Here is a 72,089-nt window from a genome sequence, read left to right on the forward strand (position 1 = left end):
CTAAAAGTGATTGGTGTGTCTCCTATTAAATCTTTGTTTTCCAATATGAATGTTTATAAAGATGGGACTGGAGATGAGTCAACTTTAGTTAGAAGGCGTCCCAATGATTCGGGGTTTTTAGATCTTGATGCAAAAATTGGTAAAAGTGGGATTGAGGAGGTCAAAACTTTACATAGCAAGAACCCACTATTTTGGTTTTCAAGAAATTTAATTATGATAATTGCTCTTTGATAGATTGTATTTCCTTGTTGCAATCCGTGTTAAATTCTCCTCATGCTTATGATCAAAACAAAGCTTTTACTAAACATATCATTGATGTCTTAATGCAATCTTATGAAGAAAAACTTGAATTAGAAGTTTCTATCCCTAGAAAACTCTATGATGAGTAGGAACCTACTATTAAAATTAAGATTAAAGATCATGAATGCTATGCTTTATGTGATTTGGGTGCTAGTGTTTCCACGATTCCAAAAACTTTGTGTGACGTGTTAGGTTTTCGTGAATTTGATGATTGTTCTTTAAATTTGCATATTGCGGATTCCACCATTAAGAAACCTATGGGAAGGATTAATGATGTTCTTAATGTTGCAAATAAGAATTATGTGCCCGTAGATTTCATTGTTCTTGATATAGATTGCAATCCTTAATGTCCTGTTATTCTTCGTAGACCTTTCCTTAGAACGATTGATGCAATTATTGACATGAAAGAAGGAAATATTATATTCCAATTTCCGTTAAGGAAAGGCATGGAACACTTTCCTAGAAATAAAATTAAATTACCTTATGAATCTATTATGAGAGCCACATATGGATTGCATACCAAAGATGACAAAACCTAGATCTATTCTTGTTTTTATGCCTAGCTAGGTGCGTTAAACGATAGCGCTTGTTGGGAGGCAACCCAATTTTATTTTTGTTCCTTGCTTTTTGTTACTGTTTAGTAATAAATAAATCATCTATCCTTTGTTATGATTGTGTTTTTTATGTTTTAATTAGTGTTTGTGCCAAGTAAAACCTTTAGGATCTTCTTGGATGATTGTTGTTTGATCTTACTGAAAAAAACAGAAAGTTTGCGCTCACGAGAATAATTTTCATTTTTTACCAGAGTGCATAAAATACCAATACCAACTGAAGTAGATCAATATACAAATTATTTATGACGTCCTAATTTCTCAGGATTTTTGGAGTTACAGAAGTATTCGAAACCTACAGATTACTACAGACTATTCTGTTTTTGACAGATTCTGTTTTCGTGTGTTGTTTGCTTATTTTGATGAATTTATGGCTAGTATCGGGGGGTATGAACCATCGAGAAGTTGGAATACAGTAGGTTTAAAACCAATAATAAATAATGAGTTCATTACAGTACCTTAAAGTGGTGGTTTGTTTTCTTATACTAACGGAGCTCATGAGATTTTCTCTTGAGTTTTGTGTTGTGAAGTTTTCAAGTTTTTGGATAAAGATTTGATGGATTTTAGAACAAGGAGTGGCAAGAGCCTAAGCTTGGGGATTCCCAAGGCACCCCAAGGTAAAATCCAAGGACAACCAAAAGCCTAGGCTTGGGAATGCCCCGGAAGGCATCCCCTCTTTCGTCTTCGTCTATCAGTAACTTTACTTGAGGCTATATTTTTATTCACCACATGATATGTGTTTTGCTTGGAGCATCTTGTATGATTTGAGTCTTTGCTTTTTAGTTTACCACAATCATCCTTGCTATACACACCTTTGGGAGAGACACACATGAACCGGAATTTATTAGAATACTCTATGTGCTTCACTTATATCTTTTGAGCTAGATAAATTTTGCTCTAGTGCTTCACTTATACCTTTTTAGAGCACGGTGATGGTTTTATTTTATAGAAATTATTGGTATCTCATGATTCACTTATATTATTCTGAGAGTCTTTTAGAACAGCATGGTAATTTGCTTTGGTTAAGAAATTAGTCCTAATATGATAGGTATCCAAGATGGGTATAATAAAAGCTTTCATATAAAGTGCATTGAATACTATGAGAGGTTTGATACTTGATGATTGTTTTGAGATATGAAGATGGTGATATTAGAGTCATTCTAGTTGAGTAGTTGTGAATTTGAGAGATACTTGTGTTAAAGTTTGTGATTCCCGTAGCATGCACGTATGGTGAACTATTATGTGATGAAGTCGGAGCATGATTTATTTTTTGATTGTCTTCCTTATGAGTGGCGGTCGGGGACGAGCGATGGTATTTTCCTACCAATCTACCCCCATAGGAGCATGCGCGTAATACTTCGTTTCGATAACTAATAGATTTTTGCAATAAGTATGTGAGTTCTTTATGACTAATGTTGAGTCCATGGATTACACACACTCTCACCCTTCCACCATTGCTAGCCTCTCTAGTATCGCGCAACTTTCGCCAGTATCATAAACCCACCATTTACCTTCCAAAAAACAGCCACCATACCTACCTATTATGGCATTTCCATAGCCATTCCGAGATATATTGCCATGCACCTTTTCACCGTTTCGTTTATTATGACACACTCCATCATTGTCATATTGCTTTGCATGATCATGTAGTTGACATCGTATTTGTGGCGAAGCCACCGTTCATAATTTTTCATACATGTCAGTCTTGATTCATTGCACATCCCCGTACACCGCCGGAGGCATTCACATAGAGTCATATTTTATTCTAAGTATCGAGTTGTAATTCTTGAGTTGTAAGTAAATAAAAGTGTGATGATCATCATTATTAGAGCATTGTCCCAGTGAGGAAAGGATGATGGAGACTATGATTCCCCCACAAGTCGTGATGAGACTCCGGACGAAAAATAAAGAAAGAAAAAAAGAGGCCATAAAAAAGAACAAGCCCAAATAAAAAATGAGAGAAAAAGAGAGAGGGGGCAATGCTACTATCCTTTTTCCACACTTGTGCTTCAAAGTAGCACCATGATCTTCATGATAGAGAGTCTCTTATGTTGTCACTTCCATATACTAGTGGGAATTTTTCATTATAGAACTTGGCTTGTATATTCCAATGATGGGCTTCCTCAAAATGCCCTAGGTCTTCGTGAGCAAGCAAGTTGGATGCACACCCTCTTAGTTTCTTTTGTTGAGATTTCATATACTTATAGCTCTAGTGCATCCGTTGCATGGCAATCCCTACTCACTCACATTAATATCTATTGATGGGCATCTCCATAGCCCGTTGATATGCCTAGTTGATGTGAGACTATCTTCTCCTTTTTGTCTTCTCCACAACCACCATTCTATTCCACCTATAGTGCTATATTCATGGCTCCCGCTCATGTATTGACTGAAGATTGAAAAAGTTTGAGAACATCAAAAGTATGAAACAATTGCTTGGCTTGTCATCGGGGTTGTGCATGATTTAAATATTTTGTGTGATGAAGATAGAGCATAGCCAAACTATATGATTTTGTAGGGCTAGCTTTCTTTGGCCATGTTATTTTGAGAAGACATAATTGCTTGGTTAGTATGCTTGAAGTATTATTGTTTTTATGTCAATAGTAAACTTTTGTCTTGAATCTTTCGGATATGAGTATTCATGCCACAATAAATAAAATTACATTGAAAAATATGTTAGGTAGCATTCCACATCCAAAATTCTGTTTTTATCATTTACCTACTCGAGGACGAGCAGGAATTAAGCTTGGGGATGCTTGATACGTCTCCAATGTATCTATTATTTTTTATTGTTCCATGCTATTATATTATCTGTTTTGAATGTTTTATGGGCTTTATTATGCACTTTTATATTATTTTTGGGATTCACCTATTAACCGAAGGCCCAGTGCAAATTGCTGTTTTTTTCCCATTTCAGTGTTTTGTAGAAAAGGAATATCGAACGGAATCCAAATGGAATGAAACCTTCGCGGCGATCGTTTTTGGAACAAACGCAATCCAAGAGACTTGGAGTGGAGGTCAAGGAAGCCACGAGGCGGCCACGAGATTGGGCGGCGCCCCCAGGGGGCGGGCGCGCCCCCCACCCTTGTGGGCCCCTCGTAGCTCCACCGACCTACTTCTTTCTCCTATATATACTCTTATACCCTGAAAACATCCAGGGGAGCCATGAAACCACTTTTCCACCGCTGCAACCTTCTGTACCCGTGAGATCCCATCTGGGGACCTTTTCCGGCGATCTGCCAGAGGGGGATTCGATCACGGAGGGCTTCTACATCAACACCATAGCCTCTCTGATGATGTGTGAGTAGTTTATCACAGACCTTCGGGTCCATAGTTATTAGCTAGATGGCTTCTTCTCTCTCTTTGGTTCTCAATACAAAGTTCACCTCGATGTTCTTGGAGATCTATTCGATGTAATACTTTTTGCGGTGTGTTTGCCGAGATCCGATGAATTGTGGGTTTATGATCAAGTTTATCTATGAACAATATTTGATTCTTCCCTGAGTTCTTATATGCATGATTTGATATCTTTACAAGTCTCTTCGAATTATCAGTTTGGTTTGGCCTACTAGATTGATCTTTCTTGCAATGGGAGAAGTGCTTAGCTTTGGGTTCACTCTTGCGGTGCTCGATCCCAGTGACAGAAAGGGAACCAACACGTATTGTATTGTTGTCATCGAGGATAAAAAGATGGGGTTTATATCATTTTGCTTGAGTTTATCCCTCTACATCATGTCATATTGCCTAATGCGTTACTCTGTTCTTATGAACTTAATACTCTAGATGCATGCTGATAACCCACAAGTATAGGGGATCGCAACAGTTTTCGAGGGTAGAGTATTCAACCCAAATTTATTGATTTGACACAAGGGGAGCCAAAGAATATTCTCAAGTATTAGCAGCTGAGTTATCAATTCAACCACACCTAGAAACTTAGTATCTGCAGCAAAGTGTTTAGTAGCAAGGTAATATGATAGTAGTGGTAACGATAGCAAAAGGTAATGATAGCAAAAGTAATGTTTTTGGTATTTTGTAGCGATGATGGCAATAGCAACGAAAAAGTAGATAAGCGAAGGACAATATATGTAAAGCTCGTAGGCAATGGATCGGTGATAGAGAATTATGCCAGATGCGGTTCATCATGTAACAGTCATAACCTAGGGTGACACAGAACTAGCTCCAATTCATCAATGTAATGTAGGCATGTATTCCAAATATAGTCATACGTGCTTATGGAAAAGAACTTGCATGACATCTTTTGTCCTACCCTCCCGTGGCAGCGGGGTCCTAGCGGAAACTAAGGGATATTAAGGCCTCCTTTTAATAGAGTACCGGACCAAAGCATTAACACATAGTGAATACATGAACTCCTCAAACTACGGTCATCACTGGTAAGTATCCCGATTATTGTCACTTCGGGGTTAACGGATCATAACACATAATAGGTGACTATGGACTTGCAAGATAGGATCAAGAACTCTCATATATTGATGAAAACATAATAGGTTCAGATCTGAAATCATGGCACTCGGGCCCTAGTGACAAGCATTAAGCATAGCAAAGTCATAGCAACATCAATCTCAGAACATAGTGGATACTAGGTATCAAACCCTAACAAAACTAACTCGATTACATGATAAATCTCATCCAACCCATCACCGTCCAGCAAGCCTACGATGGAATTACTCACGCACGGCGGTGAGCACCATGAAATTGGTGATGGAGGGTGATTGATGATGACGATGGCGACGGTTTCCCCTCTCCGGAGCCCTAAACGGACTCAAGATCAGCCCTCCCGAGAGGTTTTAGGGCTTGGCGGCGGCTCTGTATCGTAAAACGCGATGAATCCTTCTCTCTGATTTTTTTTCTCCCCGAAAGCAAATATATAGAGTTGGAGTTGAGGTCGGAGGAGCTCCAGGGGGCCCACGAGGTAGGGGGTGTGCCCTAAGGGGGCAGGCGCACCCCCCAACCTCGTGGCTAGGGTGTGGGCCCCTTGGTCTTCATCTTTTGCAAGGATTTTTTATTATTTCCAAATAGACGGTCCGTGAAGTTTCAGGTCATTCCGAGAACTTTTGTTTCTGCACATAAATAACACCATGGCAATTCTGCTGAAAACTGCGTCAGTCCGGGTTAGTTCCATTCAAATCATGCAAGTTAGAGTCCAAAACAAGGGCAAAAGTGTTTGGAAAAGTAGATACGACGGAGACGTATCAACTCCCCCAAGCTTAAACCTTTGCTTGTCCTCAAGCAATTCAGTTGATAAACTGAAAGTGATAAAGAAAAAAAATACAAACTCGGTTTGCTTTTGTTGTTGTAAACATGTAAAGCCAGCATTCAAGTTTTCAGCAAAGATTATGAACTACCATACTCACAATAACGCATAGGTCTCATGTTTACTCATATCAATGGCATAATCAACTAGCGAGCAATAATAATAAATCTCGGATGACAACACTTTCTCAAAACAATCGTAATATGATATAACAAGATGGTATCTCGCTAGCCCTTTCTGAGACCGCAAAACATAAATGCAGAGCACCTTTAAAGATCAAGGACTGACTAGACATTGTAATTCATGGTAAAAGAGATCCAGTCAAGTCATACTCAATGTAAACTAACAGTAATGAATGCAAATGACAGCGGTGCTCTCCAACTGGTGCTTTTTAATAAGAGGATGATGACTCAACATGAAAGTAAATAGATAGGCCCTTCGAAGAGGGAAGCAGGGATTTGTAGAGGTGCCAGATCTCGGTTTTAAAATAAATGTGAATAATATTTTGAGCAATATACTTTCATTTTCAACATAACAACCAAGAGATGGCGATATCTTCCATGCTACACACATTATAGGCGGTTCCCAAACAGAATGGTAAAGTTTATACTCCCCCTCCACCAACAAGCATCAATCCATGGCTTGCTCGAAACAACGAGTGCTTCCAACTACCAAGAGTCCCAGGGGGGTTTTGTTTGCAATTACTTTGATTTGATTTGCATAAAGCATGGGACTGGGCATCCCGGTGACCAGCCACTTTCTCGTGAGTGAGGAGGGGAGTCCACTCCTCTTGAGAATAACCCGCCTAACATGGAAGATACGGACAGCCCTAGTTGATACATGAGCTATTCGAGCATACAAAACAGGATATTTATTTGAGGGTTTAGAGTTTGGCACATACAAATTTACTTGGAACGGCAGGTAGATACCGTATATAGGTAGGTATGGTGGACTCATATGGAACAACTTTGGGGTTTATGGAGTTGGATGCACAAGAAGTATTCCCGCTTAGTACAGGTGAAGGCTAGCAAAAGACTGGGAAGCGACCAGCTAGAGAGCGACAACAGTCATGAACATGCATTAAAATTAATCAACACCGAATGCAAGCATGAGTAGGATATAATCCACCATGAACATAAATATCGTGAAGGCTATGTTGATTTTGTTTCAACTACATGCGTGAACATGTGCCAAGTCAAGTCACTTAAATCATTCAGAGGAGGATACCACCCTATCATACCATATCACAACCATTTTAATAGCATGTTGGCACGCAAGGTAAACCATTATAAGCTCCTAGCTAGTCAAGCATGGCACAAGAAATTATGATCTCTAGTTGTCATTGCAAACATGTTTATTCATAATAGGTTGAATCAGGAACGATGAACTAATCATATTTACAAAAACAAGAGAGGTCGAGTTCATACCAGCTTTTGTCATCTCAATCAGTCCATCATATAGACAAGGTGATATGGGCTCTTTTGTCAGATAATGCATATAAGAGCCACTTCAACAATTTAATCATGGTCTTCTCCTATCGACCCCCAAAGAAAAGAAATAAAAATATTTACATGGGAAAGCTCCCAACAAGTAAAAGAAGAACAGGAAATCTTTTGGGGTTTTCTTTTTAAATACTACTACAAGCATGGAAAGTAAACTAATTAAAAACTACAACTAATTTTTTGGTTTTTATTAAGGTTTTATTAAGCACACAAGAAGAAATCATAAAAAGGGAAATAAACTAGCATGGATCATATAATGAAAAAGTATGAGCACCGACATCTAGCAATGAGTGTGTGAACATGAATGTAATGTCGATGGGAAATACGTACTCCCCCAAGCTTAGGCTTTTGGCCTAAGTTGGTCTATGGCCATGGTTGGCCTGGCGGATATCCATAGTAATAGTTGGGGTCGAACTGCGAAGAAGAAGACTCTGATTGCCACTGGTTGGCAATCATCTCCGGATCCCAATGGTAATTAGACTGTCGTGGAGGATCAACTTGTGGTTCCGACTCTGGCTCTGTGGCTGATGTAGGGTTCCGGTAGGCGTGAATAGCCTCTAACATAACAAGGTACTGGCCTGCAGATAAATCAAACAAGGAAGGAGCAGGCAGGGTAATAGTCTCAGGATGATGTTTATGAAAGAACAATTTGTATTTAAGCTCCCCTTCCCTATTCTTAACAATAAAATTGTGTGCCACCATACTCTTATAATCTAAATAAACATGGGGCAGCAATTTTTCTTCCTTCTCATAATGCCTAATAGGTATGTTAAAATGTGCAGCTAGGCGTGAAGCATAGATGCTTCCAAAGATGGGGCCCTTTGTATGGTTCAGACTTAACTGTTTAGCAATAATACCACCCATACTAACAGAGTTATCAGAGAATAAACCGTGGAACAAAATAATAATATCAGGAACACTAAGATTTCCACAGTTTCCACGACCAATTAAGAAACGACTAGCAAATATTGCAAAGTAGCGTAAAACAGGAAAATGTATGCTAGTGATTCGTCGGAAACCTTCCTCGTTTCCCCCACAGTGATGGTATCAATAAACCCATCCACATCACCACGATGTGGTTCCTCTATCGTGCCCTCAAAAGGGATCAAACAAACTCGACAAAAATCATAAAGTGACATCTCCTTATGCTCATCATATAAATAAAACTCCACCGTAGGTGGTGAGCTCCTAGCATGGAAATGAAAGTTTTGCACAAAGATATTTGTGAGTAAGAGATACTGTTCGCGTTGGTCGTGGAGGAAGGCGGCGAGGCCTGCATTCTCAGCCAATTCATAAAAATCATCATAAATCCCGACTGCTCTCAAGAAATCATCGGAAGGCCATTCACACGGCCGAACCTCCGCGGTGCGAGGCAGATTATATTTGGGCTTCTTTGCTTCTTCATTTTGCTTTTCCTTCGAGCTTCGTCTCGATGAGCCCCTCAAAAATCTCTTCATTATTTTCTGAAAAATTCTGAAATTTTTAGTGACTTCAAAATAAAAGTAAACCAAATTCAAAAAAATTGATAGCAACTACTCCTACAAGTGCCTAGAGTCTATATCATGCATCAAAACTACTTTTGACCATATAAATTTGACATGCAAGCTCAAGAACAGGGTCACCTAAGCAGCAAAAAATTGCAATGAATAAAGCACTAGAACAAAAACTAATTGGACCAATGGAGGAGTCACATACCAAGGAACAATCTCCCCAAGCAGTTTTGTGAGAGGTGCTTTGAGCAAGGAGATCGAAAATCGCAGCAAAATGAGCTAGAACTCGTGCTTGAGCTGGATATTCGTGTTTGTGGGAGGAAGAAGAAGTGTGTGGGTGCAGGAATAAGTGGAGGAGGGCCACCATGGGCCCACGAGGCAGGGGGGCGCCCAGGGGGGTAGGGCGCGCCCTCCACCCTCGTGGCCAGGTGGATGCCCCCCGTGCTGTGTTCTCAGTGCCAAATATTCTCAAATATTTCAGAAAAATCATATTTAAATTTCAGGGCATTTAGAGAACTTTTATTTTTGTGGTATTTTTATATTGCACGGATAATTCAGATAACAGATAGAAAAATACTATTTTTATTTTATTTAATATAAATAATAGAAATTAAAAGGAGGGTACAGAAGGTTGTGCCTTCTAGTTTCATCCATCTCATGCTCATCAAAAGGAATCCACTAACAAGGTTGATCAAGTCTTGTTAACGAACTCATTCCGAATAACATGGAACCGGAGAAATTTCGAATAACACTATGTTACCTCAACGGGGATATGCACATCCCCAACAATAAGAATATCATATTTCTTCTTGACAATAGGAAGAAGAAATTCAAAACCTCCAAAAATAATCGATGAAATTTTTCCAATAGAATTGATATTGTGGACTTGAGGTTGTTTCCTCGGAAAGTGTGATGTATGCTCATTACCATTAGCATGAAAAGTGACATTGCCTTTAGTGCAATCAATAACCGCCCATGCAGTATTCAAAAAGGGTCTTCCAAGAATAATAGACATACTATCGTCCTCGGGAATATCAAGAATAACGAAGTCCGTTAAAATAGTAACGTTTGCAACTACAACAGGCACATCCTCACAAATACCGACAGGTATAGCAGTTGATTTATCAGCCATTTGCAAAGATATTTCAATAGGTGTCAACTTATTCAAATCAAGTCTATGATATAAAGAGAGAGGCATAACACTAACACCAGCTCCAAGATCACATAAAGCAGTTTTAACATAGTTTCTTTTAATGGAGCATGGTATAGTGGGTACTCCTGGATCTCCAAGTTTCTTTGGTATTCCACCCTTAAAAGTATAATTAGCAAGCATGGTGGAAATTTTAGGTTCCGGTATCTTTCTCTTATTTGTAACAATATCTTTCATGTACTTAGCATAAGGATTCATTTTAAGCATATCAGTTAATCGCATACACAAAAAGATAGGTCTAATCATTTCAGCAAAGCACTCAAAATCCTCATCATCCTTTTTCTTGGATGGTTTGGGAGGAAAAGGCATGGGTTTCTGAACCCATGGCTCTCTTTCCTTTTCGTGTTTCCTAGCAACAAAGTCTCTCTTATCATAACATTGATTCTTTGATTGTGGGTTAGCAAGATCAATAGCAGGTTCAATTTCTATATCATTATCATTGCTAGGTTGAGAATCAACATGAACATTATCATTAACATTATCACTAGTTTCAGGTTCATTACCAGATTGTGTTTCAGCATCAGAAATAGAAATATCATTTGGATTCTCAGGTGTTTCAGCAATAGGTTCACTAGAAGCATGCAAAGTCCTATCATTTTTCTTTTTCTTCCTTTTAGAAGGACTAGGTGCATCTATATTATTTCTCTGAGAACCTTGCTCAATTCTCTTAGGGTGGCCTTCAGGATACAGAGGTTCCTGAGTCATTTTACCACCTCTAGTCATAACTCTAACAACATTATCATTATTCTTACTATTCAATTCATTGAGCAAATCATTTTGAGCCTTAAGTACTTGTTCTACTTGAATGGTAACCATAGAAGCATGTTTACTAATAAGTTTAAGTTCACCTTTGACATTAGCCATATAATCACCCAAGTGTTCAAGCATATTTGAATTGTATTTCAATTGTCTACTAAAATAAGCATTAAAATCTTCTTGCTTCACCATAAAATTATCAAACTCATCTAAGCATGGGCTAGCAAACTTAGTAAATGGGATTTCAGCTTTATCATATCTATAGAGAGAATTTACCTTTACTACCTATGTCGGGTTATCAAGACCATGTATTTCTTCAATAGGTAAGGGATTAAGATCATATGTTTCTTCAACAGACGGTAAATTAAGACCGTGTATTTCTTCAATAGGAGGTAAATTCTTAACATCTTCAGCTTTAATACCCTTTTCTTTCATAGATTTCTTTGCCTCTTGCATATCTTTAGGACTGAGAAATAGAATACCCCTCTTCTTCAGAGTTGGTTTAGGAGTAGGCTCCGGAGCTGGCTCAGGAAGTGTCCAATTATTTTCATTTGTCAACATATTATTCAATAGAATTTCAGCTTCATCTGGTGTTCTTTCCCTGAAAACAGAACCAACACAACTATCCAGGTAATCTCTGGAAGCATCGGTTAGTCCATTATAAAAGATATCAAGTATTTCATTTTTCTTAAGAGGATGATCGGTCAAAGCATTAAGTAACTTGAGAAGCCTCCCCCAAGCTTGTGGGAGACTCTCTTCTTCAATTTGCACAAAATTATATATATATCCCTCAAAGCAGCTTGTTTCTTATGAGCAGGGAAATATTTAGCAGAGAAGTAATAGATCATATCCTGGGGACTACGCACACAACCAGGATCCAGAGAATTAAACCATATCTTAGCATCACCCTTTAATGAGAATGGAAATATTTTAAGGATATAAAAGTAACGAGTTCTCTCATCATTAGTGAACAGGGTAGCTATATCATTTAATTTAGTAAGATGTGCCATAACAGTTTCAAGTTCATAGCCATAAAAAGGATCAGATTCAACCAAAGTAATTATATCAGGATCAACAGAGAATTCATAATCCTTATCAGTTACACAGATAGGTGAAGTAGCAAAAGCAGGGTCAGGTTTCATTCTAGCATTAAGAGATTGCTGCTTCCATTTAGCTAATAACCTCTTGAGCTCGTATCTATCTTTGCAAGCTAAAATAGCTAGAGCAGCTTCTTTTTCAAAAACATAACCCTCAGGAATAACAGGTGATTCATATTCATTAGAGGGAGAGTCTTCACCATCACTTTCATCAATATTATCAGATTCAATATTTTCATTCTCTCTAACCCTAGCAAGTTGTTCATCAAGAAATTCACCAAGTGGCACAGTAGTATCAATCATAGAAGTAGTTTCATCATAAGTATCATGCATAGCAGAAGTGGCATCATCAATAACATGCCACATATCAGAACGAATAACAGAGGCAGGTTTAGGTGTCGCAAGCTTACTCAAAACAGAAGGTGAATCAAGTGCAGAGCTAGATGGCAGTTCCTTACCTCCCCTCGTAGTTGAGGGATAAATCTTGGTTTTTGGATCTCTCAAGTTCTTCATAATGATAAACAGATATAAATCCCAAGTGACTCAAAGAATAGAGCTATGTTCCCCGGCAACAGCGCCAGAAAATAGTCTTGATAACCCACAAGTATAGGGGATCGCAACAGTTTTCGAGGGTAGAGTATTCAACCCAAATTTATTGATTCGACACAAGGGGAGCCAAAGAATATTCTCAAGTATTAGCAGCTGAGTTGTCAATTCAACCACACCTGGAAACTTAGTATCTGCAGCAAAGTGTTTAGTAGCAAGGTAATATGATAGTAGTGGTAATGATAGCAAAAGGTAATGATAGCAAAAGTAATGTTTTTTGTATTTTGTAGCAATGATAGCAATAGCAACGGAAAAGTAAATAAGCGAAGGACAATATATGTAAAGCTCGTAGGCAATGGATCGGTGATAGAGATTTATGCCGGATGCGGTTCATCATGTAACAGTCATAACCTAGGGTGACACAGAACTAGCTCCAATTCATCAATGTAATGTAGGCATGTATTCCAAATATAGTCATACGTGCTTATGGAAAAGAACTTGCATGACATCTTTTGTCCTACCCTCCCGTGGCAGCGGGGTCCTAGCGGAAACTAAGGGATATTAAGGCCTCCTTTTAATAGAGTACCAAACCAAAGCATTAACACATAGTGAATACATGAACTCGTCAAACTACGATCATCACCAGTAAGTATCCTGATTATTGTCACTTCGGGGTTAACAGATCATAACACATAATAGGTGACTATAGACTTGCAAGATAGGATCAAGAACTCTCATATATTGATGAAAACATAATAGGTTCAGATCTGAAATCATGGCACTCGGGCCCTAGTGACAAGCATTAAGCATAGCAAAGTCATAGCAACATCAATCCCAGAACATAGTGGATACTAGGGATCAAACCCTAACAAAACTAACTCGATTACATGATAAATCTCATCCAACCCATCACCGTCCACCAAGCCTACGATGTAATTACTCACGCACGGCGGTGAGCATCATGAAATTGGTGATGGAGGGTGATTGATGATGACGATGGCGACGGATTCCCCTCTCCGGAGCCCTAAACGGACTCCAAATCAGCCCTCCCGAGAGGTTTAGGGCTTGGCGGCGGCTCCGTATCGTAAAACGCGATGAATCCTTCTCTCTGATTTTTTTTCTCCCCGAAAGCAAATATATAGAGATGGAGTTGAGGTCGGAGGAGCTCCAGGGGGCCCACGAGGTAGGGGCGCGCCCTAGGGGGGGCAGGCGCACCCCCCACCCTCGTGGCTAGGGTGTGGGCCCCTGGTCTTCATCTTTTGCAAGGATTTTTTATTATTTCCAAATAGACGTTCCGTGAAGTTTCAGGTCATTCCGAGAACTTTTGTTTCTGCACATAAATAACACCATGGTAATTTTGCTGAAAACTGCGTCAGTCCGGGTTAGTTCCATTCAAATCATGCAAGTTAGAGTCCAAAACAAGGGAGTGTTTGGAAAAGTAGATACGACGGAGACGTATCACATGCTGGATAGCGGTCGATGTGTGGAGTAATCGTAGTAGATGCAGAATCGTTTCGGTCTACTTGACACGGACGTGATGCCTATGTTTATGATCATGCCTAGATATTCTCATAACTATGTGTTGGGGAACGTAGTAATTTCAAAAAAATTCCTATGCACACGCAAGATCACGGTGATGCATAGCAACGAGAGGGGAGAGTGTCGTCCACGTACCCTCGTAGACCGTTAAGCGGAAGCGTTATAACAACGCGGTTGATGTAGTCGTACGTCTTCACGATCGACCGATCCTCAGCACCAAACGTACGACACCTCCGTGTTTAGCACACGTTCAACTCGGTGACGTCCCGCGAACTCACGACCCAGTAGAGCTCGGGGAAGAGTTTTGTCAGCACGATGGTGTGGTGACGATGTTGATGAAGCTACCGTCGCAGGGCTTCACCTAAGCACCGCTACGATATAACCGAGGTGGATTATGGTGGAGGGGGGCACCGCACACGGCTAAGAGATCAACAGATCAATTGTTGTGTCTCCAAGGGGTGCCCCCCTCCCCGTATATAAAGGAGGGAGAGGAGGAGGGGCGGCCAAGGAGGAGGAGGCGCGCCCAAGGGGGGCAATCCTACTCCAAGTAGGATTCCCCCCTCTTTCCTAGTCCTAGTAGGAGAGGGGAAGGAAGGGGAGGAGAAGAAGAAGGAAAGGGGGGACGGCCCCCTAGTCCAATTCGGTTTGGGCTAGGGGGCTGTGCGCCCCTAGCTAGACGCCTCTCCTCTTCCTCCACTTAGGCCCATAAGGCCCAATAACCCCCCCCCCCCCCCCGGGAGGTTCCGGTAACCTCCCGGTTCTTCAATATTTATCTGATAACCCCCGGAACTCAACTGGTGTCCAAATATAACCTTCCAATATATCGATCTTTACGTCTCGACCATTTCGAGACTCCTCGTCATGTCCGTGATCATATCTGGGACTCCGAACTACCTTTCATACATCAAAACACAAAAACTCATAATACCGATCGTCACAGAACTTTAAGCGTGCAGACCCTACGGGTTCGAGAACTATGTAGACATGACTGAGACACGTCTTCGGTCAATAACCAATAGCGGAACCTGGATGCTCATATTGGTTCCTACATATTCTACAAAAATCTTTATCGGTCAAACTGCATAACAACATACGTTGTTCCCTTTGTCATCAGTATGTTACTTGCCCAAGATTCGATCGTCGGTATCTCAATACCTAGTTCAATCTCGTTACCGGCAAGTCTCTTTACTCGTTCCGTAACACATCATCCCGCAACTAACTCATTAGTTGCAATGCTTGCAAGGCTTAAGTGATGTGTATTACCGAGTGGGCCCAGAGATACCTCTCCGACAATCGGAGTGACAAATCCTAATCTCGAAATACGCCAACTCAACAAGTACCTTCGGAGACACCTGTAAAGCACCTTTATAATCACCTAGTTACGTTGTGACGTTTGGTAGCACACAAAGTGTTCCTCCGGTAAACGGGAGTTGCATAATATCATAGTCATATGAACATGTATAAGTCATGAAGAAAGCAATAGAAACAAACTAAACGGTCAAGTGCTAAGCTAACGGAATGGGTCAAGTCAATCACATCATTCTCCTAATGATGTGACCTCGTTAATCAAATGACAACTCTTTGTCTATGGCTTGGAAACATAACCATCTTTGATCAACGAGCTAGTCAAGTAGAGGCATACTAGTGACAATCTGTTTTGTCTATGTATTCACACATGTATCATGTTTCCGGTTAATACAATTTTAGCATGAATAATAAACATTTATCATGATATAAGGAAATAAATAATAACTTTATTATTGTCTCTAGGGCACTTGCACTAGAGTCAATAATCTAGATTACACAGTAATGATTCTAACACCCATGGAGTCTTGGTGATGATCATGTTTTGATCGTGGAAGAGGCTTAGTCAGCGGGTTTGCAACATTCAGAACCATGTGTATCTTGCATATCTCTATGTCTCCCTCCTGGACTTGATCCCGGATGGAATTGAAGCGTCTCTTGATGTGATTGGTTCTTTTGTGAAATCTGGATTCCTTTGCCAAGGCAATTGCACCAGTATTGTCATAAAAGATTTTCATTGGACCCGATGCACTAGGTATGACACCTAGATCGGATATGAACTCCTTCATTTGCTGCTTCCGAATCGGCTATGTACTCTGCTTCACACGTAGATCCCGCCACGACGCCTTGTTTAGAACTGCTCCTACTGACAGCTCCACCGTTCAATATAAACACGTATCCGGTTTGCGATTTAGAATCGTCCGAATCAGTGTCAAAGCTTGCATCGACGTAACCATTTACGACGAGCTCTTTGTCACCTCCATAAACGAGAAACATATCCTTAGTCCTTTTCAGGTATTTCAGGATGTTCTTGACCGCTGTCAGTGATCCACTCCTGGATTACTTTGGTACCTCCCTGCTAAACTAATAGCAAGGCACACATCAGGTCTGGTACACAACATTGCATACATGATAGAGCCTATGGCTGAAGCATAGGGAACACTTTTCATTTTCTCTCTATCTTCTGCAGTGGTCGGGCATTGAGTCTTACTCAACTTCACACCTTATAACACAGGCAAGAACCCTTTCTTAGCTTGATCCATTTTGAACTTCTTCCAAACTTTATCAAGGTATGTGCTTTGTGAAAGTCCAATTAAGCGTCTTGATCTATCTCTATAAATATTGATGCCCAATATATAAGCAGCTTCACCGAGGTATTTCATTGAAAACCTCTTATTCAAGTATCTTTTTATGCTATCCAGAAATTCTATATCATTTCCAATCAACCATATGTCATCCACATATAATATTAGAAATGCTACAGAGCTCCCACTCACTTTCTTGTAAATACAGACTTCTCCAAAAGTCTGTATAAAACCATATGCTTTGATCACACTATCAAAACGTTTATTCCAACTCCGAGAGGCTTGCACCAGTCCATAAATGGATCGCTGGAGCTTGCACACTTTGTTAGTACCCTTTGGATCGATAAAACCTTCAGGTTGCATCATATACAACTCTTCTTCCAGAAAACCATTCAGGAATGCAGTCTTTACATCCATTTGCCAAATTCATAATCATAAAATGCGGCAATTGCTAACATGATTCAGACGGACTTAAGCATCGCTACGGGTGAGGTCTCATCGTAGTCAACTCCTTGAACTTGTCGAAAACCTTTCGCAACAAGTCCAGCTTTGTAGACAGTAACGTTACCGTCAGCGTCAGTCTTCTTCTTGAATATCCATTTATTCTCGATGGCTTGCTGATCATCGGGTAAGTCAACTAAAGTCCACACTTTGTTCTCATATATGGATCCCATCTCAGATTTCATGGCTTCAAGCCATTTTGCGGAATCTGAGCTCATCATCGCTTCCTCATAGTTCGTAGGCTCGTCATGGTCTAGCAACATGACTTCCAGAACAGGATTACCGTACCACTCTGGTGCGGATCTTACTCTGGTTGATCTACGAGGTTTGGTAGTAACTTGATCTGAAGCTTCATGATCATTATCATTAGCTTCCTCACTGATTGGTGTAGGTGTCACAGAAACCGATTTCTATGATAAACTACCCTTCAATAAGGGAGCAGGTACAGTTACCTCATCAAGTTCTACTTTCCTCCCACTCACTTCTTTCGAGAGAAACTCCTTCTCTAGAAAGATTCCAAATTTAGGAACAAAAGTTTTGCCTTCGGATCTGTGATAGAAGGTGTACACAACAGTATCTTTTGGGTATCCTATGAAGACACATTTTTCCGATTTGAGTTCGAGCTTATCAGGTTGAAGCTTTTTCACATAAGCATCGCAGCCCCAAACTTTAAGAAATGACAACTTTGGTTTCTTGCCAAACCATAGTTCATAAGGCATCGTCTCAACGGATTTTGATGGTGCCCTATTTAACGTGAATGCAGCCGTCTCTAAAGCATAACCCCAAAATGATAGCGGTAATCAGTAAGAGACATCATAGATCGCACCATATCTAGTAAAGTATGATTACGACGTTCGGACACACCATTACGTTGTGGTGTTCCGAGTGGCGTGAGTTGCGAAACTATTCTGCATTGTTTCAAATGAAGACCAAACTTGTAACTCAAATATTCTCCTCCACGATCAGATCGTAGAAACTTTATTTTCTTGTTACGATGATTTTCAACTTCACTCTGAAATTCTTTGAACTTTTCAAATGTTTCAGACTTATGTTTCATTAAGTAGATATACCCATATCTGCTTAAATCATCTATGAAGGTGAGAAAATAACGATACCCGCCGCGAGCCTCAATATTCATCGGACCACACACATCTGTATATGTATGATTTCCAACAAGTCTGTTGCTCGCTCCATTGTTCCGGAGAATGGTGTTTTAGTCATCTTGCCCATGAGGCACGGTTCGCAAGTACCAAGTGATTCGTAATCAAGTGATTCCAAAAGTCCATCAGTATGGAGTTTCTTCATGCGCTTTACACTGATATGACCTAAACGGCAGTGCCACAAATAATTTGCACTATCATTATCAACTCTGCATCTTTTGGCTTCAATATTATGAATATGTGTATCACTACTATCGAGATTCAACAAAAACAGACCACTTTTCAAGGGTGCATGATCATAAAAGATATTACTCATATAAATAGAACAACCATTATTCTCTGATTTAAATGAATAACCGTCTCACATCAAACAAGATCCAGATATAATGTTCATGCTCAACGCTGGCACCAAATAACAATTATTCAGGTCTAAAACTAATCCCGAAGGTAGATGTAGAGGTAGCGTGCCGACTGCGATCATATCGACTTTGGAACCATTTCCCACGCGCATCGTCACCTCGTCCTTAGCCAATCTTCGCTTAATCTGTAGCTCCTGTTTCGAGTTGCAAATGTTAGCAACAGAACCAGTATCAAATACTCAGGTGCTACTATGAGCATTAGTAAGGTACACATCAATAACATGTATATCACATATACCTTTGTTCACCTTGCCATCCTTCTTATCCGCCAAATACTTGGGGCACTTCCGCTTCCAGTGACCAGTCTGCTTGCAGTAAAAGCACTCAGTCTCAGGCTTAGGTCCAGACTTGGGTTTCTTCCCTTGAGCAGCAACTTGTTTGCTGGTCTTCTTGAAGTTCCCCTTCTTCTTCCCTTTGCCCTTTTTCTTGAAACTGGTGGTCTTATTGACCATCAACACTTGATGCTCCTTCTTGATTTCTACCTCCGCAGCCTTTAGCATTACGAAGAGCTCGGGAATCGTCTTATCCATCCCTTGCATGTTATAGTTCATCATGAAGCTCTTGTAGCTTGGTGGCAGTGATTGAAGAACTCTGTCAATGACACTATCAACAAGAAGATTAACTCCCAGTTGAGTCAAGTGATTATGATACCCAGACATTTTGAGTATATGTTCACTGACAGAACTATTCTCCTCCATCTTGCAGCTATAGAACTTATTGGAGACTTCATATCTCTCAATCCGGGCATTTGCTTGAAATATTAACTTCAACTCCTGGAACATCTCATATGCTCCATGACGTTCAAAACGTCGTTGTAGTCTCGGTTCTAAGCCGTAAAGCATGGCACACTGAACTATCGAGTAGTCATCAGCTTTACTCTGCCAAACGTTCTTAACGTTGTCAGCAGCATCTGCAGCAGGCCTGGCACCCAGCGGTGCTTCCAGGACGTAATTCTTCTGTGCAGCAATGAGGATAATCCTTAAGTTACGGACCCAGTCCGTGTAATTTCTACCATCATCTTTCAACTTTGCTTTCTCAAGGAATGCATTAAAATTCAACGGAACAACAACACGGGCCATCTATCTACAATCAACATAGACAAGCAAGATACTATCAGGTACTAAGTTCATGATAAATTTAAGTTCAATTAATCATATTACTTAAGAACTCCCACTTAGATAGACATCCCTCTAATCCTCTAAGTGATCACGTGATCCATATCAACTAAACCATGTCCGATCATCACGTGAGATGGTGTAGTTTCAATGGTGAACATCACTATGTTGATCATATCTACTATATAATTCATGCTCGACCTTTCGGTCTCAGTGTTCCGAGGCCATATCTGTTATATGCTAGGCTCATCAAGTTTAACCTGAGTATTCCGCGTGTGCAACTATTTTGCACCCGTTGTATTTGAACGTAGAGCCTATCACACCCGATCATCACGTGGTGTCTCAGCACGAAGAACTTTCGCAACGGTGCATACTCAGGGAGAACACTTATACCTTGATAATTTAGTGAGAGATCATCTTATAATGCTACCGTCAATCAACGCAAGATAAGATGCATAAAAGATAAACATCACATGCAATCAATATAAGTGATATGATATGGCCATCATCATCTTGTGCTTGTGATCTCCATCTCTGAAGCACCGTCATGATCACCATCGTCATCGGCGCGACACCTTGATCTCCATCGTAGCATCGTTGTCGTATCGCCAACTTATGCTTCTATGACTATCGCTACCGCTTAGTGATAAAGTAAAGCATTACAGGGCGTTTGCATTGCATACAATAAAGCGACAACCATATGGCTCCTGCCAGTTGCCGATAACTCGGTTACAAAACATGATCATCTCATACAATAAAATTTAGCATCATGCCTTGACCATATCACATCACAACATGCCCTGCAAAAACAAGTTAGACGTCCTCTACTTTGTTGTTGCAAGTTTTACGTGGCTGCTACGGGGTGAGCAAGAACCATTCTTACCTACGCATCAAAACCACAACGATAGTTCGTCAAGTTAGTGTTGTTTAACCTTCTCAAGGACCGGGCGTAGCCACACTCGGTTCAACTAAAGTTAGAGAAATTGACACCCGCCAGCCACCTGTGTGCAAAACACGTCGGTAGAACCAGTCTCGCGTAAACGTACACGTAACATCGATCCGGGCCGCTTCATCCAACAATACCGCCGAACCAAAGTATGACATGTTGGTAAGCAGTATGACTTGTATCGCCCACAACTCACTTGTGTTCTACTCGTGCATATAACATCAACGCATAAAACCTGGCTCTAATACCACTGTTGGGGAACGTAGTAATTTCAAAAAAAAATTCCTACGCACACGTAGGATCATGGTGATGCATAGCAACAAGAGGGGAGAGTGTTGTCTACGTACCCTCGTAGACCGTAAGCGGAAGCATTTATCAACGCGGTTGATGTAGTCGTACACCTTCACGATCCGTCCCGATCAAGTACCGAACGTACGGCACCTCCGCGTTCAGCACACGTTCAGCTCGATGACGTCCTCGCCTTCTCGATCCAGCAAGAGGGGCGAAGTAGTAGATGAGTTCCGGCAGCACGACGGCGTGGTGACGGTGTTGGTGAAGAACAATCTCCGCAGGGCTTTGCCTAAGCACTAAGAAAACTATGACGGAGGATAAACTAGAGGGGACGGGGTAGCCGGCACGCGGCTTGGTGTTTCTTGATCTCTCTTTGGTGCTAGCCCTACCCCTATATTTATATGTTGAGCCTTGGGGTCGAAACTTGAAGTAAAAGTCTCCACAAAGTTGGTTTCACCCGAAAGGCAAGAGTCCTTCTCAGACTCCAGGGCCAGACGCCAGGGTTCCCGGCGTCTGGACCCAGACGCCATGGACCCTGGCGTCTGGCCCCTGGACTCCGCAAAACTTCCTTTTGCGCTTTCCAAAAACCTTGTGGGCTTTCCCCTTTGGCCCAAATAAAGTGTTCTCGTACCCAAACATTTCGGGAAACATCCGGAACCCCTTCCGGTGAATTCCGGAACCCTTCTGAAGACCAAACACTATTATCCCATATATCAAACTTTATCTCCGGACCATTCCGGAGTTCCTTGTCATGTCCGTGATCTTATCCGGAACTCCGAACAACATTCGGTTACCAACATACATAACTCATAAATACTATATCGTCAGCGAACGTTAAGCGTGCGGACCCTACGGGTTCGAGAACTATGTAGACATGACCGAGACATTTCTCTGGTCAATAACCAATAGCGGAACCTGGATGCCCATATTGGCTCCTACATATTGTACGAAGATCTTTATCAGTCGAACCGCATAACAACATACGTTGTTCCCTTTGTCATCGGTATGTTACTTGCCCGAGATTCGATCGTCGGTATCTCAATACCTAGTTCAATCTCGTTACCGACAAGTCTCTTTACTCGTTCCGTAACACATCATCCCGCAACTAACTCATTAGTTGCAATGCTTGCAAGGCTTAAGTGATGTGTATTACCGAGTGGGCCCAGAGATACCTCTCCGACAATCGGAGTGACAAATCCTAATCTCGAAATACGCCAACCCAACAAGTACCTTCGGAGACACCTGTAGAGCACCTTTATAATCACCCAGTTACGTTGTGACGTTTGGTAGCACACAAAGTGTTCCTCCGATAAACGGGAGTTGCATAATCTCATAGTCATAGGAACATGTATAAGTCATGAAGAAAGCAATAGCAACAAACTAAACGATCAAGTGCTAAGCTAACGGAATGGGTCAAGTCAATCGCATCATTCTCCTAATGATATGACCTCGTTAATCAAATGACAACTCTTTGTCTATGGCTATGAAACATAATCATCTTTGATCAACGAGCTAGTCAAGTAGAGGCATACTAGTGACAATCTGTTTTGTCTATGTATTCACACATTATCATGTTTACGGTTAATACAATTCTAGCATGAATAATAAACATTTATGAGGTAAATACACCAGGAGTCATAGAACTTGCACGTGATGGTCAGTTTGGTGCATAAAGTTGTAAAATACGTGTTTTTGGTCATCAAACTTGCACAAACTTTCATATACGGTCACATTTCATGTACGCAGACGTATCCGTGGCCTATGTGGCATGCCAGCATGGCCAAGGCCCACTGTAAGCCCACCACGCATGGTAGATCTGTAGGCTTTTTCTTTATTTACGTATTATGCACCTATTTTTTTAACTTATTAAGCCCCTAAAATAAAATGATTTTTTATTTACGTATAAAGCCCCTAAAATAAAATGGAAAAATAAGGGATGGTTCGGTTACAAACTAGGGACGTGCCCCTACTAGGCTTGGGTTAACAACCACCAAACCAATGACCATTCATGTCTAGATAGCACGAATAGTTTTTATATCATATAAACACGGCCGAAAAATCAATTTTGCAAGAAATGTAACCCCAAAAAAGGGAGCACCATGGCTCGACTATGTGACCTCGTGGTCAACGTTAACTAAGATTACCACCGGGCTTCGACAACACAACATATCAAATGGGATAAATATTTTTCATGTTGTTATTCCTTCTTGTTCTATGTAAGAAAAAAATATTATTGTGTTTGTGATATTTAATAAATGTTTATGTGTTACAAAAAAAGGTGTGTGACATTTAAAAAAAATAAACATTGTAAACCACATTTGTGTAATTAAAAATGATACGTTGCATTTTAAAAATGTTCATGCATTCCAAAAAAACTGGTCATGACATTTTTTTTAAATGCCTATACAATGTATAAAACAGTTTGTGTAGCTTTAAAATCTTTAAAATGTTGTCGTACCATCCGAAAATGTTAAAAACATAGTTGAAAAAAGTTTCAAGACTTTTCAAAACTTGTATTTGAAAAAAATGCCAATCATACACTTAAAAAGTATTAAGCATATATTTTTTAAATACTCCAAACATAGATGTATACTGGAGTATTTAAAATATATGTGTATCAAAACATAGATGTATACTGGAGTATTTAAACATCAAAACATATATGTATCACATGGAGTATATGTTTCAATACACATAAGTTTCAAAACTTGTATTTGAAAAAATGTTAATATGGACGTGTTGTGTTGATTAACATTTTTCCAAATACAAGTTTTTGAAACTTTTTAAAATGCCGCGTACTTTTTTTGTAACACATAAATATTTTTTGAATGTCACAAACACAAGAATATAAATTGTTTTCTTACATCTGGACGTGTTGTGTTGTCAGTGGTAATGTTAGTTAACCTTGAGCACAAGGTCACATGGTCGAGCCACGGTGCTCATTTTTTCCGTGTTACATTTCTTGTAAAAATTATTTTCCAGTCAATGTTTATATGATACAGAAATAGTCAGGCTACATAGACATGAATGATCAGTAGTCTGGTGGTGTCCACGTATGACTACTAGGGGCACGTTGCAGCTTCAAGACCCCACATCGCTTGTTTTTTCATTTATTTTAGGGGCTTAATACGAAAATAAAAAGCCAAAGGCTTCTCGCAGATCTACATGCTACAGCGGATGACAATGGCCCTGCCACACTGAATGCCACATAGCTATGGATACGTCCGTGTACATGAAATGTGATCGTATATGAACGCTGGTACAAGTTTGATGACCGAAACATGTATTTTACAAGTTTGTGCAACCAAACTGACCATCGCGTGCAAGTTCTATGACTTCGGGTGTATTTACCTCTTATTGCCTCTAGGGCATATTTCCTTCAAAGGGATCTTTTATGTATAGTCTCATGGCAGTATTGTTTTTCTAATTGTATAATTCATCTATGCTGAGAATAAATGCAAAAAAATAATAAAAAGTGGGCTGTGTTCTTGCTCCGTCTTGCTACTTGATGCATCTGTCTTTTATCCTCCCATTTCATGACGTCATATGATCAATCTTTTTGTTGGGAACCGTAATACATCTATTGCTATTTTGTATAACTACGAGCTTCCTTATTGACATCCAGCATTACTAATCCGGCAGGGCTCCCGATTCCATGGTGTGCCTTAGTCTTTTGGCGGGCATATTAAAAGTTGAGGGATCTTTTATTCCATTTCAATTTGCTTTGGAAATGTTCTGCCGGCTCAAGTACTTATGTCAAGGAATATAGCTGTATTTTCCTTGGAATTTTCTTTTGCCTTGCAGTGCTAATGGAGAACAGGCACCCAAATTATTGGAGGGATAAAGATTGTTAAAGAATAGATAAACAAACTATTTGCCATGGAAATTGCTATTCAGAGACTTGGTGCATTTGGGAAGTATGTAATGACCAAGTCTTTGATAATGTACTTCCAAATTTTGGTTGGTGCAAAATTCCCGTTATTAGCACCTAAACATAGAATTGTACTGGACAGTGAAAAGTAAAATTCTCTTTTCCCTTGAACTCATAACATTATTCCATGTGACTGAAAGAGTAGTCTGATCATCGAAATCATCATTCTACATAATCATCAATGTTTATTTTTTGACCATACATTCCCGCAGCAACGCGCGGGGAATCATCTAGTTTCTACTAGAGACACATTCAAATTATATGTACGTCGCATAGACCCTTGTGGTATATAAACAAACTAGTTTATTACATGTGTCCTGGGAAATATGATTATCAATTAAATCAAGGTTAACACCGAATGATGGTTGAATGTGTGATTTTGTTCTTCATTTTCGAAACTCGGGCAAAAGTTTGTCACATCACATTAACGGCCTCCCTGATTCATAGGACTGCAAAAACACAGAAATAGGGAAAACCTAGGATTGGAATGACATGTCCATTGGATCCTTATAAGATTGAGTTTGTTTGATTGTGTCACGGAAAAAACAAAGGATTTCTTTCAAGAGATTGGAGTGGATGTTAGAATTCTTGTGAAACTAGTCAATGTGTACGTGCAATGCATGTTCATTCGGAAGTATATTAAGTGCATGCGGATATTAAGTAGGATATTATTTGCGTGTTATTCTATCGCCATAAGAGCAACTCCAAGGGGCCGACCCAAATGGACGGCGATTTCGTCCGCTTTTTGTCCGTTTGGGTCGGCCGCCCGCCCGGCGTCCGCCCTGTTTTTCATATGGGTCGGCAGCGCGCCCAACGCGCCGACCCATATGTGCAGGCGTGGTCGGCTAGCCGTCCAATTTTGCACTGCATTCAACATATTATGAAATGAAAATTTAACAAACAAAATAGTCCGCCCAAATAAGTAGTATAGTTTATAGGCCAAATAAAAATAAAAATGTTTCACATAGTTTTACAAATGAATAAAAGAAGATACATCTATTGGTTGCCAACATGAGTCCACATATATTCAACCAAATCATTTTACAGTTGCACGTGAGTTTTCCAATCACGCATGTCTTCATGAAACTGAGTGAACTGCTCAAATGTTGCCGCTACTCCATGCTCAGGCACAACATTCTCATCCTGAAACTGAAAGCCTTGATCGTACAGATGTTCCGGGCGCTCGTCTTCTACGATCATATTGTGCATGATCACACAAGCAGTCATCACCTCCCATAGTTTCTGCGTGCTCCAAGTATTAGCAGGATACCGAATGATGCCCCATCGAGATTGCAAAACACCAAAGGCACGCTCGACATCCTTTCTAGAACTCTCTTGCTCTTGGGCAAATCTTTTCCTTTTCTCTCCAACAGGGTTGGGTATTGTCTTTACAATAGTGGTCCACTGAGGATAGATACCGTCACCCAAATAGTACCCTTTGTCGTAGTTGTGGTTGTTGACAGTAAAGTTCACCAATGGGTTGTTACCTTCGGCAAGCCTAGCAAACACCAGCGAGCGCTGAAGCACGTTGATATCATTGTGTGATCCAGCCATGCCAAAGAAAGAGTGCCAGATCCAGAGATCTTGAGACGCCACGGCCTCTAGTATGACAGTGCAAGCCCTGACATGTCCCTTATACCGTCCTTGCCAAGTAGAAGGGCAGTTCTTCCACTCCCAGTGCTTGCAGTCTATATTGCCAAACATCCCCGGGAAGCCCCTGCTAGCATTCATCGCCAACAGACGGGCTGTATCTGCAGCTATCGGCTCTCTCAAGTACTCAAGGCCAAACACAGCAATCACAACCTTGCAGAACTTATACAGGGACTCTAGGCATGTAGACTCGCTCATACGGACATACTCGTCAATGAGATCACCGGGTACTCCGTATGCAAGCATTCGGATGGCGGCAATGCATTTCTGATAAGAGGAGAAACCAATCTTGCCGACGGCATCCTCTTTGCACTCGAAGTAGTCATCATAGCCGACCACTCCCTCTCTAATACAGTTGAAAACATGCCTACTCATACGGAACCGGCGGCGGAATTTGTGATGTTTGAACAACGGGTTTGTTGTATCAAAGTAGTCTTTCCAGAGAAGGAAATGCCCGCTCTCTCGGTTATGATTCAACGCCGGAAGGTGGCCCGAAATGGAGCCACGGAACAACGCCGCTGGTTGTTGAGGTGGTGATGGACCGACACGACAGCCAATATATCCTCCTCGTCGTCGAACGATGAATCATCGGAGTCGCAAATGAAATTGTGGAAAAAGAACTCGTCGGCGGAGTCCATTTTCGTACCTTGGCAAACTGTCGAACATCTTGCGGGCGTCGAAGAAGGAGACGGCCGGCGAGGGGAGACGCGGCGCCCACAGACCAGCTAGCTGCCCTGCCGGCGTCCGACGAGCGTGCCGGTCGTATGTAGCGGGGGCGGCGAGGCGTCTTCTTGGTCGCGGGCGGCTGTGCGGTGGGGGAAGCGGCGGCGGGAACTAGTTTGCTCCCCGGCGGCGGCGGGCGACTGGGGGCAGGAGCGGCGTTGCTGGGCGGATGTGGAGGCGGCGGCAGCTGGAAGAGTCGCCGCAAAAATGGGTGGCGGCGTCGGTGACGGGGGAGGCGGAGGGCGAGGGTTGCTTGTTGGCCGGAGGAGGAAGGCCAATGTGCCATAGACCAGCGGGCCCGGGGACAGGAGTAGGCGACCGCGCGCGCGTCTGTCGCGTGTCCGCACCGACGCAAATTAGGCTCAAAAATGAGTCGGGAATGGGTCGCCCACGGACGAAAAACGGACACGCGTCCGTTTGGGTCGGCGCGTTGGGCCGCCTTTTCTGTCCGCGCCGACCCAAATGGACGGCCGCGGACGAAATGGGTCGCCCCGTTGGAGTTGCTCTAACATACGGACACGGGAACGCGCGTCATCGGTGATCTAGTAGTGTATATTGTTAGGCTGGAGAGCATGATACTCCCTGGCAAATGGGCCCTGCTTGGCAGCCAGCCCAAATCCAAGCCGATGGAAGCCAGTGGACTGCAGCCACAGGAACCACCCACCTCACCGTCTTCCGTCTGGAACGGACCCGGCCCCGCCCGGCAGCCGCACCAAAACCCTAGGACGGGACGGGCACGGCCGCGCCTCCCTCCACCCCAGCCTAGCCCACAGTCCACCGCAGAGCCCAAAACCCTAACCCCCCACCCCACCTCCCAACTATTAAAGCCTCCGCCCCAAGAAATCCGGCGCACGCTCGCCCCTCTATCCCGTCATCTCTTTCCTCCCCCCCTCGGCGCAGCAACAGAGGTACGGTACGGCCTGCTCCCTCCCCTCCCCCCCGCTCCGCCCCGCCCCGCCTAGGGTTCCGGGTCTGGAGCCCAGATTTGGCCGCTTCCGCGCCCACACACCGCGCCTCACCCGTTTGCTTCGCCGGTTTCCGTGCAGAGATGGCGGCGGTGGCGACGACGACGGCGGTCCACGGGAGCCAGGCGGCCGGCGCGCTGGCCGTCGCCGCGCAGAGGCTGCTGCTTCTCCTCGCTCTCGTGGTGAGCCTCCGGCGCCCCTCTCCACTATTTACTACCTCCGCCTTGTTATTTTGCCTGCGCGTGCTGCATCCCTTGTTATTCCGTTTGTTGTTGCGAGTTGCTGCCAGATTGGTTCGTTGACCGTGATTCTAGCGCTGGTAGGTTGAATTTTCCTTGTTCGTTAGGCCAAGGCATGGTGTGGTTTGCGTCCCTGAGGGTTTGACCCAAGGAATCCGGCTGGTTTGGCCCCTGGATCTGGAGGCGTATGCACTTCCGTAATGTTTAGGCAATTTTGACCTCGGTATCCTGCTAAACAGTGCTTGTTTAGTTCCCTCGGTTGGTTTCTGCGGGTAGATCTAGGCAGATCTGGGTGGCTGCATCAGGGGAAGTACGGTTGCAAGTGCAAACCTAGGCCGGTACATTGTGCCAACCAGAGAAAAATATCTGGCTGCATTGCATCAGGGCAGGTTTGATGATTCCAAGCATCCACTCTGCCAAGCAGAGAAAATTGTTATTGTCGGGTTTTGCCAGTTGTAGAGCACGATGATTACCAAAACTACTTTCGGCGCTTGGACTCCACCTGTGTCCCATCATGGAGTGCATTTTTTTGTTTCCGAGTGTCATTCGGACTCGGGGCGTGGGTTTGTTATCGCGCCCTGTTTGGTTAGAGCAGTAAATGCTGCTGCAAACAAGGTTTAGGCAGGTGAATGGATAACGGCTACCGTTACAGTGGTAGTTTCCTAGCAATTGTCGCGTGTGATTGGCCATACGTCCACTATATAAGAAAATGGTTAGGTTATCAGTTATGTTTTTGGTAGTGTTTTACTAATTTCCAATAAAATTGTTGTGATTGTGTTTGCTGTTAGGAATTAGCTCTTACGGAAGCCCTTGAATTAATTTAATGAAAAAAATATGTACTGTGGCTGTCGAATGAGTGTCGTTCTTGCGGAAAGCCTAGGCAGGTTTTTTTGTGATGTTAATGGAAACCCCCAAACTGGTTTTATTGAAAATCCCTGTACTGTGACTGGAATTGAATGTCATCTCTTATGTCAATAATAAATAAAATTGTAGTGCCGTGGTTATTCTGTATACCAAGGGATTGCTTACTGATCTTGCATTTATTCCTGCTCATGGTTGAATAAGCTTTGTATATGCATTTATTTGTATCATCAAATTGTTTGATAACCTTATTTCTTATTACTACCTATCTTCCTGTGCTGATGTGACTTGAATCATGTTTAGATTGAAGCTGTAAACAATGGAGCAGATATCTTCACTGAAGACCAGCAAGAAATTATCAAGTAAATCCATTACCCTATTCTGCATATGACTTCCACTGCGATGTATAGTTTTCTGTTGCTGACTCGTTTTTGCAATGCTGAAGGCAATTTGGCAGAATCAAATCCGAGACTGTTCCTGAGAACAAGGATGCAGGGTCTGATGACGATGATGACGATGATGAAGATGAGGATGATGAAACTGGTGATGCTGATGATGATGATGCCGATGCTGGAGAGGACTTCTCGGGTGAAGAAGGCGAGGACGATGACGAGGATGATGACCCTGAGGCGAACGGCGACGACGCTGGCGCGGGGAGCGATGATGATGATGGTGACGACGACGATGATGATGGTGAAGACGGCGAGGACGACGATGATGATGACGAGGATGAGGATGAGGAGGACGAGGAAGATGAGGACCAGCCACCGGCCAAGAAGAAGAAATGATCTGCCTTCCTGCTGTCAGTGTTTCAGTCCGTTAGTTTATCTGCTGTCTAGATGTTGATTGAGCGGGTCTGGTACACACCGACCTATGTAGCTTCTGTGTCTTGGTGGTTTGGTGTCTCATAGGGTAGAACATTGAACTTCTAATGTTGTTTCCTGCGTTGTGCAAGTAGTCTTAACATTTCGGTGTTGATGTGCTGTGTTTATTGGAGCTGTGATACCATTCAATCTAATTCTTGTTACTCCATGTTGTCACATGTTCTTTGAATGGCTTTTGGTTTTACTGTATGAAATCCAAATTATTTTATGCTTTTGGTGACTGCTATTTGAATGTTAGGATTTGAATAACCTGGAAGGAAAAGGCACTTCAAATCTAATAGAAGAACCGAAGAAGCATTCGAGAAACCCATCTTTGCACGGATGTTGAATGATAATCAGTGTTTCAGGATGGGACAACACAGCTCCCAGCAATGGAAAACAGTGACAGGCACTTCCATTCCAAAATTGTGCCACAACATACTCCACTTAACATACATCCACTGCAGAAATGGCCTATACAATATAACAATATACAGAGATCTCTACCGTATATGGATGCCCATGCGGCATGTACATACACTGTCTACTTGTTCCTACCAGTCTATCCAGTGCCCAGGAGCTCCAAATTTGCTGGGCAGGGTGAGCTAAACTCCCAACGGATTTTCCTTCTGAATGGTCCTTTGACTACTGATTACTCTCTGCTAACGACTCCGATGCCAACTTGTTGAAATCCTGGGGCTCGCTGCTGGCAAATGTCAACCAGACGGCAGTGCCTGTTAAGTAGAAGAAGATCGAAGGAGCAAAGAGCGACATCTGCACATATACAAAAGACGATAATGAGTTGTTGGAATGATACGTGATAGAAAATACAGGTCAAGGAGATGGATCAGATTTGTGGTGTTGGCAAGCATACACTCCAAGAATGAGTTGTGTCGACAAGATAGCCGACTAGCGCGACACCAACGATTCCAGGCACGGCCCCTACGGTGTTTGTGATTCCCTGGAATGCAAAGGCAGTGAGTCAACAACTACCAATATAAGAAATCGCCTTTTCTTTTGCCAACTCTGCTTCCCCTTTCCACCAGAGCTTCTCCACCGTTTGAATTATAGACTCAAAGAGATTGGCACTGAAACTACCAAAAGTGAAAACTCTAGGATGCGTTTAGACAAGGGATATTCCTCTGGAAATGTTTAGCATTTATTAGCATCAGATAAATCTGAAGGGTTTTGATTCCGAATCCCTGTCCAGGGTTTGATATAGTAACAAAATTACAACCAAATATCTGGTCTAAACAAAGGGGGAAAGAGAGCAAGGAATTTTGTTTTCTTTTTACCATCCCATTTTTACAAGACAAACACAGAAAAATCCTAGAGGGTTTTAATACCAAATATAAGTTGCATGCCTTACCAGGAGAATGCTTGCATATTCACGTGATATATCTTGATGGGTGCAATAAAGACCTGTTTGTAAGCAAAAACATTAAGATTTTGGACCTTGGAAACATGGCAGGAATAAGAATGGATGCAAGCTTAGCACAATTACCTGATAATGCAAAGTTGGAGAGTGATATACCACCCGTAAGGAAAGCAACAACTACCCAGGGAGGGAGTCCAAGATCGACAGAGGAAAGCATCATAAAAGCTGCAGGTGACAGAAACGCAATTGCTTGACATATTTTCCGTACCTACAAAGGAAATTAATCAACTCAGACTCAACTTTTTCATTATCCTGTAAAAAGGCCTTATTTACACAAGAAAACTGGACATCTCATGGCAATTTGCAGTGATGATTTTTAAATATTCCAACCTTTACAAATGAACTCTAGGAGCAATCAGATTTTTATTTATTCCTTTTTCATCTTCAAGGAAATGATTTACCTTTGTGGTGTCAACTCCACTTGATATCAAGTTGTCTGCAAAAGGTGCTGCAATAGATGTAATAACCATCGAGCCCAAAGGAGGAAGAATTGACACCTACAACAAATACCAAATATGGGACTTCATAAGATACTGGAGCAGTAGTCGTAAATGAAAAACAAGGACATGACATGATCACATAGTAAGAACGAGGAGGGATATGATGCTTTCACTACAAGGGTGTTCCTGTAATTATAAGAAATGAAAGCATGTACATACCCATGCAGCGTCTGTCAAGTTCAAGTTTAGCTCCTCACTGCATAAGAATTGAACAGGAATATATCACAAAAAAAGCAAGGACATTGTTACAAATATTTAACATAATGTGCTGAACAGCAGAAAGAAGATTGGATTCCTCCAAACATTTTGCTGGACTTCTAAAGCATTATTAAATTCACGTATCACAACAAATGTAACTATGATACGAAAGCAGCTATGCAATACAGCGCCCCGTAAATCTATAATGTCCAGTCTCAACTTGAGCACAAGTTTCAGAAAATTTATATTGAAAAATCTCCTGTTTTATTTGGTTCTATCTTTGTTGAAGTCAACCCACTTTCAGAAAACTGAACCGAACGAGTAGGAAAAGTGTGCACGTGCAAGAAAGTTGTTCATATAGGGTGTTAACACATTGAAAAGTTAGTGAATGAAATCCTAGCAATTCAATCTCAATAGTAGAACCAAAATGTTGAATAGTAAAAGAAATAGGTGTATTCAACTCACTAGGGACAGTTCATGAAAACAAGACAGTTAGTTAATCGAAAGGGGATACATTGAGTGAAAAATGACAAGACAAATATGGAAAGTGCCAAACCTAAAGAATGTTGGAAGCCAAGACAAGCAAGTATAGTGGCCCCAGCTTCCACAAAAGTGAGTGTATATCATTGCCCACACTGCCTTGCTTTTAAAGAATTCCCCCCAAGGCACATCCTACAACACAAAGGATAAAACTTGCTATATCAGTAATGTTTGTGAATCAAGCACCTACACTATTTTATACATAATAATGCATCACTCCCACCAACAGGGCACCTTATTTTATTGGGGGTTATAAACTACATCTACAGCTAAGTGAAACAGGTCAGAGCACTCGTGCTGAACTGTCGCTTGATGGGGGAAAGCCCTACATGTACTGTATACAACTTTCAAATAGGGAGGGGCTCAGTGGTATGCCTTTAATGTCATGCAAGTTAACAAAAACATAGTTATGTGCTATAGTTAGACCAAGATGGCCATGTGATACATGTGAAAAATTCCTTATCTGGAAGGCACAGTTTTCGTTGGTTTGTTGGCTTATCGTTATTACAAAATGATGTCTTCCAAGTACAGTGGGCATCTTTCTGCAACCCCACTGAAGTCTATAGCAGCATTTATATTTTGCAGTCTCACCACACAGCAGCAACAGACTAGCAGAACAGTCTATTGGCTATTCTGCGCATATAGTAAACAAAACTAAGAATGGCATGTAAACAAAGAGATTAAAATAAATTTTCATTCGAGCAAATTAAATTGCAGAAGCTAGCACAAAATCTACACCAACGATAGTTTCGATTATATTGCACATACTAACTACTTGAGAGGATTCTCGAGTCTTCACACTTTTACAACACCAAACAGTTCAGACAAATTCACAATTTGAAACACTCTAGCAACCAACATATTTCTTGCCAATGAACTGAAAAGTTTCTCAGATCATTTGATGTAATTTGGTGTACCCCACGAACTAAAAAGGCTATCACATTAGTTGATGTATCTTGATTCTGGAACTTTTTCATCGATCTCACAACTTTGTAACACTTTTAACTTGATTCATGTCTTCTATGTTCTAACAAAGAAGTTAAGTGACATGCCAATAGCTACTTTGCAACTGGTGGAAAAAACTCAGTGAATCTGTCAGCTCTCAAACCTTTAGCGAGTCTGTCATCTCTTCAAGTGATGAGGCCGATGACTTTGAAGGCACAGATGATGAGACATGACCATTAGATCCAGCAGAACTATTTTCAAGATCTGTAAAGTAGATGATATTTTCAGGTATTGTAGTTGAAATTTTGTACTTATTGCGCAGAAATAGTAGGATCGTAATGAACAAATATTTTTAGCAAACAGGTACAGCTAAGCTCAAAGAATACTTAATACTAAACATATTGACTGCTATTTTGTAATAGTATCAATAAATCTAGTGCAAACCACACTCAAAACATAATCATGCAAACATATTGGTTAGTACATCAAATCAATTTGGAACTACCAAATTTGAGGTAGTCCTCAATGTATCTGCTGCACAACTGAAATTTCTCATATTTAAAACTGATTAGTGCTAGATTGAAAGGATGATTTTCTGACATAAATCTGTGTCAGCATCACATTGATCTCCCTTTTCTCTCTTCCAAGTTTAACAGTTGTTACTTAATAGACTACATGGGTGACTCTTTGCTTCTCTCTTTTTTTGGGGAAAATTTTCAAGTTACCTTGATGCTCAAGCAGTCAGATGCGCACATATAGGATTTGCCACGATACGTAAACTTGGGTCGGGCATGGCACTTATGTTAGATCAAACTTGACATAGAGGTTACGAAGACCAGATTGTACAATCATGATCACAAGATCAAACCAAACCGACAACCTGGCTATACAAGGTTGCCGAATATTCTACAGTTCATATACGATCACACAAACCAAGATGGTTTGGGTAATTACATCAAGCTATGATTTTTCACTAGATATATCATATCTGCTTATGAAAAAAAAAACACAATGATATCATTAAGGCCACAATATGATTCCTTCAGCTAAACTAGCATGCCACAATTCATTTTCTTCTATAAACTCATACAAACGGAGTATATTGAAAAGGAGATATGATTAGAAGTAACATTCATTGCAAGTTTCAATGGACAGTTTCTATCATGGTTGTTAAGACTTGTAAAAATAGATGTGCACTTACTTAATATGTCTTCATTGTCACCTGGCTGTAGTTCTTGTACAGATTCAAACACTAGACACCTGTGGACATAAAAGAAGATGAAGCTAAACCAGAAGAAATATTCAATTATGTGCTGCTAAGAAGTTTTTTGCTTACCATATAATTCCAAGAAGACCAAATATGTAAAAGACAGATTCCCAGCCAAGGTTCTGAATGATGGGAGGGGCGAACAGAAGTCTGTAATATTATCATAGACCAGGAGTTAACTATCTCATACCATTGTCAATTAAGTTGTGTAATCATAATGTCATACAGTCAAAATGCAATGCAATGTTGTTTTAGAACCAAGCAAAAAAGTTACATCAGGTTACAAAGGTCTGATAATCTATCAGGATTTCTGTAAAGATGAAAGTTTCTGCTTAGACCCAAAAACTTTTACGTGCATCCGAATATATGTAGAAAATACTGCAAAACACTTACCCTAAGACACTTCCAAAGGCTAAACCACCAAAAACAACAGAAACCGCTCTTGATCTTTCTTGAAGAGGAATGGTCCTGCATGTGCAGCCATAGCAGTTAAATATGCAATAATAATGTATGAGAATGATGCTTCTCAAGTTTAATGTGTTTATTCTATGTTCTTCCAGAGAGCAGCAATAACTCTACTACCCTCTATTATGTTCAATAGAATTAAGATCCCAGCAGGGAGATAAGGTAGTTTTCTATTGGATTTCCTTTAAGCATAACAAGTAATAAATAGTTCTCTTTTCTTTCATAAACGTGTCAACAGAGAAGCTACATCATATCCACACCAATGGCAACTGAACCATTGAGAAAGTTATGCAATATAATCGTCATAAAAAATCCAGAATAAGACGTACATCAATCTTTTGTGTATTTCAATAAAAGAACGTGAATAGCTACCACCTGCGATTTAGCACAGGTAGCTAAAAAAGAATCCATCTAAACATCAAATATCCACAAAAACAATGCAAATACACTAGTTAGCTAGCGAAGAGTGTATAGTCACGAGATTCACCATCATCGATACAGGGTATTTCTAATAAATATCTCTACAACTACATGAGAACCCTGACATTCCTGCTTAAAATTTTAGGAAGCAGCCTAAAATTCACATGAAGGAGATGTAAATGGTAGCCTGCGTCCAAGGAGAAGGTATTTTAGGCTTACCGTGCAATTAAATCTGTAGCTGCTGATGGTGAGACTCCTTCTCCAATGCCTACCTAGCATAGCAACAAAGTTAAAATGAATAAATACAAGGATAATATTTAGATAGTAAATTATTACTAGGAACACTCCCACTGTACTGACATGAAGATGTCATAAAGAAACTAAGTATTGTCATCGCATGGGAATGCTCTAAAAACCAAAGTTGACATGCAGGTATTGCAATAATGCATAGGGTGCTTTATATGGTAAGATGAAGGGACACTTATTTGCACCAAAACACATTTTTATACATAAATATGATACACCTGCCACCTGGAGATGTGCATATAAAATAATATAGCAATCATCATCTTAACGAAATGTTTTTATAGGTAATCCAATCTATGCTAATTTATGCTCAGAATACACAGAAACGTTAACCCAAATAATAACAGCCATCACTCTCGGATGAAAGTATGCGTTGTAAGGGTATGTGTTCCTAATACAAAAATGAAAACAATGTACAAAACATGGTAAAAAAAGCACAAAAGAAGTTAAGTGTACCGGATCATATGTGAACAAGAAGTTTCTAGAGGCTAACTAATGAGTAGAGGTATACCAGAATCCTTGATAGCACAAGTCCTGGCATGAATCCTGCTACAACAGGAATAACAGCTGTGGCCAAAGACCACACAAGAACACCGGCCTTAAGCACTGTCCTGCAATTAGCATATGAGAAAAGCAATTATTGCAATATGAAAATAAATAAATGAATAATATGCATTATATGAGAAATATAAGATGAGAAAAAGCATATGATCAAATTATAAGAAATCAAATTATAAGAGATGGCCTTTGAGTTATGCAAGAAGCGCCTGCTAAACAAGTTACATGCTTGTTTCTTAATTCATCTATTGTTGGTTTACGCCTATGAATTTTTGTGGCTAAGAATTTAACAGAGTCAAGCTAGACTGATAACATAAAAATATGCAACCGGAAAAGAGGAAAAATAACATTATAAAGCCAGGTAGAACTCACAAACCATATTATACTCCCTCCTATCCATAATAAGTGTCGTAGGTTTGAACTAACCTTAGTTCAAAACTGCGACACTTATTTTGGATTGGAGGGAGTAGCATTTAGCACATCATACTTCTCTTTTGCATTTTTCCTTACCTACTACACTTAGTCTAAAGATTCTTCCGATGGTACGGACAGATGGTTTTAGTTAGATAGCATAGGTGAAGAAGAAACAACTGTCATCATGACATTTAACTTTTATTTGGGACAATGCCATATTAGAGTCAGCAGCAGTCAATAACTATACCTATGATGCAAAAAATCATTGTGTATGCAAAATCAAAGATAACATTGTATTTGTATTTATAAAATGTACAGGAGGCTTTTTGTTACCCCAAACAAACCTTCCACCAATCAATTTTGCCAGCCAGCCCCCAGGTAGTTGACTCAAAGCATAGCCCCAAAAGAATGATGATTGAACTAGGCCAGCAGTCGATGAGCTCCAACCATACTGATGTGACATTGGAATAATCGCAACACTCAAGTTAACCTGAAAAGGTAGACTAGTTGCATTTAGCAGAAATTCCAGAGGAAGCAAAAACTGAACTGCCTAGATAAGCTACACATAGAAGTAATTAGCTACGCTAAGTGAAGAAGCACATATCAAGACCACATTAACAACCTCGAGCAAGTTAGATGCTAAGTGAAGAAACACTTTGGTTGACGTCAACAACGACAAAAAATACGTGGAGTATGGATGCAGACGGATGCCAGAACGGATACCGCACAACTTGACAGATACTCAATGTTTGGTATGGAATTAACCGTTAAGCAAAATCATAAGAGGAAAATCCCAACCGGTAGGCTTGAACTGAAGTTTCTCACAGTTACGCCCTCTCAGGGTCGTACATGCGGCTAGAGGAAAACCGAAAGAAGACGCCACCCCAAGCATCAAAACTGGTTCGGCGTGGCAGATGTGTGGTGGTAAATGGTAACCACTTGCTTTGATCATGAGCAAATCGGTATTAGCATTCTCCCAAATGCGACGCGTGCATTTCTGTCGACGCTTTGACGCAACAATGGTGTTTGATTCAGTCTAGATTGCCGACCTGCGCCCCAGTTTTAAGCCATGCTTTGTTTTTCCCCCATGTTGAGTTTCTCCGATTTGCTCTCGCGGACCACCGCACGGCGTGTCATTAGCACCGTCCGTGCTACTGGATAGAGGCTAATTAAGCAGTAGTGGCAGTAAGAAATGCAACGAGAGAGAGCAAACCTTGTCCATGTTGCAGATGACGAAGGCGAGGGAGGTGGCGCCGATGAGCCTGTAGCGCTCGGGCAGCCCCTCCCAGGGCGGCCACCGCAGCTCCAGCGCCCCGTCCACCGCCTCCTCCTCAAACTCCTCCGCGTGCGCATCCCCTCCTCCCTTCCTCTCCGCCGCCACCTCCGGGACCACGGAGCGCTTCTCCACGGCGCCCGCGGGCCCTCCCCCGCCCCCGCCCCCGCCGTCCCTGGAGGAGAACCGCCTCACGGCCCCGCGGCGCCGGTGCGGGAGGACAAGCAGATGCGGAGCGCGCGGCGGGAGCATGCGGCGGCGGGGCCCGGCGTGGGGGAGGAGGCAGAGCTCGGGCTGCAGCGCGGAGGAGGCCGCCATCGCCATGGCCGCTTCGCTCGGGGTTCGCGAGCTAGACGTGGTGCTGCAGTGGAGTTTGAAATTTCTCGGTGGGGTTTTTGGAGAGGAGGGGAGGAGTACACGCGGCGAGGTGCGGAACGAGCGGCCATGGGCAGCGGAGCAAGCGTGTCGCATGCCACTGCTCCGCGGCGGGGAGGGGACGGCGACGAGCGTGTGGCTGGGGTCGGCCCTCAGCCACTGACCCACGGGGCCCGCATGTCGGCCAGGCCACGTGGGAATCGTTGCCACTCATTGTTTCTGGCAGCCGGATGCTAACCACGTCAATGGCAACTGACTGGAACATATAATTTCTGGCTCGTTTAAATAAAACAAGTACGTATGTATAAAAACAATAGGCTACCAGCAAAAAAAATGCTCAGCTATATGTCAAGAATGTCTGGCGAGAACAAGACATGTGGGTGAAAGAAAAAAATCATCAAAATCTCTACATTTCATTTCATTTATACTTAATAAAAACTCTACAGGAGCTTCCAAGGAGAGTGCGCAGCTCTTTTTTTTTTCATGTATGTATAATCCAGTTGATTCGTTAAATATTTGCTGGCTTCCAATCATAGATCCCTGGAAAACACTGCAACTCCTCAAAACTGTCCAAGACACCCCTGAGCCCGTGGTGTGTGGTGCCGATCATGTACTGCTGGTGACCACCGCTTGCTGGGAGGACGGCACGGACGGCCTCCAGGCGGTGCCGTCGGGGCCGTCCATGAGGGCGATGCCGAGGGCCGCCAGCTCATCCCGGATCTCGTCCGACCGACCGAACTGCTTCGCCTTCCTCGCGGCGGTCCGCTCCTCGATCTTCTGCAGCACCTGCTCCTCGGTGACGCACGCCCTCCGCAGCGCCTTCTCCCGCAGCTGCTGCAGAGCCTGGGACACAACAGCACAAGGTCGTCATTGTCGGTAGAGCATCAACACTAGAATGCACAGCATGGAAAAACATTTGTGTTCTTCACCCGAAGAACCAAGCATCACAACAGTGGCTGGCCGCCAATCTGCTGGTTTCAGTTTACACAACACGGCGCTCACCTCATGGTAGCTCGAGGGCATCAGCCCCAGGACAGAAAGCACCATTCTCACTTTCTCTTCCAAGACCGCAAGCGATTCCAGCCGTTTCTCCTGCTTCTTTCCCTGACCAAACACAACGCCAGAGGAAAGAAAGTCAAGGCGGCTAGTACTTCTACCTTTGTCTAACAGCGGCGCAACTCAGACACTACCTGAGTAGAGTAGTGAATCTGAAATGTACCTCCGCAAGTTTATTATCACTGGCTTTACCTTACGAGTATGCAGCAAATCATTCATAACTTTCAACGGCTCGGAAATAGCAGCCAGCGCCACCGAAGTGTGAAGATCGTCAGACATTGACGTCTCAAAATCCCCGTGAAGCTTCTCGACGCAATGCGTGGTAGTAAAAGGTAGTGAACCTCCACTACTGCTTTGGTCCTGCTGGGTGCTTTCTTCACAATCGCGCAATGTCTGTATGTAGGAAATGATTCAGCATAAGGCCATGAAGTAGAAGTAATGGCATTTAAAATGTCGCCTGATGAAATAACAAGAATGCTGAAATGTAACTTTCAGTGCCAACACAAGTTGAGAGTTCCGACTAGTCAGGCACGAGGAGCAATTTCATAGCCGTTGCAGGCTGTAAACTAACTGACTTCAGCCAGAGACACAGCGACTACTACCGTACTCCCATGGATTCTAAAACAACACTGTCGAGTGACACCATGTGGAAGAACAAGACCATGGCTGAAATAATAACTCTAAATTTTGGGCTGATCTGTCGGCACTTCTAAACAGGCAGGATAAAATCAGGGCGCTCAAAAAATATATTAAAAAAATCAGTTTAGGAAAAAAAACAGTTCTTCACATTAAGCCAGACTAGGCCACAAAAGGCTCAGATTAAAATTTCTGACCGGGATAACAACATCCAGGGACAATCTCATAAGCTAGTCAAGGTTGAGCATTGATTATTCAGTTACTGAAAGTTGTACAGCAGAATAGCACTGAAACCATGCTACAAGTCCGTTTCAAGAAGATGCGACAAAAAGCATCGTGTATCTATACCAATATAAAAAGACCCAAAGGGGTAGATCCAACTGATCTCGGCCATCGAACTAAGTCAATCCAACGACCTAGACTGCTCCAATGGTGAGCGTTAAACGTGTTTAACGTGCAATTAATATATACCAAATATTGCACCAATCACACGATTAACACACGAATGATTGCATTCCTAATATTCACGTGTAATTAATATATTGCCTAAATATTAACGTGCGTTGCACGTGCGCCTCTACTAGTCAAAATAATATGTGAAATCACTAAATTTACTTGTAGATACACAAGTACATTGGCATAGGAATAAAGTGCCTTTTTTGCGCACGCCATTTTAAGCTTCACTGGCTTTACTTTTCTAGGATGGTCATTTTTGGAGTATGAACACAGTTAAAAGAAAAGCCAAACTATGAAGGCCTGACATATTTGTCGGCTCCTGCATCCAAGGAAGTGATCTTCATATCCAACAGGCGCCTACAATTTACAAGCAAATTCATATAAATAGACTCAATGTTGTTTAAACTGGTTGCTGTTATTTGAACATTCTTGTAGCCACTACCCCAACGGCCACAGAGACCCACCACTTCGATTTCAAAACAATATGACATAGTATAGGCTAATAGCATATACAAACTGTTATTAAGCGTGTAAGCAGTTCATGTGAATATAGTAGCAACAGATAGCAACAGCGTGAAGCCATGAACATATAAAGATATAATATACCTGATAAGTGTAGTACAATCTATCCGATGCAACATTAAGCTGCTCTACTGTGTAGTTGATTGGGGACCTGTAGTGGGTACCAAGTAAGAACATCCTCAACGCAAGTGGGTGGTAAAGCTCTATGACCTGGAAAGGTTGGCAATCTTTGAGAAAGCAGGGGTATAGTTATTCAGAAAATAAAGTATTCATGTGATGAATTACCTTGCGTATAGTGATAAAGTTACCAAGCGATTTAGACATTTTCTGGCCATTTACATTGACAAAACCATTGTGCACCCAATAATTTATGCTGCTGTCACAACATGCGGCACGGCTTTGAGCGATTTCATTCTCATGATGTGGAAATATCAGGTCCTCCCCGCCACCATGAATGTCAAAAGAATTGCCCAAGTATTGTGCACTCATGGCACTGCATTCGATGTGCCATCCTGGCCTACCCGGGCCCCAAGGGCTATCCCACCATGGTTCCCCATCTTTTGCAGCCTACAGTTCACACAGAATCAACTAACTTAGTGCTGAACTAAATATCTATATCATCTCTTCACAGAGCAGACACAGAACAATCTACATATTAGAAATGGAAAAATGGGGCATCTATTACCTTCCATAAAGCAAAATCAGCTGGGTTTTTCTTTCTCTCGTCAACTGCAACCCTTTCACCAGCTCTATTATCATCTAGTTTTCGACCCGATAACTTCCCATATTCAGGAAAATTGTCAACAGAGAAATAGACATCCCCACTTACTACATATGCACAACCGTTATCGATAATCTGTTCCAAGAAAAATAGCATAAGAAAGGAAGTCAAACCAAAAAACAAGAACTCTATTATGACAACTTTTATACTCTGAAAATATGAGAATTGTAAGTGTCTGTAATTTATTTTGGATTTGTGTAAACATATTATATAGGTACTAGAACTCAGATCAACAGTAAGAGATACTAAACATCAATAATACAAAACATTGCTATTCATGTCCACAGCTGCATATACAGAATTATATCACATCCAACATTGCCATATACATTATACATGTGCAAAGAACTTAGTGCAATCTCAGGTTGTTTCTTTACATAAATGAAGAGGATGTGAGTATACTGAATGTAATGGCAAATTCTTAGGTTGCCATGGTAACAACCTACTTTGAAAATGGATGTCCTTTATACAAGAATTCTATTTTATAAGATAACCTGCTTAAAAATGAACCCTAAATGCATTGATCAACCCCATGAAAGCAGCACATTATAATGATAACAACCGAATGGTCTGGATAGATAAGAGTATGTCAACACAAGGATATTTCAACCAAATATGGGAGCAAATCCACTTAACAAGGCTATTGCAGAAAGCAGTATAAAAACAAAAGAAAATAACCACAACCAACTTCATATATATAAATAAAGTACTGCACATAAGACAGTAAAACACCAAAGAGTCACGCTACAAGTACAACTTACCTGTTTTATCATGGTTACAATCTGATCAATGTGATCTGAAACACGGGGCTCCACAGATGGTGGTAGACATTGAAGATGAGCCATGTCCGACAGGAAATCATCAGAGTATCTTTTGCTTAAGCTAAAAGGATCTTCCCCCAATTGGTTAGCTCTTGCAATTATCTACAGAATTCCAGAAGTGCAACTCAGGTTTCCTGTGCAGATGCAATCGGTGTTTAAATTTTCTTTCTAGTTTTCCAGGTAGACTAGCTTAATACAATTAGCAGCGAACTGAATGCAGTGGATATGAACTGAGCAAACTAAATTCAGGGATTAGTCTGAAGTGAACAGTTCATATGACATGAGCATTCCAAAGAAGATGGAGATGATGCAACTTTTTTCTGAACAGTTCATATTACTGAGCAAACTAAATTCAGGGATTAGTCTGCCTTCTCTATTTCAGGTCAGGTCATAATCATTTTTCTGGACAGTAAAGGTATAATTTACAACTTTCAAATGGAGATGATGCAAGAGAAGCTATAAATACAATAGTAGCATTTTTTGTTTTAAATTAGTTTAAAAACTAAGAAGTAAGAACCAAACATCGCTTGTAGGTATATGCAAACAAATTTAACCTGAAAATCACCTTGTCATCGATGTCAGTAAAGTTCCGAACATAGCATACTTCATAGTCCAAATAACGCAAGTACCTAAGATGGCCATAATCACATGTCAGGAGACCAAAGATAATCAGATGCAGTGCTTCCGATTGCCTACCTGGAAAAACGTACTTACGAAAACAAGAGAGGACCAAATGTTCACTGGTGACATTACATGCATGGTGTTTTAGAATGCCAGACTATCAGCGGGTGCGTAAGCCCATAGCCAAAATTTACTATGAGATGCATATTCAAGTTTAGTCGAATAACTGAATCATTATAGCACAGTTTACTATGGTGTTAATGTTAGAACTTCCTAAACTGAGCTGGGCATATCACAAAAATGGGTACTATTAAGTGTTGACTATCAAATGGACGAATTGCTTCTGGCCTCTCCATCTAGAGATACACAGAGATAAAATGGTCTATGAAATTCAAATATTAGGTATTAGAATTGCGTTTACAGTTGCAAAATCGTTTCTGATTTCCACCGTTTGACCCACACGAACAACTGGTACAAACACAGGACACGGCCAAGTGGACCAAAACTGCCACTGAATCAGCAGCCCCGAGCTTGAATGACTAGTGGACGGACGAACCTGAAGAGGACATCGAAGGCGACGTAGGCGCGGGCGTGGCCGATGTGACTGTCGTCGTAGGGCGTGACGCCGCAGACGTACATGCCGACCTCCCCGCCGGGCGCGCGGGGACGGAACGGCTCCCTTCTCCTCGACCTCGTGTTGTACAGGTGCATGTCCCGGGCCTTCTCCGGGGCCGCACCATTGGAGGAGGCGGCGGCGGAGCAGAAGAAGAGCTTGGCGGGGTGAGAAGGGAGGCGGCGGGGGCGAACGAGGGAGGGCAGTGCTAGGAGATCTCCGTGGCGCGGGAGGGCTCGGGAATGCGAGGAGAGGAGCAGCGGGAAGAGGCCGGTGGCGGCGCGCCTCGCCGCCGCCGCCGCCGCCGCCGCCATCATGGGTGGGTCGTGAAGGCCGCACGCGCAAGGGGCAGGATAGCGTTTTTCTGGATTTTTCGCTTTGCCCCCTGTAAAAACAGACCCCTTGTATCGCGCCAAACTGCAAATAACCGTCAGTTTACAATTTTACGTGAAAAAGCGATTCGAGCAGACATCTAAGACGCCCCCGGTCCTTAAATTCTTTTGAGAGGCGCGGTTAATTGCCTTCCCTTCACCCATGAAAACACAGATTCCCTTCGCTGCGCCGGTGCCCTTTATAGTGAAAAAACAGTTGATGAGAGGGACATTTCAGCCCGCGCGCCTCCCCCCTTCCAATTCCGCAGCTACCCGCCGCCGTCGCCGCCCGCCCACCGCCTTCAATTCCGACTATATCCGCCGGCGGAAACACACCACCGGGCCACTACTCCTCGTCGGAGATGCCGACAATCTCCGTGCCCAGCTCCGGAAGCATGGGCGGCAGAGCCTCCGGCTGCTCCGCTTCGGCCTTCTCCTCCTCTATCTTCGTACCGAGTTCGTCGAAGAGCCCGTCGGACACCGCCTACTCCTACCAAAGGAATTGCCGGTTGGCCTCCACGAAGGCCTCATCCTGGATGGACTCCAGGATGGCCTGCTGCTCCGCCATCTCCACGGCTTGGGCGACGGCGAAATCCGCCTCCACCTCCGCCATATTGAAGCCATGCTCCGGCAGCTTCGCCTCGTCCTCCTCCGGATCTGCCTCCTCCATCAGCTCCGACAGAGGCTCTCCCTCCTCCTCCTCCAACTACTACTCCTCGTCCTCCTCTGGCTCCGGCGAGTCCGGAAGCAACCCAGCAGCGATGCGGGCGGCGCACCTTGCCTGGATCTCCTCCGTGATCTGCCTGCGGCGCTCAGGCGTGAGCATAGCGTACGTGGTGATCAGCCGCCGGACTATGGCGATGGAAGAGTGGGGGAGAGGAGACGGATGGGCTCGGGTGGCGGCACATAGAGGGAGGAGGTGGATGGGCTAGGGTTGGAGGACGTCGGCCGGCTTAAATAGCCGGATTTGGCCTTGGGCAGCGAGTTAGAGCGGCGCCACACGACGTTTACACCCTAGTGACGGAGGAGGCGTCCGTCGGACCACCGGTTTTCCGGACAAGTTCGTGTGGGACCCCATCATCAATCCTACGTGGCAGACGCGCTTGGGCCCCATATCTGTCCCATATTTGACTGGATATGAGGGGTGCCGGTCAGTCCGGACGTTTGAGACCCGTTTGAGGGGGGGTCGTCCGGGTTGAAAAATCGTGATCGGTTAGTGACCGGACTGTTGGGGAACGAGTAATTTCAAAAAAATTCCTACGCACACACAAGATCATGGTGATGCACAACGAGAGGGGAAGAGTATCGTCCACGTACCCTCATAGACCGTAAGCGGAAGCGTTATGAGAACGCGGTTGATGTAGTCGTACGTCTTCACGATCCGACCGACCCAAGTACCGACGTACGGTACCTCCGAGTTCAGCACACGTTCAGCTCGATGACGTCCCACGAACTCCGATGCAGCAGAGCTTCACGGGAGAGTTCCGTCAGCACGACGGCGTGATGACGGTGATGGTGTTGCTACCGACGCAGGGCTTCGCCTAAGCACAACTACGATATGATCGAGGTGGATTATGGTGGAGGGGGCACCACACACGGCTAAGGGATCAATGATCAACTTGTGTCTCTAGAGGTGCCCCCTGCCCCCGTATATAAAGGAGCAAGTGGGAGGCCGGCCGACCCCTATAGGCGCGCCAAGAGGAGTCCTCCTCCTAGTAGGAGTAGAACTCCCCTCTTTCCTACTCCTACTAGGAGGGGGAAAGGAAGGGGGAGAGGGAGAAGGAAAGGGGGCGCCCCCCCCTCTCCTAGTCCAATTTGGACCAAAGGGGGAGGGGCGCGCGGCCTGCCCTAGGCCAGCCCTCTATCTCTCCACTAAGGCCCATAAGGCCCACTATTTCTTCCGAGGGGGTTCCGGTTGTTGGGGAACGTAGCAGAATTTTAAAATTTTCTACGCATCACCAAAATCAATCTATGGAGTCATCTAGCAACGAGGGAGAGGGGAGTGCATCTACATACCCTTGTAGATCGCGAGCGGAAGCGTTGAAGAGAACGGGGTTGATGGAGTCGTACTCGTCGTGATCCAAATCACCGATGACCTAGCGCCGAACGGACGGCACCTCCGCGTTCAACACACGTACGGTTGGGAAGACGTCTCCTCCAACTTGATCCAGCAAGGGGGAAGGAGAGGTTGATGGAGATCCAGCAGCACGATGGCGTGGTGGTGGAAGCAACGGCGATCTCGGCAGGGCTTCGCCAAGCTTAGCGAGAGGGAGAGGTGTCACGGGAGGGAGAGGGAGGCGCCAGGGGCTAGGGTGCGGCTGCCCTCCCTCCCCCCCACTATATATAGGACCCCTAAGGGGGGCGCCGGCCCTAGGAGATGGAATCTCCAAGGGGGGGCGGCGGCTAAGGGGGTGGCTTGCCCCCCAAGCCAAGTGGGGCGCCCCCCATCCCTAGGGTTTCCAACCCTAGGCGCAGGGGGAGGCCCAAGGGGGGCGCACCAGCCCACTAGGGGCTGGTTCCCCTCCCACTTCAGCCCATGGGGCCCTCCGGGATAGGTGGCCCCACCCGGTGGACCCCTGGGACCCTTCCGGTGGTCCCAATACAATACCGATTACCCCCGAAACTTTCCCGATGGCCGAAACTTGACTTCCTATATATAAATCTTCACCTCCGGACCATTCCAGAACTCCTCGTGACGTCCTGGATCTCATTCGGGACTCCGAACAACTTTCGGGTTACCGTATACTAATATCTCAACAACCCTAGCGTCATCGAACCTTAAGTGTGTAGACCCTACGGGTTTGGGAGACACGCATACATGACCGAGACGACTCTCCGGTCAATAACCAACAGCGGGATCTGGATACCCATGTTGGCTCCCACATGCTCCTCGATGATCTCATCGGATGAACCACGATGTCGAGGATTCAATCAATCCCGTATATAATTCCCTTTGTCAATCGGTACGTTACTTGCCCGAGACTTGATCGTCGGTATCCCAATACCTCGTTCAATCTCGTTACTGGCAAGTCACTTTACTCGTACCGTAATGCATGATCCCGTGACCAACCACTTGGTCACATTGAGCTCATTATGATGATGCATTACCGAGTGGGCCCAGAGATACCTCTCCGTCATACGGAGTGACAAATCCCAGTCTCGATTCGTGCCAACCCAACAGACACTTTTGGAGATACCCGTAGTGAACCTTTATAGTCACCCAGTTACGACACCCAAAGCACTCCTACGGTATCCGGGAGTTGCACAATCTCATGGTCTAAGGAAATGATACTTGACATTCGGAAAAGCTCTAGCAAACGAACTACACGATCTTTGAGCCATGCTTAGGATTGGGTCTTGTCCATCACATCATTCTCCTAATGATGTGATCCCATTATCAATGACATCTAATGTCCATAGTCAGGAAACCATGACTATCTTTTGATCAACGAGCTAGTCAACTAGAGGCTCACTAGGGACGTGTTGTGGTCTATGTATTCACACATGTATTACGATTTCTGAATAACACAATTATAGCATGAACAATAGACAATTATCATGAACAAGGAAATATAATAATAACCATTTTATTATTGCCTCTAGGGCATATTTCCAACAGTCTCCCACTTGCACTAGAGTCAATAATCTAGTTACATTGTGATGAATCTAACACCCATAGAGTTTTGGTGTTGATCATGTGTTGCTCTAGGGAGAGGTTTAGTCAAGGATCTGCCACATTCAGGTCCGTATGTACTTTACAAATATCTATGTCTCCATTTTGAACACTTTCACGAATGGAGTTGAAGCGATGCTTGATATGCCTGGTCTTCCTGTGAAACCTAGGCTCCTTGGCAAGGGCAATAGCTCTAGTGTTGTCACAGAAGAGAATCATCGGGCCCGATGCATTGGGAATGACTCCTAGGTAGGTAATGAACTCCTTCACCCAGATTGCTTCTTGTGCTGCCTCCGAGGCTGCCATGTACTCCGCTTCACATGTAGATCCCGCCACAACGTGTTGCTTGCAACTGCACCAGCTTACTGCCCCACCATTTAAAATATACACGTATCCAGTTTGTGACTTAGAGTCATCCAGATCTGTGTCGAAGCTAGCATCGACGTAACCCTTTACGACGAGCTCTTCGTCACCTCCATAAACGAGAAACATATCCTTAGTCCTCTTCAGGTACTTCAGGATATTCTTGACCGCTGTCCAGTGTTCCATGCCGGGATTCCTTTGGTACCTTCCTACCAAACTTACGGCAAGGTTTACATCAGGTCTGGTACACAACATAGCATACATGATAGACCCTATGGCCGAGGCATAGGGGACGACACTCATCTTTTCTCTATCTTCTGCCGTGGTCGGGCATTGGGCCGTGCTCAATCTCGTACCTTGCAATACAGGCAAGAACCCCTTCTTTGACTGATCCATATTGAACTTCTTCAATATCTTGTCAAGGTACGTACTCTGTGAAAGACCAATGAGGCGTCTTGATCTATCTCTATAGATCTTGATGCCTAATATGTAAGCAGCTTCTCCAAGATCCTTCATTGAAAAACACTTGTTCAAGTAGGCCTTTATGCTTTCCAAGAATTCTATATCATTTACCATCAACAATATGTCATCCACATACAATATGAGAAATGCTACAGAGCTCCCACTCACTTTCTTGTAAATGCAGGCTTCTCCATAAGTCTGCGTAAACCCAAACGCTTTGATCATCTCATCAAAATGAATGTTCCAACTCCGAGATGCTTGCACCAGCCCATAGATCGAGCGTTGGAGCTTGCACACCTTGTCAGCATTCTTAGGATCAACAAAACCTTCCGGCTGCATCATATACAATTCTTCCTTAAGGAAACCATTAAGGAATGCCGTTTTGACGTCCATTTGCCATATCTCATAATCATAGAATGCGGCGATTGCTAACATGATTCGGACGGACTTCAACTTCGCTACGGGTGAGAAAGTCTCATCGTAGTCAACCCCTTGAACTTGTCGGTAACCCTTAGCGACAAGCCGAGCTTTATAGATGGTTACATTACCATCCGCGTTTGTCTTCTTCTTAAAAATCCATTTATTTTCTATGGCTCGCCGATCATCGGGCAAGTCAGTCAAAGTCCATACTTCGTTTTCATACATGGATCCTATCTCGGATTTCATGGCTTCCAGCCATTTGTCGGAATCTGGACCTGCCATCGCTTCTTCATAGTTCAAAGGTTCACCGTTGTCTAACAACATGATTTCCAAGACAGGGTTGCCGTACCACTCTGGTGCGGAACGTGTTCTTGTGGACCTACGAAGTTCAGTAGCAACTTGATCTGAAGTTTCATGATCATCATCATTAACTTCCTCTCTAGTCGGTGCAGGCACCTCAGGAACATTTTCCTGAGTTGCGCCACTTTCCAGTTCAAGAGGTAATACTTCATCAAGTTCTACTTTCCTCCCACTTACTTCTTTCGAGAGAAACTCTTTCTCTAGAAAGGATCCATTCTTGGCAACAAAGATCTTGCCTTCGGATCTGAGGTAGAAGGTATACCCAATAGTTTCTTTAGGGTATCCTATGAAGACGCATTTTTCCGACTTGGGTTCGAGCTTTTTAGGTTGAAGTTTCTTGACATAAGCATCGCATCCCCAAACTTTTAGAAACGACAGCTTAGGTTTCTTCCCAAACCATAATTCATACGGTGTCATCTCAACGGATTTCGACGGAGCCCTATTTAAAGTGAATGCAGCAGTCTCTAAAGCATAGCCCCAAAATGACAGCGGTAGATCGGTAAGAGACATCATAGATCGCACCATATCCAATAGAGTGCGATTGCAACGTTCGGACACACCATTACGCTGAGGTGTTCCAGGCGGCGTGAGTTGTGAAACTATTCCACATTTCCTTAAGTGTGTACCAAATTCATGACTTAAGTATTCTCCCCCACGATCTGATCGCAAGAACTTGATTTTTCTATCATGTTGATTCTCAACCTCACTCTGAAATTCCTTGAACTTTTCAAAGGTCTCAGACTTGTGTTTCATTAAGTAGACATACCCATATCTACTCAAGTCATCAGTGAGGGTGAGAACATAACGATAGCCATCGTGAGCCTCAACGCTCATTGGACCGCACGCATCAGTATGTATGATTTCCAATAAGTTGGTTGCTCGCTCCATTGTTCCTGAGAACGGAGTCTTGGTCATTTTACCCATGAGGCATGGTTCGGACGTGTCAAATGATTCGTAATCAAGAGACTCCAAAAGTCCATCCGCATGGAGCTTCTTCATGCCTTTGACACCTATCTGACCAAGGCGGCAGTGCCACAAGTATGTGGGACTATCATTATCAACCTTACATCTTTTGGTATTCACACTATGAATATGTGTAGCATTACGCTCGAGATTCATTAAGAATAAACCATTCACCAGCGGGGCATGACCGTAAAACATATCTCTCATATAAATAGAACAACCATTATTCTCGGATTTAAATGAGTAGCCATCTCGAATTAAACGAGATCCCGATACAATGTTCATGCTCAAAGCTGGTACTAAATACAATTATTGAGGTTTAAAACTAATCCCGTAGGTAAATGTAGAGGCAGCGTGCCGACGGCGATCACATCGACCTTGGAAACATTCCTGGCGTGCATCGTCACCTCGTCCTTCGCCAGTCTCCGCTTATTCCGCAGCTCCTGCTTTGAGTTACAAATGTGAGCAACCGCACCGGTATCAAATACCCAGGAGCTACTACGAGTACTGGTAAGGTACACATCAATTACATGTATATCACATATTCACATATACCTTTAGTGTTGCCGGCCTTCTTGTCCGCTAAGTATTTGGGGCAGTTCCGCTTCCAGTGACCACTTCCCTTGCAAAAACACTCAGTCTCGGGCTTGGGTCCATTCTTTGGCTTCTTCCCGGCAGCTTGCTTACCGGGCGCGGCAACCCCCTTGCCGTCCTTCTTGAAGTTCTTCTTACCCTTTCCTTTCTTAAACTTAGTGGTTTTATTAACCATCAACACTTGATGTTCCTTTTTGATCTCCACCTCCGCTGATTTCAGCATTGAATATACCTCAGGGATGGTCTTTTCCATCCCCTGCATATTGAAGTTCATCACAAAGCTCTTGTAGCTCGGTGGAAGCGACTGAAGGATTCTGTCAATGACCGCGTCATCCGAGAGATTAACTCCCAGCTGAGTCAAGCGGTTATGCAACCCAGAAATTTTGAGTATGTGCTCACTGACAGAACTATTTTCCTCCATCTTACAACTGAAGAACTTGTCGGAGACTTCATATCTCTCGACCTGGGCATGAGCTTGGAAAACCATTTTCAGCTCTTCGAACATCTCATATGCTCCGTGTTGCTCAAAACACTTTTGGAGCCCCGGTTCTAAGCTGTAAAGCATACCGCACTGAACGAGGGAGTAATCATCAGCACGTGACTGCCAAGCGTTCATAACGTCTTGGTTCTCTTGGATGGGTGCGTCACCTAGCGGTGCTTCTAGGACATAATCTTTCTTGGCAGCTATGAGGATGATCCTCAGGTTCCGGACCCAGTCCGTATAGTTGTTGCCATCATCTTTCAGCTTGGTTTTCTCTAGGAACGCGTTGAAGTTGAGGACAACGTGGGCCATTTGATCTACAAGACATATTGTAAAGATTTTAGACTAAGTTCATGATAATTAAGTTCATCTAATCAAATTATTCAATGAACTCCCACTCAGATAGACATCCCTCTAGTCATCTAAGTGAAACATGATCCGAGTCAACTAGGTCGTGTCCGATCATCACGTGAGACAGACTAGTCAACATCGGTGAACATCTTCATGTTGATTGTATCTTCTATACGACTCATGCTCGACCTTTCGGTCTTCCGTGTTCCGAGGCCATGTCTGTACATGCTAGGCTCGTCAAGTCAACCTAAGTGTATTGCGTGTGTAAATCTGGCTTACACCCATTGTATTCGAACGTTAGAATCTATCACACCTGATCATCATGTGGTGCTTCAAAACAACGAACCTTCGCAACGGTGCACAGTTAGGGGGAACATTTTCTTGAAATTATTACGAGGGGTCATCTTATTTAAGCTACCGTCGTTCTAAGCAAATAAGATGTAAAACATGATAAACATCACATGCAATCAAATAGTGACATGATATGGCCAATATCATTTGCTCCTTTTGATCTCCATCTTCGGGGCTCCATGATCATCATTGTCACCGGCATGACACCATGATCTCCATCATCGTGTCTTCTTGAAGTTGTCTCGTCATCTATTACTTCTACTACTATGGCTAACGCTTTAGCAATAAAGTAAAGTAATTACATGACGTTTATGTTGACACGCAGGTCATAAATAAATTAAGACAACTCCTATGGCTCCTGCCGGTTGTCATACTCATCGACATGCAAGTCGTGATTCATCACATCCTTTTGGGGATATCACATCACACGGCACATGCTGCAAAAACAAGTTAGACGTCCTCTAATTGTTGTTGCAAGTTTTTATGTGGCTGCTATAGGTTTCTGGCAAGAACGTTTCTTACCTATGCCAAAACCACAACGTGATATGCCAATTTCTATTTACCCTTCATAAGGACCCTTTTCATCGAATCCGATCCGACTAAAGTGGGAGAGACAGGCACCCGCTAGCCACCTTATGCAACTAGTGCAAATCAGTCGGTGGAACCAGTCTCACGTAAGCGTACGTGTAAGGTCGGTCCGGGCCGCTTCATCCCACGATGCCGCCGAATCAAGATAAGACTAGTAACGGCAAGTAAATTGACAATATCGACGCCCACAACTGCTTTGTGTTCTACTCATGCATAGAAACTACGCATAGACCTAGCTCTGATACCACTGTTAGGGAACGTAGCAGAATTTTAAAATTTTCTACGCATCACCAAAATCAATCTATGGAGTCATCTAGCAACGAGGGAGAGGGCAGTGCATCTACATACCCTTGTAGATCGCGAGCAGAAGCGTTGAAGAGAACGGGGTTGATGGAGTTGTACTCGTCGTGATCCAAATCATCGATGACCTAGCGCCGAACGGACGGCACCTCCGTGTTCAACACGCGTACGGTTGGGAAGACGTCTCCTCCAACTTGATCCAACAAGGGGGAAGGAGAGGTTGATGGAGATCCAGCAGCACGACGGCGTGGTGATGGAAGCAACGGCGATCTCGGCAAGGCTTCACCAAGCTTAGCGAGAGGGAGAGGTGTCACGGGAGGGAGAGGGAGGCGCCAGGCGCTAGGGTGCGGCTGCCCTCCCTCCCCCCACTATATATAGGACCCCTAAGGGGGGCGCCGGCCCTAGGAGATGGAATCTACAAGGGGGGGCGGCGGCCAAGGGGGTGGCTTGCCCCCCAAGCCAAGTGGGGCGCCCCCCACCACTAGGGTTTCCAACCCTAGGCGCAGGGGGAGGCCCAAGGGGGGCGCACCAGCCCACTAGGGGCTGGTTCCCCTCCCACTTCAGCCCATGGGGCCCTCCGGGATAGGTGGCCCCACCCGGTGGACCCCCGGGACCCTTCCGGTGGTCCCGGTACAATACCGATTACCCCTGAAACTTTCCCGATGGCCGAAACTTGACTTCCTATATATAAATCTTCACCTCCGGACCATTCCGGAACTCCTCGTGACGTCCGGGATCTCATCCGGGACTCCGAACAACTTTCGGGTTACCGTATACTAATATCTCAACAACCCTAGCGACACCGAACCTTAAGTGTGTAGACCCTACGGGTTCGGGAGACACGCAGACATGACCGAGACGACTCTCCGGTCAATAACCAACAGCGGGATCTGGATACCCATGTTGGCTCCCACATGCTCCTTGATGATCTCATCGGATGAACCACGATGTCGAGGATTCAATCAATCCCGTATACAATTCCCTTTGTCAATCGGTACGTTACTTGCCCGAGACTCGATCGTCGGTATCCCAATACCTCGTTCAATCTCGTTACCGGCAAGTCACTTTACTCATACCGTAATGCATGATCCCGTGACCAACCACTTGGTCACATTATTATGATGATGCATTACCGAGTGGGCCCAGAGATACCTCTCCGTCATACGGAGTGACAAATCCCAGTCTCGATTCGTGCCAACCCAACAGACACTTTTGGAGATACCCGTAGTGAACCTTTATAGTCACCCAGTTACGACACCCAAAGCACTCCTACGGTATCCGGGAGTTGCACAATCTCATGGTCTAAGGAAATGATACTTGACATTCGGAAAAGCTCTAGCAAACGAACTACACGATCTTTGAGCTATGCTTAGGTTTGGGTCTTGTCCATCACATAATTCTCCTAATGATGTGATCCCGTTATCAATGACATCTAATGTCCATAGTCAGGAAACCATGACTATCTTTTGATCAACGAGCTAGTCAACTAGAGGCTCACTAGGGACGTGTTGTGGTCTATGTATTCACACATGTATTATGATTTCCGGATAACACAATTATAGCATGAACAATAGACAATTATCATGAACAAGGAAATATAATAATAACCATTTTATTATTGCCTCTAGGGCATATTTCCAACACCAGTAACCCTCCGGCACTCCGGTTTTCTATGAAACCACCCGAAACACTTCTGGTGTCCGAATATAGTCGTCCAATATATCAATCTTTACGTCTCGACCATTTTGAGACTCCTTGTCATGTCCGTGATCATATCCGGGACTCCGAACTACCTTTGGTACATCAAAACACAAAAACTCATAATACCGATTGTCACCGAACTTTCAGCGTGCGGACCCTATGGGTTCGAGAACTATGTAGACATGACCGAGACACGTCTCCGGTCAATAACCAATAGCGGAACCTGGATGCTCATATTGGCTCCCACATATTCTACGAAGATCTTTATCGGTCAAACCGCATAACAACATATGTTGTTCCCTTTGTCATCGGTATGTTACTTGCCCGAGATTCGATCGTCGGTATCTCAATACCTAGTTCAATCTCATTACCAGCAAGTCTCTTTACTCGTTCTGTAATACATCATCTCGCAACTAAATCATTAGTTACAATGCTTGCAAGGCTTATAGTGATGTGCCTTACCGAGTGGGCCCAGAGATACCTCTCCGACAATCGGAGTGACAAATCCTAATCTTGATCTATGCCAACTCAACAAGTACCATCGGAGACACCTGTAGAGAACCTTTATAATCACCCGTTACGTTGTGACGTTTGGTAGCACACAAAGTGTTCCTCCGGTAATCGGGAGTTGCATAACCTCATAGTCATAGGAACATGTATGAGTCATGAAGAAAGCAATAGCAACAAACTAAACGATCATCGTGCTAAGCTAACGGATGGGTCAAGTCAATCACATCATTCCCTAATGATGTGATCCCGTTAATCAAATGACAACTCATGTCTATGGCTAGGAAACTTAACCATCTTTGATTCAACGAGCTAGTCAAGTAGAGGTATACTAGCGACACTTTGTTTGTCTATGTATTCACAGATGTACTAAGTTTCCGGTTAATACAATTCTAGCATGAATAATAGACATTTATCATGATATAAGGAAATATAAATAACAACTTTATTATTGCCTCTAGGGCATATTTTCTTCAGTCTCCCGCTTGCACTAGAGTTAATAATCTAGTTCACATCATCATGTGATTTAACATCAATAGTTCACATCTTTATGTGATTATTTCACATCTCCATGTGACTAACACCCAAAAGGGTTTACTAGAGTCGATAATCTAGTTCACATCATTATGTGATTAACACCCAAAGAGTGATCATGTTTTGCCTGTGAGAGAAATTTAGTCAACGGGTCTGTCACATTCAGAGCCATATGTATTTTGTAAATTTTCTATGTCTACAATGCTTTGCACGTAGCTACTCTAGCTAATTTCTCACACTTTCAATATGTATCTAGATCGAGACTTAGAGTCATCCAGATCGATGTAAAAAGCTTGCATCGACGTAACTCTTTACGACGAACTCTTTTATCACCTCCATAACCGAGAAATATTTCCTTAGTCTTCTAAGGATGATTTTGACCGCTGTCTAGTGATCTACTCCTAGATCACTATTGCACTCCCTTGATAGAAAAATGCTAAGGTATACAATAGGACTAGTAAACAGCATAGCTGAAGGAAATATGCCCTAGAGGCAATAATAAAGTTATTATTTATTTCCTTATATCATGATAAATGTTTATTATTCATGCTAGAATTGTATTAACCGGAAACATAATACATGTGTGAATACATAGACAAACAGAGTGTCACTAGTATGCCTCTACTTGACTAGCTCGTTGATCAAAGATGGTTATGTTTCCTAACCATAGACATGAGTTGTCATTTGATTAACGGGATCACAACATTAGGAGAATGATGTGATTGACTTGACCCATTCCGTTAGCTTAGCACCCGATCGTTTAGTATGTTGCTATTGCTTTCTTCATGACTTATACATGTTCCTATGACTATGAGATTATGCAACTCCCGTTTACCGGAGGAACACTTTGTGTGCTACCAAACATCACAAGGTAACTGGGTGATTATAAAGGTGCTTTACAGGTGTCTCCGAAGGTACTTGTTGGGTTGGCGTATTTCGAGATTAGGATTTGTCACTCTGATTGTCGGAGAGGTATCTCTGGGCCCTCTCGGTAATGCACATCACTTAAGCCTTGCAAGCATTGCAACTAATGAGTTAGTTGCGGGATGATGTATTACGGAACGAGTAAAGAGACTTGCCGGTAACGAGATTGAACTAGGTATTGAGATACCGACGATCGAATCTCGGGCAAGTAACATACAGATGACAAAGGGAACAACGTATGTTGTTATGCGGTCTGACCGATAAAGATCTTCGTAGAATATGTGGGAGCCAATATGAGCATCCAGGTTCCGCTATTGGTTATTGACCGGAGACGTGTCTCGGTCATGTCTACATAGTTCTCGAACCCGTAGGGTCCGCACGCTTAACGTTTCGATGACAGTTATATTATGAGTTTTTATGTTTTGATGTACCGAAGGTTGTTTGGAGTCCCGGATGTGATCACGGACACGACGAGGATTCTCAAAATGGTATAGACATGAAGATTGATATATTGGAAGCCTATGTTTGGATATCGAAAGTGTTCCGGGTGAAATCGGGATTTTACCGGAGTACCGGGAGGTTACCGGAACCCCCCGGGAAGTTAATGGGCCATAGTGGGCCTTAATGGAAGAGAGGAGAGGCGTCCAGGGCAAGGGCTGCGCGCCCCTCCCCCCTAGTCCGAATAGGACAAGGAGAGGGGGGCGCCCCCCCTTCCTTCTTCTCGTCCACTTTCCCCCCAAGTCCTAATCCAACTAGGAAAAAGGGAGGGAGTCCTACTCCCGGTGGGAGTAGGACTCCTCCTGGCGCGCCCCTCTCCTAGCCGGCCGCACCCCCCTTGCTCCTTTATATACGGGGGCAGGGGGCACCCTAGAGACACAACAATTGATCAGTTGATCTTTTAGCCATGTGCGGTGCCCCCCTCCACCATAGTCCACCTCGATAATACTGTAGCGGTGCTTAGGCGAAGCCCTGCGTCAGTAGAACATCATCATCGTCACCACGCCGTCGTGCTGACGAAACTCTCCCTCAACACTCGACTGGATCGGAGTTTGAGGGACATCATCAGGCTGAATGTGTGCTGAACTCGGAGGTGTCGTCCGTTCGGTACTTGATCGGTCGGATCGTGAATACGTACGACTACATCAACCGCGTTGTGCTAACGCTTCCGCTTTCGGTCTACGAGGGTACGTGGACAACACTCTCCCCTCTCATTGCTATGCATCACCATGATCTTGCATGTGCGTAGGAATTTTTTTGAAATTACTACGTTCCCCAACAGTGGCATTCGAGCCAGGTTTTATGCGTAGATGTCACATGCACGAGTAGACACACAATTGAGTTGTGGGCGATATAAGTCATACTGCTTACCAACATATCATACTTTGGTTCGACGGTATTGTTGGATGAAGCGGCCCGAACCGACATTACGCGTACGCTTACGCGAGACTGGTTCTACCGACGTGCTTTGCACACATGTGGCTGGCGGGTGTCAGTTTCTCCAACTTTAGTTGAACCGAGTGTGGCTACGCCTGGTCCTTGCGAAGGTTAAAACAGCACCAACTTGACAAACTATCATTGTGGTTTTGATGCGTAGGTAAGAATGGTTCTTGCTAAGCCCGTAGCAGCCACGTAAAATTTGCAACAACAAAGTAGAGGACGTCTAACTTGTTTTTGCAGGGCATGTTGTGATGTGATATGGTCAAGACATGATGCTAAATTTTATTGTATGAGATGATCATTTTTTGTAACCGAGTTATCAGCAACTGGCAGAAGCCTTATGGTTGTCTCTTTATTGCATAAGATGCAAGCGCCAAATAATTGCTATACTTTATCGCTATGCGATAGCAATAGTTGCAAGAGCAATAGTTGGCGAGACGACCATGTGACGACACATTGATATAGATCAAGATGATGGAGTTCATGGTGTCATGCCGGTGACGATTGAAATCATGACGATGCTTTGGAGATGGAGATCAAAGGCACAAGATGATGATGGCGATATCATGTCACATATTTTGATTGCATGTGATGTTTATCTTTTATACATCTTATTTTGCTTAGTTTGACGGTAGCTTTATAAGATGATCTCTCACTAATTATCAAGGTACAAGTGTTCTCCCTGAGTATGCACCGTTGCGAAAGTTCTTCGTGCTAAGACACCACGTGATGATCGGGTGTGATAGGCTCTACGTTCAAATACAATGAGTGCAAAACAGTTGCACACGTGGAATACTCAGGTTAAACTTGATGAGCCTAGCATATAACAGATATGGCCTCGGAACACTGAGACCGAAAGGTCGAGCTTGAATCATATAGTAAATATGATCAACATAGTGATGTTCACCATTGAAACTACTCCATCTCACGTGATGATCGGACATGGTTTAGTTGATATGGATCACGTGATCACTTAGAGGATTAGATGGATGTCTATCTAAGTGGGAGTTCTTAAGTAATATGATTAATTGAACTTAAATTTATCATGAACTTAGTCCTGGTAGTATTAGCATATCTATGTTGTAGATCAATAGCTCGCGTTTAGCTCCCCTGTTTTATTTTTGATATGTTCCTAGAGAAAACTAAGTTGAAAGATGTTAGTAGCAATGATGCGGATTGGATCCGTGATCTGAGGTTTATCCTCATTGCTGCACAGAAGAATTATGTCCTTGATGCACCACTAGGTGACAAACCTGTAGCAGGAGCATATGCAGATGTTATGAATGTTTGGCTAGCTCCATATGATGACTACTTGATAGTTTAGTGCACCATGCTTAAATGACTTAGAATCGGGACTTCAAAGACGTTTTGAACATCATGGACCATATGAGATGTTCCAGCAGTTGAAGTTAATATTTCAAGCAAATACCCGAGTTGAGAGATATGAAGTCTCCAACAAGTTCTATAGCTAAATGATGGAGGAGAATAGCTGAAGCAGTGAGCATGTGCTCAGATTTTCCGGGTACTACAATCGCTTGAATCAAGTGGGAGTTAATCTTCCAGATAAAATAGTGATTGACAGAATTCTCTAGTCACCATCACCAATTTAGTAGAACTTCATGATGAACTATAATATGCAAGGGATAACAGAAACGATTCCCAAGCTCTTCGTGATGCTGAAATCGACGAAGGTAGAAATCAAGAAAAGCATCAAGTGTTGATGGTAAACAAAACCACTAGTTTCAAGTAAAGGGACAAAGGGAAGAAAGGGGAACTTCAAGAAGAACAGCAAGCAAGTTGCTGCTCAAGTGAAAAAACCCAAGTCTAGACCTAAGCCTGAAACTGAGTGCTTCTGTTGGAAAGGGACTGGTCACTAGAAGCGGAACTACCCCAAGTAATTGGCGTATAAGAAGGATGGCAGAGTGAACAAAGGTATATTTGATATACATGTTATTGATGTGTACTTTACTAGTGTTTATGGCAACCCCTCAGTATTTGATACTAGTTCAGTTGCTAAGAATAGTAACTCGAAACGGGAGTTGTAGAATGAACAGAGACTAGTTAAAAGTGAAGTGACGATGTGTATTGGAAATGGTTCCAAGATTGATATGATCATCATCGCACACTCCCTATACTTTCGGGATTAGTGTTAAACCTAAAATAAATGTTATTTAGTGTTTGTGTTGAGCATGAATATGATTGGATCATGTCTATTGCAATATGGTTATTCATGTAAGTTAGAGAATAATTGTTGTTCTGTTTACATGAATAAAACCTTCTATGGTCATACACCCAATGAAAATGGTTTGTTGGATCTCGATCGTGGTGATACACATTTTCATAATATTGAAGCCAAAAGATGCAAAGTTAATAATGATAGTGCAACTTATTTGTGGCACTGTCATTTAGGTCATATTGGTGTAAAGCGCATGAAGAAAATCCATGCTGATGGGTTTTTGGAATCACTTGATTATGAATCAGTTGATGCTTGTGAACCATGCCTCATGGGCAAGATGACTAAGACTCTGTTCTCCGGAACAATGGAGCGAGCAACATATTTGTTGGAAATCATACATACTGATGTATGTGGTCCGATGAATATTGAGGCTCGCGGCAGGTATCATTATTTTCTGATCTTCATAGATGATTTGAGCATATATGAGTATATCTACTTGATGAAACACAAGTCTGAAACATTTGAAAAGTTCAAAGAATTTCAGAGTGAAGTGGAGAATCATCATAACAAAAATAAAAGTTTCTACGATATGATCGCAGAAGTAAAATATTTGAGTTACGAGTTTGGCCTTCAGTTAAAACAATGTGAAATAGTTTCACTACTCACACCACCTAGAACACCACAGTGTAATGGTGTGTCCGAATGTCGTAACCCTACTTTATTAGATATGGTGCGATCTATGATGTCTCTTACCGATTTACCACTATCATTTTGGGGTTATGCATTAGAGACAGCTACATTCACGTTAAAAAGGGCACCATCTAAATCCGTTGAGACGACACCGTATGAACTGTGGTTTGGCAAGAAACCTAAGCTGTTGTTTCTTAAAGTTTGAGGTTGCAATGCTTATGTGAAAAAGTTTCAACCTGATAAGCTCAAACCCAAATCGGAGAAGTGCGTCTTCATAGGATACCCAAAAGAAAATGTTGGGTACACCTTCTATCACTGATCCGAATGCAAGATATTCATTGCTGAGAATGGATCCTTTCTAGAGAAGGAGTTTCTCTCGAAAGAAGTGAGTGGGAGGAAAGTAGAACTTGATGAGGTAACTATACCTGCTCCCTTATTGGAAAGTAGTTCATCACAGAAATATGTTCCTGTGACTACTACACCAATTAAGGAAGCTAATGATGATGATCATGTAACTTCAGATCAAGTTACTACCGAACCTCATAGGTAAACCAGAGTGAGATCCGCACCAGAGTGGTACAGTAATCCTGTTCTGGAAGTTATGTTACTAGACCATGACGAACCTACGAACTATGAAGAAGCGATGGTGAGCCCAGATTCCGCGAAATGGCTTGAGGCCATGAAATCTAAGATGGGATCCATGTATGAGAACGAAGTGTGGACTTTGGTTGACTTGCCTGATGATCGGCAAGCAATTGAGATTAAATGGATCTTCAAGAGGAAGACGGACGCTGATAGTAATGTTACTACCTACAAAGCTAGAATTGTCGCAAAAGGTTTTCGAAAAGTTCAAGGTGTTGACTATGATGAGAGTTTCTCACTCGTATCAATGCTTAAGTCTGTCCGAATCATGTTAGCAATTGCCACATTTTATGAAATCCGGCAAATGGATAAACAAAACTACATTCCTTAATGGATTTATTAAAGAAGAGTTGTATATGATGCAACAAGAAAGTTTTGTCAATCCTAAAGGTGCTAACAAAATATGCAAGCTCCAGCGATCCATCTATGGACTGGTGCAAGCATCTCGGAGTTGGAATATACGCTTTGATAAGTTGATCAAAGCATATAGTTTTATACAGACTTGCGGTGAAGCCTGTATTTACAAGAAAGTGAGTGGGAGCACTACACCATTTCTGATAAGTATATGTGAATGACATATTGTTGATCGGAGATAATGTAGAAATATTCTGCAAATCATAAAGGAGTGTTTGAAAGGAGTTTTTCAAAGAAAGACCTCCGTGAAGCTGCTTACATATTGAGCATCAAGATCTATAGAGATAGATCAAGACGCTTGATAAGTTTTTTCAATGAGTACATACCTTAACAAGATTTTGAAGTAGTTCAAAATGGAACAGTCAAAGAAAGAGTTCTTGCCTGTGTTACAAGGTGTGAAATTGAGTAAGACTCAAAGCCCGACCATGGCAGAAGATAGAAAGAGAATGAAAGTCATTCCCTATGCCTCAGCCATAGGTTCTACAAAGTATGCCATGCTGTGTACCAGATCTATTGTATACCCTACACTGTTTTTTTGGCAAGGGAGTACAATAGTGATCTAGGAGTAGATCTCTAGACAGCGGTCAAAATTATCCTTAGTGGAATAAGGATATGTTTCTCGATTATGGAGGTGTCGGGGGTTGGGTGCGACATATGCCAAAGGATGGCTTATCATGGTGGGAGCGAGTAGAACGTCGCCGGTGCCTGGAAACGGGATAAGGCGAAGGCATGCACGCTGGCGAATCTTACCCAGCTTCGGGGCTCTCCGTGGAGATAATACCCCTACTGCTGCTCTGCGGGGTCTCCGCATGATCACTATGGCAAAGTGTGCACACGGTTGCTCCTTGAGCTGTTTCCTGGAGGTAGGAGAAGGCAAGGCTAGCTCTCTCCTTCCTATATGATCTGGTCTAGTGCTAATGGATTCCAACCCTTTGCATGGGTGCCCTGGGGGGTTTATATAGGCCTACCCCCCAGGGGTACAATGGTAATCTGGCTGGACGCGGGCCCAACCGTTAGTCTCTCTGGCCGCCGTCTTATCCGCCGACTCCTGGGGCCCGCCAACTGGCTCGGTATGGAGCCGACAGGCCGCGTCTACCGCGGGTGGGTCTTGCCGGCTGTAGATTACTGTAGCCGTGCCTCTAATGACGCGGGCTCGGTCATGGGGTCGTGGCGACAGCTCCGCCGTCTGGCGGGCGATCACTGTGGCCACTCCCTGTCGCGTCTGGTTAATGGAGCGTGGGGCCCGTGGGAAGGGCCGACCGACTCCTGGGGGCCGACTCCTAACTGGGCCGACTGGTGGCGCTCTCGCCGTCTTCCGTACGCCCACCGACTGGTGGGACCCGTCGTCCCTGGGTCGTACCGGCAGGCCGTCGTGGGCACAGGACTCCGCCCACTGGGGCCGTCGTCAGGGCCGACATGGCAACAGTGTCGCGCCGGGCGGAGATCTCCGCGGGTACGGCATACTGTGGCCACGCCTGCCCTTGGAAAAGGGTGGAGTGGACCTTACTGTGGCCACTCCCCGTCTCGTCCCTCTTTATGAGGGCATGGGGGTTGTTGGCGTCGCGGGCCGACTCCCCATGGCCGGCTTCTCTGGAAGTCGCCAGTCAGGAGTCGGCTCATCCTGAAGTCGTCCTCGGGACTCGGCCGCGAGTGGGCAGTCGGCTGCCTCGCAGCCGACTCTCAAAAGGCGGCTCTTCGTCCTGGGGTCTTGAGGGGTGCAGCCTGCCCCAATGTCTTGAAAGGTTCTGGGCCTGGGTTAGCCTACCGTGGCCCATTACTCCGACAGTAGTCCCCGAAGCTGGTGAGGCACTGAGGGCGATATGTCGAGGAGCCTCAACAATTTCTTCTTTTCGGCGGTTGGATCTGGGCCTCGCTAGCCGTCTTCTGTCAAGCCGACTAGTTGGAGCCGGACTTGCTTAAGGCCGACTTGCCCCTAAAAAAGTTTGAACGTCGCGGCGGAGTCCAGGCGGCGTGCCTGATAAGCCTCCGGGTTGCCGCCCGTTGTGGACCCGTCACGAGGCGCCACGTGGCTGAGCTAGTCTACCCCCCCACGCGCGCGATGGGACGGGCCTATAGGTGGGGCCCGCCACTACCGTGCCTCGGCGTGTGAACGGATCCGTTGTGGCCGTGCAGACGGTTGGGGTTCCCGCGCAGTTACTGCACGCAGTAACTTCGCGTGGTAAATCGTGGGGGTCGTGGGTTCCTGGGCACAGTTAATCCCACGACTGCCCCATCGGCCTCTCAGCCTACGAGCCTATAAGTAGGCGGGGGGAGGGGGCGGCGACGCACGCGCGCCCATCTTCCCTACTCCCTTTCGCTCCTTCTTGCTTCTTCTTCCTCTCGCCGCTGCTACTCTGAACCACACCGCGCCCGCAGCGATGAGCTCTTCCTCCGCCGCCGCGCCTCCTGCTGTGTGCTCCGGAGTGTGGGATGGCTCCGAGGTCGATGACGACGACGTCGAGATCCTCCGCAAGACACGGCGGCTGCCCGGCAGGAGCTTAGTGCGGGTCCGCCTCGCGCCGGAGGGGGAAATATCGCCGGCGCCGGAGGAGGGCGGGCGGGTCATATTCTGCTCGCACCTTATTGTTGGGGAACGTAGTAATTTCAAAAAAATTCCTACGCACATGCAAGATCATGGTGATGCATAGCAACGAGAGGGGAGAGTGTGATCTACGTACCCTTGTAGATCGACAACGGAAGCGTTTGGTTGATGTAGTCGTACGTCTCCACGGCCCGACCGATCAAGCACCGAAACTACGGCACCTCCGATTTCTAGCACACGTTCAGCTCGATGACGATCCCCGGACTCCGATCCAGCAAAGTGTCGGGGAAGAGTTCCTTCAGCACGACGGCGTGGTGACAATCTTGATGCACTACCGTCGCAGGGCTTCGCCTAAGCACCGCTACAATATTATCGAGGACTATGGTGGAAGGGGGCACCGCACACGGCTAAGAATATGATCACGTGGATCAACTTGTGTGTCAAGGGGTGCCCCCTGCCCCCGTATATAAAGGATCAAGGAGAGGAGGCCGGCCGGCCCTCTATGGCGCGCCAAGGAGTCCTCCTCCTAGTAGGAGTAGGACTCCTACTAGGAGGGGGAAAGAAGTGGGGAGGGAGAGGGAAAGGGGGGCGCCGCCCCCCTCTCCTAGTCCAATTCGGACCAGGGGGGGAGGAGGCGCGCGGCCCACCTTTGGCTGCCCCTCTCTCTCTCCACTAAGGCCCATATGGCCCATTACTTCTCCCGGGGGGGTTCCGGTAACCCTCCGGCTCTCCGGTTTTCTCCGAAATCACCCGGAACACTTCCGGTGTCCGAATAAAGCCGTCCAATATATCAATCTTTATGTCTCGACTATTTTGAGACTCTTCGTCATGTCCGTGATCACATCCATGACTCCGAACTAACTTCGGCACATCAAAACTCATAATATAACTGTCATCGAAACCTTAAGCGTGCGGACCCTACGGGTTCGAGAACAATGTAGACATGACCGAGACACGTCTCCGGTCAATAACCAATAGCGGAACCTGGATGCTCATATTGGCTCCTACATATTCTATGAAGATCTTTATCGGTCAGACCGCATAACAACATACGTTGTTCCCTTTGTCATCGGTATGTTACTTGCCCGAGATTCGATCGTCGGTATCTCAATACCTAGTTCAATCTCGTTACCGGCAAGTCTCTTTACTCGTTCCGTAATACATCATCTCGCAACTAACTCATTAGTTGCAATGCTTGCAAGGCTTATGTGATGTGCATTACCGAGAGGGCCAGAGATACCTCTCCGACAATCGGAGTGACAAATCCTAATCTCGAAATACACCAACCCAACATGTACCTTTGGAGACACCTGTAGAGCACCTTTATAATCACCCATTTAAGTTGTGACGTTTGGTAGCACACAAAGTGTTCCTCCGGCAAACGGGAGTTGCATAATCTCATAGTCATAGGAACATGTATAAGTCATGAAGAAAGCAATAGCAACATACTAAACGATCGGGTGCTAAGCTAATGGAATGGGTCATGTCAATCAGATCATTCACCTAATGATGTGATCCCGTTAATCAAATAACAACTCCTTGTTCATGGTTAGGAAACATAACCATCTTTGATTAACGAGCTAGTCAAGTAGAGGCATACTAGTGACACTCTGTTTGTCTATGTATTCACACATGTATTATGTTTCCGGTTAATACAATTCTAGCATGAATAATAAACATTTATCATGATATAAGGAAATAAATAATAACTTTATTATTGCCTCTAGGGCATATTTCCTTCACTTATGCACGGCCTGGGGCTGCCGGCGAGCGGCTTCTTCCGCTCCTTCTTGGAGTTCCACGGGCTCCAGCCGCACCACCTTACTCCGAACACGGTGGTGTTGTTGGCTGCCTTTGCCACCTTGTGCGAAGGTTTCCTCGGCGTTCTCCCCACCATCGAGCTCTGGGGTGAGTTCTTCCAGTCCAAGCTCGGCACACACGTCGCCGGCGTGCCGGCCCAGTGCGGTGCGTTTATCGCGATGCAGAGATCAGTGGCCGACAATCCGTTTCCCACTGTCGCACTGATTAAGTCGGTGGAGATGTGGCAGCAGTCCTATTTTTATGTGAAGAACGTTGCCCCAGAAGGCGACTGGGTCAACCTGTCGGCTGGAAGGCTCCCCAGCTAGTCACACCGAGCTAGGACGTTGTCTCTTGCTGGTGCCGCCGCCGTCGCGCGACTCCGAGTGCTGACGCAGTCGGAGGGCTTGACCGGGGCCGACTTGCTGGCCGCCTTCGTGGCGTGCCGAGTCCTCCCACTCCAAGGCCGACCTCACCTGATCTGCCAGATGAGCGGTCATCGAGACCCGAGTTGGATGTGCTCCAAGGACATGCCTCACGCGGAGGTGGCGGACACGGTGAACTACATCGCGTACTGCGGTCTCTCGGTGGATTGGCGGTTCGGCAAGGAGCCGTACTCACGCGCCAACCCCCCGCCTATTGTAAGTCGTCTTCCTTCTTCTTCTGTTTCTTTTGTTGCCGAGTCCGACTTGTCCAGTCTGACCATTTTTGTTTTGAATCAGAACCCTCTCGTCCCTCCTTCGACCGGCACCACGGGGCCGGCTCATCAGTTTGTCCCCGATCAGGCGGAGAGCGACGTCGACGATCCTGACTTGGGGGCGGCGGCCATGGAGGCCGATGCCAAGGGAGGAGGAGGAGAAGCAGGCGGCTTCAGGCCAACGGCCACTTTCGCCGACTGGCCTGATGACGATGCTGAGGGGGAAGTCACCCCGCGTCACCAGCCAAAGGTTGGCCAGCCAAGCGCGAGTTCCTCTGCCATCTTGGACGCTCAAGGCAGCGCGAAGAAGCGCCGGGCCGGGCCAAGTACACTTGGTGGCCGGTCGAAGAAGTTTAAGGGAGCGGCCACCGCGACCAAGCGGGAAGAGGTGGCCGCGAAAGCCAACCGCTTCCGCAAGGAAGTGAAGAAGCCGCCGCTGGTCTCTGCGTAAGCGCCTTCGTCCCTTATCTTTATTTTCTCTTTGTTGATCTTGTATGAGTCTTTCATATGCTTCCCTCGCTTCAGGGCTCCCCTCACTCTTGAGAGGGTTGCCCCCGCCTCCGTTATGGGGTCGGCGGAGACGTCTGCCACTACTCGGCGGATTGACCCCGCCGCCGACCTCCGGGAGGCGACGGAGCGGAACGCGCAGGAGAAGCGCGAGGAGGAAGAGGCCGCCCGCCTGAAGAAAGCGGAGGCTGAGAAGGCGGAGACCTCCGCCCTGAAAAAGTTGGAGGAGGCCGAGGCCGCCGTCGCGGCAAGGCGGCATGCTAAGGAGGTCGCGCACCGGCGATCGGCGGTGTTCGTCACCCCTCTGAACTCTGCGCCGCCGCCCCCGTAGCTAACGGGGCAGTCAGGGGAAGCCGGCGGCGAGTTCTCGATCGTGGAGAGGGGCGGCGGCGACGCCTCCATGCCGGACGCGGTTGTGCCGCCCCCGCCGCCCCCGCTGCCATCTAGGAGCGCGCAAGGCAAACAGTCGGCGGACCCGCCCTTGCCGCCGACTGAAGACAAGGCCGTGGCAAGGCTACTCCTTCAAGTCGGCTCGCCAACGCGCCGCCGTCTTGAGAAGGCGACTTCGGCACCACGCCCCTTGGAGACCGGCACCGCTAGCTCGACGATCCCAGACACCGAAGCGACGAGCACCGCGCCCATTGGGTGGGTGCGAGGAGGCGGCACAGGCCCGCTGAACCAGGCGCTTCTGGATGTCCAGACAAAGCTGTGAGCTGAGAGCGACGCTATCCAAAACTGCACCAAGGCGCACCTGGCGTCGCGGGCAGCCATCCGGGTATGCTTTCTCCTTTGTCTTTGTTTTCTTGTTCCTCTCTGTGGGGGCGCACCAGCACACCCACTGGGTGTAGTCCCCGAGTTTCGGGACGGCTGCTGAGCAGGCGGCCCGGAACTCCAATTGGTGAGTTCCGGGTACTAACTTTTGTCTGAAATACTCGTCGCAGGACTATCACAACCTCCGTGTCACCGCCTTCAACCGCAACGTTGAAGAGCTGGGCAAGCGGACTGCTGACTTGTCGGAGAGCCGGAGTGAGTCCTTTTTCTTCTTTGCGGGGGTGCGCTGGCGCACCCGCGGGCTGTAGTCCCCGAGATTCGGGCCGACTGCTGAGCAGTCGGGCCAGATCTCCCCGGCGACCTTCTTTGTTGATGACTTAACGCCTTCTTTCTTGTTTCTCTTCAGAGGCCAACGTCACTCTTCAACAGTAGCTGAGCGAAGCCAACACCGTGTTGCGCGCCAAGGGGGAGGAGTGCAGCAAGCTCGCCGCAGAGCGCGATCTGCTGGCCGCACAATTGGCAGAGCAGAAGGAGCTGCTTAAGAAGACGTAGAAGGAGGCAGAAGAAGAGGAGGCCGCCCTCCTGGCTGAGTTCACGAGCGAGCGCTCCTCCTGGACTGACAAGGAGGCAATGCTGGCCTCCGGCTTCCACGAGATCGAGGACCTCGTTGACGGTGAGCTTCTTTGCTTTTCTTCTTCGAGCCGCCGACTATAGGTCGAGCCGGCTCCTGGTTTTTTGACTTGTTCTTCATTCTTCCCGTCTTGGCAGACTTCTTCCCCGGCCACTCGCAGGCCGCCATTCAAGCTATCGAGGCTGACCGCGAGGAGCGGAGGGCAGATGGCGCGGAGATCGCCGCCGAGGCCCCCCGGACCCTTGACGAGCATATTCTGAGCATTGGGGCTCGTCTGCGGCCGGCCCACCGGATGCTGCGCCGGCTTCAACGTGTCGGCGCCCAAGCGATCGCCGCCCTGTGGCCAGACGTGCAGGCTCCGCGCACCCCCAGTCGGACTGCCAACTGGCTGGAGGTCGCGGCTGGCCGTCTTGAGGCCTGGAAGGGTTCCTCGTCCCGGGCTGGAGCGCGCCGAGCCTTGGAATTTGTCAGGGCGTGGTATCCGGGGATGGACCTAGACCGGCTGGCCACACTCCGGTCAGAGGCCCAGCCGGAGCTGGCAGCCGCGGAAGACGCCCTTGTCAAGCGCGCGGCAGTGATTGCCGAGTACACCGATACCAGCATCTTTGTCCCCGAGCGGGCTGAAGACGGCGGGGAGGTACCGCCGGAGTGGTTTGGGATGAACCCAGACTACGGCGAGGACTCGGCGGAGGTGATCGGCTCCAGCGTCGAGGAGGAAGACGAGGCGGAGGATGGAAGCGAGACGGAGGCACCGGAAGACGGAGCGGACGGCCAGCCTCAGCTTGACCGCACCTCCAGCAACGAGCCGTGCCCGCCCGAGCCAACTGCCGCCAGAGGTGATCAAGCCGAGACCGCCTAGCCGGCCGCCCCAACATCCGACACCGCCGTCACCTCCGATCCTCCGAACCCGTCTGCTGCCTCATAGGCTGCCACCTTATCTTTGTTTTATCTGCTTTAATAATCTTTGAAGAACTCGTTAATTCGCACAATTCCACCCGCGGGGTGTATTTTGAAATTCTGCTCAAAGATTCGGCCAAGGGCCTTTGTTATGTAAATATTCATCCGACTTCTATCTTTTCTTGCTCATTGCTTCTTTGGCTTTTTTCCTTTGCCGCCTTCCCTCAGTTGCTGTCTTTGTCAGTCGGACAGCCGCTCTGCGGACTGCTGCTGGATCAAATTCTTGGTCACTTTGGGAAGGCAAGTACTTAGCTGTTTTTAGAGTTGTTTAGCAAGTCGGATAGAAGGCGGCAAGCCGACTATTCAAGAGTCGGTTTGCGAAAAAAGGCTGGAAGCCGGCTTTAAGCTATGTTTATGCTTTGAGTCCTTAGCCATTTTTCATGTGGACGCCCATTCTTCCTTACTCCTGCCCACCAGACAGTCGCTCTGCGAGCTGCGGCTTCTGACAGGAGATGGCTTAGGTGCCACACACTACTTGTCCGGCTACAGGAAGCATTTCATAGCGCAGGGCGGCAAGTCCCTGGGCCGACTAGTCGAACCCGGTGCCAAGCGGCATAACAAAGAGTAATATACTCGAAGACATAATTCTTATCATATAGATAAAAGAGGGCAGTCCCCGAGCTCTTCTCAGGGGGGGGGCGAAGTCTTGGTACTTTTAATACAAAAGGTAGCGTGGTACATACTGCGTTTAACTGTAAAATTTTCGGAGGAGATTTGCATTCCATGGCCGCTCTGTCTCTTTGCCGGAGTCGTCCCTCTTGCGTGCTCGGGGCTTCTGAGCGTCGATCAGGTAGTAGGAGTCGTTGCCCAGCACTTTGCTGATGATGAAGGGGCCTTCCCAAGGCGCCGACAGCTTGTGCTGGCCGGCTGTTCGCTGGATCAGTTGGAGCACAAGGTCGCCCTCTTGGAAAGATCTCAGCCTGACCTTCCTGTTGTAGTATCTGCGCAGGCTCTGCTGGTAGATGCTGGATCGACTGAGTGCCAATAGCCGGCCCTCTTCCAGCAGATCGACGTCGTCTTGACGTGCTTCTTCTGCTTCTTCCTTGGTGTACATGGTGACTCGCGGGGAATCGAACTCTATGTC

The 72,089-nt window shown here is 44.7% G+C and overlaps 3 protein-coding genes across 5 annotated transcripts; 1 reads left to right on the top strand and 2 right to left on the bottom strand.

Annotated features, from left to right (window-relative positions):
- Window positions 1-28,423: 28,423 nt before the first annotated feature.
- LOC125510396 (prostatic spermine-binding protein-like) lies at window positions 28,424-30,765 on the top strand. 2 transcript variants are annotated; one of them, XM_048675559.1, is made up of 4 exons: window positions 28,424-28,576; window positions 28,715-28,815; window positions 30,037-30,095; window positions 30,179-30,765. In XM_048675559.1, exons 2-4 carry the CDS (start codon window positions 28,717-28,719, stop codon window positions 30,519-30,521), a joined length of 501 nt encoding a protein of 166 aa, XP_048531516.1. In that variant the 5' UTR covers window positions 28,424-28,576; window positions 28,715-28,716; the 3' UTR covers window positions 30,522-30,765. The 2 variants fall into 2 exon arrangements, with proteins under 2 accessions (XP_048531516.1, XP_048531517.1); XM_048675560.1 differs by having other exon boundaries at window positions 28,442-28,581.
- A 149-nt stretch (window positions 30,766-30,914) lies between these two features.
- On the bottom strand, window positions 30,915-39,387 carry LOC125510394 (probable anion transporter 5, chloroplastic). The gene is made up of 15 exons (XM_048675556.1): window positions 38,861-39,387; window positions 37,992-38,137; window positions 37,187-37,286; window positions 36,589-36,641; window positions 35,878-35,952; window positions 35,554-35,634; window positions 35,419-35,477; window positions 34,381-34,481; window positions 33,289-33,404; window positions 32,694-32,730; window positions 32,436-32,531; window positions 32,101-32,242; window positions 31,966-32,018; window positions 31,471-31,557; window positions 30,915-31,370 (listed from the first exon to the last, which is right to left on the bottom strand). The coding sequence occupies exons 1-15, from the start codon at window positions 39,242-39,244 to the stop codon at window positions 31,242-31,244; spliced, it is 1,659 nt and encodes a 552-aa protein (XP_048531513.1). The 5' UTR covers window positions 39,245-39,387; the 3' UTR covers window positions 30,915-31,241.
- Window positions 39,388-39,614: 227 nt separating this feature from the next.
- Window positions 39,615-45,185, bottom strand: LOC125510395 (cysteine--tRNA ligase CPS1 homolog, chloroplastic/mitochondrial). 2 transcript variants are annotated; one of them, XM_048675557.1, is made up of 9 exons: window positions 44,745-45,185; window positions 44,133-44,196; window positions 43,508-43,669; window positions 42,651-42,821; window positions 42,251-42,532; window positions 42,050-42,175; window positions 40,544-40,744; window positions 40,298-40,399; window positions 39,615-40,138 (listed from the first exon to the last, which is right to left on the bottom strand). In XM_048675557.1, the coding sequence occupies exons 1-9, from the start codon at window positions 45,116-45,118 to the stop codon at window positions 39,902-39,904; spliced, it is 1,719 nt and encodes a 572-aa protein (XP_048531514.1). In that variant the 5' UTR covers window positions 45,119-45,185; the 3' UTR covers window positions 39,615-39,901. The 2 variants fall into 2 exon arrangements, with proteins under 2 accessions (XP_048531514.1, XP_048531515.1); XM_048675558.1 differs by lacking the exon at window positions 44,745-45,185 and having other exon boundaries at window positions 43,508-43,701; window positions 44,133-44,195.
- Window positions 45,186-72,089: the final 26,904 nt, after the last annotated feature.

This window comes from Triticum urartu, chromosome 5, assembly GCF_003073215.2.
Source record: "Triticum urartu cultivar G1812 chromosome 5, Tu2.1, whole genome shotgun sequence".
NCBI classification, from domain to species: Eukaryota; Viridiplantae; Streptophyta; class Magnoliopsida; order Poales; family Poaceae; genus Triticum; species Triticum urartu.

Excerpts from the sequence above, each read along its gene's own strand:
- LOC125510396 (XM_048675559.1), top strand. The coding sequence starts at position 28,717 with ATGGCGGCGGTGGCGACGACGACGGCGGTCCACGGGAGCCAGGCGGCC. Across the intron at positions 28,816-30,036 it reads TGCTTCTCCTCGCTCTCGTG|ATTGAAGCTGTAAACAATGG; the intron begins GTGAGCCTCCGG and ends AATCATGTTTAG. Across the intron at positions 30,096-30,178 it reads GACCAGCAAGAAATTATCAA|GCAATTTGGCAGAATCAAAT; the intron begins GTAAATCCATTA and ends GCAATGCTGAAG.
- LOC125510394 (XM_048675556.1), bottom strand. The coding sequence starts at position 39,244 with ATGGCGATGGCGGCCTCCTCCGCGCTGCAGCCCGAGCTCTGCCTCCTC. Across the intron at positions 35,953-36,588 it reads GCTACAGATTTAATTGCACG|GACCATTCCTCTTCAAGAAA; the intron begins GTAAGCCTAAAA and ends CTGCACATGCAG. Across the intron at positions 35,478-35,553 it reads GGTCTTCTTGGAATTATATG|GTGTCTAGTGTTTGAATCTG; the intron begins GTAAGCAAAAAA and ends TTATGTCCACAG.
- LOC125510395 (XM_048675557.1), bottom strand. The coding sequence starts at position 45,118 with ATGATGGCGGCGGCGGCGGCGGCGGCGGCGAGGCGCGCCGCCACCGGC. Across the intron at positions 42,822-43,507 it reads TTGTAACCATGATAAAACAG|ATTATCGATAACGGTTGTGC; the intron begins GTAAGTTGTACT and ends TTCTTGGAACAG. Across the intron at positions 40,745-42,049 it reads GATTGTACTACACTTATCAG|ACATTGCGCGATTGTGAAGA; the intron begins GTATATTATATC and ends TCCTACATACAG.